This window comes from Quercus lobata, chromosome 8 (genome assembly GCF_001633185.2).
Source record: "Quercus lobata isolate SW786 chromosome 8, ValleyOak3.0 Primary Assembly, whole genome shotgun sequence".
In the NCBI taxonomy this organism is placed as follows: Eukaryota; Viridiplantae; Streptophyta; class Magnoliopsida; order Fagales; family Fagaceae; genus Quercus; species Quercus lobata.
Window position 1 is genome coordinate 20,552,218 of NC_044911.1, and position 72,089 is coordinate 20,624,306.

At 36.6% G+C, this 72,089-nt stretch overlaps 5 protein-coding genes and 1 long non-coding RNA gene across 7 annotated transcripts in view; 5 read left to right on the top strand and 1 right to left on the bottom strand.

Moving 5' to 3' along the window:
- The first annotated feature begins 11,841 nt into the window (after nucleotides 1-11,841).
- LOC115954598 (putative FBD-associated F-box protein At3g50710) lies at nucleotides 11,842-16,065 on the top strand. Of its 2 annotated transcripts, none has more exons than XM_031072504.1 (4): nucleotides 11,842-12,965; nucleotides 13,110-13,250; nucleotides 13,337-13,601; nucleotides 15,039-16,065. In XM_031072504.1, the coding sequence occupies exons 1-3, from the start codon at nucleotides 11,943-11,945 to the stop codon at nucleotides 13,598-13,600; spliced, it is 1,428 nt and encodes a 475-aa protein (XP_030928364.1). In that variant the 5' UTR covers nucleotides 11,842-11,942; the 3' UTR covers nucleotide 13,601; nucleotides 15,039-16,065. The 2 variants fall into 2 exon arrangements, with proteins under 2 accessions (XP_030928364.1, XP_030928363.1); XM_031072503.1 differs by lacking the exon at nucleotides 15,039-16,065 and adding an exon at nucleotides 14,153-14,360.
- Nucleotides 16,066-27,963: 11,898 nt separating this feature from the next.
- On the top strand, nucleotides 27,964-28,488 carry LOC115956572 (F-box/FBD/LRR-repeat protein At2g04230-like). The gene has a single exon (XM_031074904.1). The coding sequence runs from the start codon at nucleotides 27,964-27,966 to the stop codon at nucleotides 28,486-28,488; it is 525 nt and encodes a 174-aa protein (XP_030930764.1).
- A 1,826-nt stretch (nucleotides 28,489-30,314) lies between these two features.
- On the top strand, nucleotides 30,315-32,075 carry LOC115956573 (zinc finger BED domain-containing protein RICESLEEPER 2-like). The gene has a single exon (XM_031074905.1). It carries the CDS (start codon nucleotides 30,315-30,317, stop codon nucleotides 32,073-32,075), a length of 1,761 nt encoding a protein of 586 aa, XP_030930765.1.
- Nucleotides 32,076-34,456: 2,381 nt separating this feature from the next.
- LOC115958161 lies at nucleotides 34,457-34,965 on the top strand. The gene is made up of 3 exons (XR_004084463.1): nucleotides 34,457-34,506; nucleotides 34,650-34,790; nucleotides 34,877-34,965. It is a non-coding gene; the product is annotated as an uncharacterized LOC115958161 (long non-coding RNA).
- Nucleotides 34,966-59,840: 24,875 nt separating this feature from the next.
- On the top strand, nucleotides 59,841-63,853 carry LOC115956575 (putative FBD-associated F-box protein At5g56820; the record flags this gene model as incomplete). The annotated part of the gene is made up of 4 exons (XM_031074906.1): nucleotides 59,841-60,818; nucleotides 60,968-61,108; nucleotides 61,197-61,464; nucleotides 62,005-63,853. Coding segments are annotated over 3 exons (1,386 nt in total), but the record flags the coding sequence as incomplete, so codon positions are not given.
- A 6,206-nt stretch (nucleotides 63,854-70,059) lies between these two features.
- Nucleotides 70,060-72,089, bottom strand: part of LOC115955844 (isopentenyl-diphosphate Delta-isomerase I) — an 8,174-nt gene continuing 6,144 nt past the window's right edge. Inside the window, exons 4-6 of the mRNA XM_031074214.1 lie at nucleotides 71,174-71,276; nucleotides 70,959-71,096; nucleotides 70,060-70,549 (exon numbers count right to left, since the gene is read on the bottom strand). Coding sequence (XP_030930074.1) covers nucleotides 70,296-70,549; nucleotides 70,959-71,096; nucleotides 71,174-71,276 — 495 coding nt within the window. The 3' untranslated portion in view covers nucleotides 70,060-70,295. The remainder of the gene's footprint in view (nucleotides 70,550-70,958; nucleotides 71,097-71,173; nucleotides 71,277-72,089) is intronic.

A 72,089-nucleotide genomic window follows, 5' to 3' on the forward strand; every position in this document is an offset into this window, starting at 1 on the left:
GATGGGAAAACCTTACACATCAAGGCTTAATTCTTGGAATGTACAGCCATTTTTTGATTAAAGTGGCTAACATGTTCAACAGGATCTGTCCTGCCATTATACAAGGTGAAAGTGGGTTGAGTGAACCGCTAAGGGAGTTTTCCTCCCTCAATCCAGCGTGTGAAGGTTGATTTGGAAATTTGGTTGAGTGCTTTACTCAAGGCTTCATTTACCAGGCCTCTCGAGGATGAATTACTGTTTCTGCGTTCATGGCAGTAGTCTTCATCATATGGGAAAGATTCACTAGGAGGAGTTCTTGACCTCTGCCTGTAATCTTCATCCCTCTCATCATTGGAAGAGTAGTTAGAGTTGGAAGGAGTTCACCTTCTACGCTCGTGGTGTAAGCTTCTCTTTAGGTGATCAATCCCTTTCTGCATGTTTTTGGTATTCTCCTCATGAGAGACATGGTTTTTACCCCGAGACTAACTCTTACTGGTATGGGTAGTGCGTACACTTCCCTCCCAGTCTCTCCTTCACTCAAGTTCACGGAAATGATCTTGATGTTGAGACCCCATAGATTTTGCTTGATTTGGAATTGAACCTACCATCGTTCAACGTCTAAATTCACTATCACACCAGTTTTTTTCCCCACAGACGATGCCAATTGTAAGGACCAGATTTGAGTTCCCAACCCACTATGTGGATGGATTTAGGCCCAAAAAGCCCAAAAACAATGAATTTGTAGAGAGTGGGTTGGAAAATTGGGTTTTAATTAATCAAACGAACACTGGGAGTGATTCAGATGATAAAAGAATGAAAAGAAAAAGGGTTGTATTGAAGAAAAATTGTCCTCGAAAAAGTCCAAGGAGGACTGTTCTTATATATTATTCTCAAGTCCGATTACAAGTTTGGTTCTGGAATGCTATTTTTTTTTCTCCTTTTTCTCCATCCCTTAATCTCGTTGCCTCCTTCTTCTTTTATACTCTCTTCACTTTTCATCTCCATCTTCCACCTGTATGCTAGATGGTTGTGCTGATACTTGTCCTATCAGCACCTCCCATAAGTCCTTATATAGTAGCTGTAAGGTAGAAATACATTGTTCAGGTATCACTTCTACATTAATGCAGCTAGGGAGTTAGCTGTAGTGCATTTAATGCGAAGGTAGCAGCTTTCTCCCTAGATATTTTGGGGCTCCTTCTTATCTGATATCTTTGCAAAGCTTGTCCGCCCTAACTGAATTTCCGAGGTCGTTACCCTTACTGTCAAACAATCTTCCAGGACCTTGGCCTAGTCTGGCCGAGGACATTTTCATCCTCGACACACTCTCTGGAGCTATTATGACCAAATTCCACCTTTCTATTTTTCAACACAGTCTCTTCTGACGAAGGCCTCTCCTCCTCGAGTGGGTCCTTGTCCTCGACTTGGGCCACAAGCCCAATATACAGGTAGATAATGAACTTTAAGGCCCAAGGGCCTTACAATTATATATATAGACTAGTCGCAGATCCACGTGATGCGTGGGAATATATAATTATTTTGTAATATGCTATAATGTATAATTTATTCTCTAAAAATTATTGAAAATAATTTGTTCTTCTTAAAAATTGAACTATTTTTAAAAGTATTATCCATTTTCGTTCTATTATTTTGGATTTTTCTTAATAACTAAATCATGAAATCAATGAAGAATAAAAAACAAAAAACAATGTCTATGCATATCTATACTATATATAATAATGGAAGTTTTGAAGAAAAAAAATAATTCTTTCTTCTCTTAAAGTTCTTTAGAAATGTCTTTGGCCACTTAAGAAAATTTCATTGTCAAACTCTCATGTATCTAGGTCAATGATCCTAAACCCTGCAAGAACCAAATTCCACATTTAGCATTATCAAAATCAGATAAAAATTAAACCCCCCCAATTAATCATGTTTTGAGATTTTCTATTTTCTTGTGACCAAACCTTTGAGGTATTTTTTTTTTTTTGGGTCCATTGGACTGTAAGATCAAATTATTATGTGCTACACATAATAAGAAAAAAGTGTGCTAAACATAATATTTGTCGAATTCAAATAGAAATTGAGAAATGTTCCACAACAAAAAAGAACCATTGAGTAAAAAAATATGAAAGCAATAATTGGAGTATAATTACAACGTTTTCTCTTTTATTGTTTCAAAACAATCATAGGTAAATACATTAAACTTTGGTTTTCTTTTCTTCCTTTTTTTACATAGAGTTAAACAAATGTCAAATGTAAGAAAACTAAAATGTCAAAGACAAACAAATTGAATAGGTAAAACACAAATATAAAATAAAAATTGTACAACATGAATATGAAGTAAGGAGTCGTTGTAGAGATTTCTAATTCTTGAAAAAAAAGAAAAAATAAGAAGGGAAAGAACAAACCTCAAAGGGACTTTCCAAATCTGATGCCACTTTGGCAACTTTTGCGGAGGTAGAGAGAGCAACTGTAAATTTATAGTGCTAAAAATAACATAGTTAATCACAGAAGTGGCAATTGAAGAGTTATTTCAAAAGAGCAAAACGATTTTGAAGGGGAAAATGAAGAATTGGAAGAAGGATAAATTAATGGTGAGTTGGATTTAGGGTGAGTTTGGTTCAAATTTTTGAAGTTGGGCTTTTTGAAAAAGTTGAATTTTCAAAAAGTGCATAATGAAATAGTTTTTTTTCAAAAAGCTAAGTGTTTAGTAAAAGCTGTTAAAAAGTGTTTTTTAAAAAAGCTAAGTGTTTGGTAAAAACTGTTAAAAAGTGCTTTTTAAAAAACTAAGGGTTTGGCTAGCACTTATAAAAGTGGCAGTTTGAGGGATAAATTACCAAAAAGGACAATGTATATATAAGGGAGTTTATTTCATACTGGTGTGCTGTCGCAGGCAACCAAAAATAAAACCTATACTCCTAAAAATATATGTAGTAGTGTGAGTAAGGATTGTTCCCACGAAGAGTATCTAGCCTACTTTTATGCTAAGTGAACAAGGAGGGGGAGGGGGTAGAGTATAATGAAAACAATTTAAAAAAAAAAAAAAAACAACTAAGGAACAATTCAAATTAAAGTATTGAAATTAATCAAAAGAACAAACCTTGGTCTAAGTCAACATCTACCATCAGAATTTTACAACTAATCAACGATGTAAGTATATATCAATTCACACTTTGAATATTCACCGTTGGAACTATTTTCTTATCTCTCCTTAGTCATAGTTAATTAGAAAACAAGCGATTTAATAAACCCTAACTACTAAACAACCTAAGACAAGCGATAAAGGTTTAATCTAGTAGCAGCCTTAAGAATTAAAAAGATCGATGAAACTAAACAACACAAACACAAGCGGTTGCATTTAATTTAGTCGAGCATTCTTCCTAAGATCTAATAATTTCTGACGCAGCAAATTATTAAATCTTGGTTGCTTCACAAGTTAGAGAGATCAAACAATTATAGATTTGATATCTAACCTAGCAGTAGATTGCAACAAATAATAAACTAGTAGACCTCCTAGTAATTAAACGAGACAATCATGAAAATAGGCACAGAAGAACATCCGATATTCAAAGCATAAATTGAACAATAAAAACAAATTAGATCTCACAGTTTTATTGATTCTGAAGCTTCAGTTTCCTTCGACCAAGCATAAAAGTTTAGCCACGCAAGACCATGATGAAAACTCAAAGGAAAAAATCAGAGAAGAGGGGAGAGAGAGGCGTGTGTGTGTGTGTAATTCTGATTTCTCCTCCCCCTTTCCCAAGCCTACAAAATCGTCTAAAAGTATTCTCAATAATAATATCCAAATCTAACTAATTAAGGAAAAATATTAAAAATAAAACAAAGTCCTAATACAACTAAGAAAGTGGTGTTTTTCAGCTGGAAATTTCGTGCATCAGATCTGGAGGCTTCCAAAAATAAACCACATCAGATAAGCGTATTAGAATTTTAGGCAAAGGAACATTCCAGAACGTCAGCAGTGCAGGTGCAGCAACTTCAAGCTCGATTTCGACCTTGATGCAGCCTGTATCTCTCAAAACTCAAAATGAAAGTTGTAGAGCTTTGTCTTGGCGTTCCATAGCATCTTGAATCATCTCAATCGGAGCTTGGATGAGAGAGTTATGCCCAGATTATGAAGCGATGTCAAAGCTGTCCAGAATTGCCCAATTAGCTACGTTTTGCACTTAATGCCTCCATTTGCATCCTAAATCAAAATATAAGAATAATTAGTACATTTAGGCACCAAATAAATATAAAAGACTAAACATTAAGGGAGAACAATATGACATTTTGCATTCTTATCACACACTTAAATCAATATTGTGAAATTATTTTTTTCTCACCAATATTAGCTAATAATAACCTACCACTTAAGATTTATTGTAAAAGTATTGTGATAATTTATATTGATTTTAATTTGAATATACTATTACAATTATTTTTTTCTCTTTCTAAACAAATTATTTTTTTCTCACCAATATTAACTAATAATAACCTACCACTTAAGATTTATTGTGAAAATATTATAACAGTATTTCTCAATTTTAATTTCTTATTCTTTATTTTATGTTTCCCTTATTTTATTTTTTATCCATATTTCCCTCTCTTTTTTCCTTTTTTTTTCCCCCTCTTTTTTTCTCCTCCACACACATACCCTTAATTTTTATTTTTTTTTATTTCCTTCTTTCATCTCTTTTCCCTACCACTTCCTCTACACACATGCCCTTACTTTTTTTCTTTATTTCCTTCTTCCATCTTTTTCCTTACCACTTCACACTCCAGAACGTTCCACTTCTCTGCATCTCTTTTTTTTTTTTTTTTGACAGTTCGATAGCTACAAGGATCAAGGAAGAGAGAAGATGATGATGATGATGAAGAAGAAGATGAAGATGATTGAAACATAAGGAAATCCCTCATCTCTTTCCTTAATTCTTAAATCCCTTAAGTCTCTGCCACCATTGGGTTTGTATTTGATTTTGATTTTGGGTTTGGGTTATGGGTTTTTAGTTAATGGTTTAATTTTGAGTTGATTTTCTGTGGATTTTGGGTTTGATTTTGAGTTGATTTTGTTTTGGGTTGATTTTGAGTTGGGTTTGGGATGGGTTGTCCAATGGGGTTTGAGTTGATTTTAAGTTGTTCTGTGTTGACTTTGGGTCTGTTTGGATTGAGCTTATTTTTGCTGAAACTGAAAACATTGTAGCAAAATATTTTTTAAATGTGTGAATAGTACCGTAGGACCCATTTTTAATGAAAAAGTTGCTGAAAAGTGAAATTTGTGGATCCGTGAACGATGCATTGGTGCACTGTTCACCAAGGAAATGTCAACATTTGCGGCTATTGTTCATGAATAGTACATGAACAGTAGCCACATTACTCCTGAAACGCGTGGAAAAAAAAAAAAAAAAAAAGAAGGACGCATTTACTGCGTTTATTGTAGCATGGGTCCCCCCATGCCCAAAAGGCAAACATTGAAACACAGTAAAACGTCTAAACCAAACTGGTACTTTGAGTTAATTTTGGTTTGATTTTGTTGATTTTGTGTTTAGATTATCAAATGTTGAAATAGGTTGTGGTGGTAGACCGGTGATAGTTGGGTGGTGCTGTGTTTGTAGCAGCACGGAGAGGGCAGAGCAGAGAGAAGAGATGAGAGGCGTAAGTGAGCTTTATTGAAGGGTAATTTAGTAATTGCCCGAAGAGTCCAACGGATAGCTGAGAATGCGCATGGACTTTTTCTAAAATGGACCTCCAGAGCTCCATAAAGGTTTGCGCGTTCTTAGCCTTGGCCAAAATGCAGCTTTTTCCAAAAAGTTGCGTTTTGTGCTGAGCCAAACAGGCTTTCCACTCAGCTTTCTTCAAAACGGGCTTTTTGAGTCCAAAACGTTGAAACAACGGGCACTTAATGAGTTAATGAATGTGTAAGGTTGTTCATGGTGGGTTGGATTTAATGAGTTAGAGAATGTGTAAAGTTGCACTATTTATTATATATTAATAATGTTTAAAAAATGAAGGGGGGAAAAAAAGGTGACATGTCGATGATATGGTTTAATTGGAGTGTAGCAACAATAAATATTACGTTTCAGCTTTTAGATATAATATAGATATAGATTTCCCCATTTTCTTTTGCATGGGTTGAAAGGCCAAAAACCTATTAAAGATTGAAGGTATATTAATTAACCCAAACGCTAGCATGATGTTAGTTCAAATTCATAAAATCATGTATTTTTGTTTGAAATAAATTTTCAAAGCTTACATCGTAATTACTTGGTAAATTTATAGAAAAAGTACAATTTTCTACAATAATCTTTCATTCGATTTATAATGTCTCTCAAACTTTTGAAATGCATTACTAACTCCCTAATTTGAGAAAATTGTTACAATGCCCACCCTACAATCTAAAGTGGGCGTTAAGTTGGATGGAAAATAGCACACATGCAAATCATGTGGCATCTGAGCAAATGAAGGGTTTTTAAGTAATTTTCATCCATGTGAAATTACTATAATGCCCTTAATTTTCTTTTACTATCACCATTCCCTCCCTTCTCTCTCACCACTCAACATCCATCTCCTGTTAGCTTCTCATGGCTACAACCATTGACACTTATCTGACTCCAAATCACTATCCCACTTCATTGACAAAAAGATCTCTTCATAGCTATTACTCTTGAGAAACAAAAACCTAAAAAATAAATAAATAAATAAAAATAAAAAAACACTTAAAAAATAAAGCTTACGTCAACTTTGTCAATTTATTTCTTGAAAATCCAACGTCAATTTTAATGAGTTTAGATAATTAAATTGTTGGGATTTAAATCAAATACAATTTCAAACAAAAGCCCTGAAAGAATTTGGAATTTAAAAGCATATTACTTGTTGATTTAGAGAGATTGAACTTGAGGTTCCGTTTAGTTGGGCGGATCTTAAGTAGGATAAAAATAAATAAATAAATAAAGAGAGAGAGAGAGAAACAGAGGATGGAAATAATTTATTGAAATGTTTAGTTGGAGGGATTTGTAGAAGGAAAAATGGTGGAACACATCAAAATGTTCTATATGGGAGAAAACTGAAGAGAAAACATAATGCCGGCCAAAGAAATTTGTCCCTCCCCTCCACTGTCCGGTCTCCACTGTGCCTGTGTTTTGTGAGTTACGTTCACATGGTTTTTTTTTTTTTCAACGTTTTGTCTTTTTATTCAAACAATTGCTTTTGCATGGTGAGGTACTTTTATATCAAATGGTGGCTTTCAATTTATTTATTTATTTATTTTATTTATAAAAGAAAACACCTCTAATTGTTATATTTTAATCAAATAAGAAAGAAAAATAAAATAATATTAATGATATGTTAATTTTTTTTATAAGATGTTATTCTTTTAATTTTAATTGATAATAAGTTTTTTTTAATGATAGTTAGTAAATTATTTATTATATTATGTAATAAGAATATGAGAGTAATTTTATACCAACTTTATTTTTTATCCTCTCACTTTTCTTTCGACATGTATCCTCTCACTTTTCTTTTCAACCAAACAAATGAGTTTTTTATCTCTGCATTTTTCCACCCACCAAACTTAACACATAAGAAAGAAAACTAAATTTCTTTTATCCTCTCACTTTTCTATCCCTTCCTTATTTTATGTCCTCCCCCACTTTTCCACTCCTTCAACCAAACGGACCCTTAGTTTGCACTCGTTTGCTCTCGTTTGTTCTCCTATAAGTGTCTATCTGTCTATGTGTTTTATTACCTTAAGGTCAGCCCATCTAAGAACATTTGCATAAGCTCATACAAAACTTTTTATCTATTTTAGCATAAAAACCTAGTTTTTCTATTTTACAAAATCATTTTTTGTACTGAAGACAAGCCCGTCAAAGTGGACATGAAGGCTTGATGACTAAAGATGGCATCCTAACCCTACATGTCAATGTCATTGAGCTATGAAGGCAACATACATCAATGAAGGGAGCCACACCTTTGGCTTGTACCAATAGCATGGGCAACACTACAAGACAAAGGGGACATGGCTTGGTACACTGTGTAGGTTATTGAGCACTACTGTGAGAAGGGATTTGGTCTCCCCTGGTCGAGTGCTGCACCAGGGATGGAGCCATGACTTGGAGTTAGAGGGGGCGACTTTGCTGCTAGTTGTGTGCGGCGGCTCCGACCTTTGAGTCTACTGCTTTATTACTAAGGATTTTTGTTTAAATTTTTTAAATGCCCAAGTTGTTTGTTCTGGGTAAAACATATTGATTGTGCTTAATTTTTTTATTTTTTTTTATTGGTAATTTTTGTTGTTGGACTAATTTTTTTGGGTTTGTATATTTTGTTTTAGATTTAATCTATTAATTTTTTTATGTCCTTTAAAAGGTGAAAAATGCTAAAATGACAAAATTGCTAATATGGTGAGTGATTATTGATAAGTAAAAAGTGATGCAAGTGTATAAACCAATAAGAATTTGCTACCTCAATAATTTGTATGAATGTTGTAAAAACGTTTGTAGCTATAACATTACTCTCAAAAGAATTGATGGCATTATTAAGGGGGGCAAAGTGTAATTTCATTAAACAAAATTACGAAAATTAGTACCTATTAATATAATAATATTTTAAAAAAAAAAAAATTAGGGGAGGCCATTACCCCCCCTAGTCCAATAATAGCTCTGTCCATGTGCTGCACCATCCTCCTCATTAGCCAATACGTGCTTGGATCACACAGTAGGACACGTGTAGCCCTCTCCACCATTGCAGCTCTCTCTCTCTCTCTCTCTCTCTCTCTCTCTCTCTCTTTTGTACCATTCAAAGTCACTCCTCAATGCACCCTCCATGCAAGAACAACTTTCTCTCTCTTCCAACTGAAGAACGGTACTATGCTAGTTGTCCTAGGGTTTGTGATAAGTAGTGGAATTGGGACACTTGTCTTTATACAACTAGCCAAAATGGCCAAATACCACCGTTGGCTAAAAATTTTAGCAATCTACCACCATTTGAGAGATACTTAGCAATCTACCACATTTTTAAAACTTAAGTTCCATAAAAATAGCCACCATGGCAGGCCATGTGGAACTCGAGTTTTGTAAACTTGAGTTCCTTGTAGTTTCTAGATCTTAACACTCTCTAGTTTCTATGCTAAACATAAGGTGGAAAAAAAAAAAAAGGAACAAAATAAACTAGAGACAACGTGAGAAAGAAAAAAAAAAAAAAAGAATCAAGAACAAGATGAAAAGGTGAGGCTCAGCCATTTATGGGTTCATCATTGTCATCCTCATCGTCTAATTCCACTGCTTCAGAGCCACAACTAGCTCCGTCGTCTTATTCCTAGGTGAAAAGACCTAGTGAGGTGACAAGGTGGATTGGGGTTGGGTTTGAGATCTTACGTTGTAACGTTTATGCCTTGATTTCCTCTTTTCGAAATTATGATGCCACCAAAGGGGCATTTTGGTTAGTTGGTGTTGCCACAGCAGTGGTAACGGTGGTGTTTTGGATATTATTCATGTGGGCTTGGCTGCGGCGGCAATAGAATGGGAATGGGAGTGTGGATTGTTTGATGTTGAGATTTAGAGAACATTTTCTGTCAAAATAAGGAAAGTAGAAACTGATAAGGAAGGAAAGCATTTGTCTTGGAGAGGAGGAGCTCGTGAAAGGGAATTGCAGAATGTGTAGTCTTAAATTGTGGGGTTAGATGGTGAATTAATTTCTCACCTAACATTCCAACTAATTTGGTTAACAAGTGTATGGATAGGCACTTGTTGTCATTCATGCACTAATTTGAGATTGATTTTTTTCCAACAATTTTCCTACTTTACTTGAATGCAAAGATTCATTGGGAGCTCCCAAATTCTATGTTAAATTTTTTAAAGAACTCGAGTTTAAAGAACTCAAGTTTTATATTACAATGAACTCAAATTTCATGTACTTGAGTTTCATACGGATTTTTTAATTAAAAAATTAGATTAATGAGTGCCACCAACTCGAGTTTCAAGTGAATTTTTTAATTAAAAAATGTTAGATAAACATGTGCCACCGTAGCACATTTTTTAGGAACTCGATTTTTTTTGAACTCAAGTTTCATGAACTTGAGTTACAAAACAATGGTAGATTGCTAAATATTTTGCCAAATAGTGCTATATGGCAATTTTGGCCATATACAGCTAGCAACATTCCTCGTACTATAAGAGGAGAATGTTGCTGAGCATCCTAGGTATTAGAATATAGTGAGGGAAATAGAGCAAAGAAAGATAGGGAGAAAAGAAAGAAAGTCTACAAAAGCTATGTAAAAACTAGTGTTTTCCCAAAAAAAAAAAAAAAAGCAATACAATCTTTTACGAGGATGTGGACACCAAGTCCTTCATCCCATGGTGGTTTTTCACCCTAAATCTTGGGGTTTTCCACATAACTCTTGTCATCTCCAATCTTTCCATTCACTGCCTTTTTATCCCTTTTTGTAGCCCACAAAATCACTATTTTTAGTATATAACAAAGATGATGTTTAAATGTACTCTTAAGACTTAGAAAATACAAGCTTTCATCTTTTTTAAACATAGCTTGCACGTATTCTTTTCAAAACATTCACATAAGATTATCTATTTTACACTTCATTTTATTAAAATGTCAAATTTTCTTGATTTTTAAAATTATTTCTCTTACTTCACACACAACAACCATCATCCTCAAAATATATAAAGAAAGAATAAACAACTAAATACATAATGAATAGTATTAGCATAAATTTACACCATTAGAGTACTTACATTAGTGGGTGCATTATAGAAAAAGTTGTGAAATTTACACAATATTGCTCAAAACTCACTCGCATCAGACTGTGTATTGCCTGTGTAAATATGCAAGCTAGCTACATTAATTGAGTAAATATATACAGTTGCTATAACTTTGTATTTTAATTTTTTATTATATTTTCTCTCCCCTTTCTCATCATATTCTATCTCTTCCTCTAACTCTATTCTCTGACTAGCTATCTCTTCTTGAATCCTAGCATCTCTACAAATTCATCAAAATCATCCTAAATTTAGATCTAAACTCATTAAACCCACATACAAAAATTTAGATCCCAAACTCATTAAACAAATATGAATCGTTATACCTATTATACAAAAAAAAAAAAAAAAAAAAAGAATCATCAAACCTATATTGCACAAAAGAAGAAGAAGAAGAAGCACCAACAGCAGCGAAAAGAAGAAGAAGAAGAATCCGTAGCGATGAAGAAGAAGAACCAGTAGCGACAGTTGGGCGGCGAAGAAAAAGCAGAGCAGTGGCAGTAGTGGCTGTGAAGAAGACACAGGGCAACAACAGCGGTGGCGACACGGCTGAGAGAGAGGTGAGAGGCGAGAGAGGGGAGAAGTTGTGTGTTTGGGATGAGAGAGGGGTTTAAAATGAAAATAATAATAAAAATGTATAAAAATGATTATTTAAATAAAATAGATGGTACTTTCTAAAAAATAAAATAAAATAAAATAGATGGTGGAACAAATAAGCTGATGTGGTAGTTTTTGGATAAGTAGATGTGTAAAATAGAAAAAGTAAGTTTTTATGCTAAAATAAACAGAAAATTTTACAAAGACCGATGTAATTATTTTATAATAAACATATAAATTTACATAATTATACATTGATTAATGTAAGTAATTTTTAGACAAATTGATGTTGATGATGAAGTTGCACGTGATATCATGTAAATTTTACACAATTTTTTATTATACAAAATTCCCTAACTCTCTATATTTCAAATTCTAAAATCCAAAATTCCGAATACAAAGTGATAGCAACCATAATTAAGAAAAAATAAACAAAAAAACTGAAAATGTCAAAAACCTTGTGGTATTTGGTGGTGGAGGGCCTGGTCGCATAGGAATGACTCTCTCTCTCTCTTAAAAAAAAAAAGAAAAAAGGAAAAAGAAACTGTAACTCCAACATTCCAACCATTAGCTTCAGCAAACCCTAAACCTTTGACCTCTGTGATGGCCGAATCGTCCACTCAATCAAATTCAAAACCCCAGACACTCTATCCCGGAAAAGATGCAGTGGTCGACAGGATCAGTAGTCTACCGGAATCTCTTCTCTGCCACATTCTCTGCTTCCTTCCAACCAAAGAGTCAGTCGCCACAAGCATTTTGTCAACCAGGTGGGAGCTCCTTTGGACTCTCGTCCCAAAGCTAGACCTCGACAGTGACAAGATCAGCTCTTCGGCGCTTTCGCTTGATGATGTTGATGTTGAAGTTGCACGTGATATCATGTTTGCACATGCTGTGTCAAGTGTTTTGGTTAAACAAGAATGTGGAGAGCTCCAAACTTTTCGCCTCAGATGGGAAATTTGGTCGGACGGTTGGCAAGTGTTTTGGCTAAACAAGAATCTCGACGCATGGCTTGGCACTGCTGCTGCTCGTAAAGTCAAAGAACTTGATCTCGAAATTGTAATGTACGACAGTGATGTGGAAAATCTGAAATTGCCTCCAAGCTTTTTCTCTTGTAGGACATTAGTGGTTCTGAAATTAAGCGGTTATATTGATATTGATATTGATATTGACACTCCTTCATTATCCTTTAATTTCCCGAGCCTAAAGATACTGCATCTACTAGAAATTGTAATGCCGAGTATCATGTATTCACAGGAACACTCTTTCTTGAGGCTCCTTTCTGGCTGCCCTGTCCTCGAAGATTTGTCATTTACAACAACTGACTTTTTCGAGGGTGAGTATCAATTATGTGTACCCACGCTGAAACGCTTAAGTTTCGGAGAAACTGATTTTAATTACTCTGATTATGAACTCGAAATAAACGCCCCAGCTCTCGAGTACTTTGAATTCTATGGTGATCTACGCGACATCAAATTCTATGAAAAACTAGACAACGTAGTTCAGTCGGATGTCTATATTTCTATATCTAAATATGTACCAGAAGGATTCCGCAGGAAATGGGTGTTCAATCTTTTTGCTGCACTGAATAACGTCAAATTCCTCTCATTTTCTCCAAGGGGCACAGAGGTTAGATCCCCTTCATAAGTGCTTTTTTTTATTTTTCAATAAACCTATGATCTTTAGTTCAATTTCTTAGGACAATACGAAGTTATAATCTCGCTTTTATGTTATATCAAATTGATGTTGATGTGATTTTAATCTCGCATGCAGTGGCACAACTTGGGAAATATTTATCCTTCCTCATTCCAGAATTTGGTCGAACTAAAATTTAAAGTGAATGGTTGTAGCTGGAATGTGCTACAAGACTTGCTCCAAAAAGCTCCTAATCTAGAAACTCTTGTTATTACTAACGTTAGTTGATTTAATAGAAGTATTTCTGTTGATCATTCATCTTCCCTAAACTTACACTTTTGATCTGCTGTGTTTGTTGTCATCAGGGTTATGATTCCGTTGAAAGCAACTTATATTGGAAGGAGCCACAATATGATCCTGCTAATCTGTCATCACTCACAAGTTTTTATTACAGAGGATTTAAAGGTTTGAATGATGAAGTGGAACTTGTGAAATATGTTCTAAAGGAGGCAAGAGTTTTGAAGACAGCAACGTTTCAAGTTTCTAGTGGAGAGTCGAAGGAAAGTGTTCTTGAGAAACTATCAATGTTCCCAAGGTGCTCAACAACATGTCTACTTAGAGTTGAATGAGGTATACTTCTTTAACTGGTACTCTGCAACAAATTCCAAAGGCAATGTTACAAATATTTTCTTTTTATTGTAGACCCTCTGCTGGTGGTATGCTTTTATTACTCTTTTTTATTTTTTATTTTTAAAATTTTCATGTTCTTCCCTCCTTTGAATTGATTGAGAGAGAGAGAGAGATGATCAATTATCCAATGTTCTCTGACCTCCTTGCAGTAGAAATTGTTTTTTGTGACAACCATTTTGCAAGACATCCATTTGACCTTCATAAGTTTTGTTTGTTTTTGAATTAGACTAAAAATTTGATAGAGAAATGTTCATAAGTGAGCTTTTGTTACCTCTTTATAGTTTACGTGCCTGAATTTTAAGATTCTAGGCTTACTCATTCTGTTGGGTAGCTAGCGACAATTGAAATAATAAAACAGTTGAATGTAACTCTTGAAAGTATTATATGTGGATGAAAGATTTAGAATGTTTGATTTACTCTTTCACAAGCTTACTTTTTACCAAATCATTTTTGCCGGTACATAGCTCACACATTTTTCTTTTGCATAACAGGTCAGTGTTTGGCTACATTTACATGGCACATCCTTTCATGTATATTTGCCCAGTTTTGTTTGCCTTATATAATGTTGTACATAAGCACCACTGCAGTACCCAATATACTTCCATTAGGGTGAGATATATTAAGATGCTCTTCTTATTGTAGAAAAAGGATGATAAAGTAAGATCTCAAAGGTAAATGCCTTCGGTAGGTTTTGGCTTACTAATGGTTGTATTTATTAAATAGTTGAAGTCCTTTGTCTTTTAATTGTGTTATTGATTCTTGGGGGAAATGTGTTGATGATCCATGTTTAGTTTATCAATTTATCCATAAAAATGGTATTTGGTACTCTGAGAACCTGGTTGTGGTCTGTACATAACACCCTTATCTTGAATGTGTTTGGCTTTCGATTGAGAAGCTTCTATAATAAAAAAAATTAGATGGTTCTAATGTGAAATGAGTCTGCCATCATGATATTTTTGATAGTTGATGCAGAACCTATTAGTTCTTCTATAGTTCTATTGCATGACTGGAAGAGGGGATGCAAATACTGTCAACGAGTGTGTTCCTACAAGTACACGTCTGCCGCAACTCACACTATATATAAGAATGCATCACATCACTTCCATTAGATATTGGCTAAACTAATTGTTGATCGACATCTAAAAATACTATTAATCTTTTATCATTAGCTGCTCTACTCACCTGCATTGGTGCTTCTTGTTGAGACTATAAATCTTTTTTTGTTTTTTTTTTTTCTGTTTTCTTATTTTCTTTTTTGATAAGTAACTATAAATCTTTTATCATTAGCTGCTCTACTTATCTCTGCTGGTGCTTCTTGTTGAGACTATAAATCTTTTTTTGTTTTTTGATAAGTAACTATAAATCTTTTATCATTAGCTGCTCTACTCATCTGCATTGGTGCTTCTTGTTAAGCCCTTCTCCATCTTAACTTTTTACTCATGAGGTTTCAACATTGGACTGGCGTAGCATGGGCAACTTACAATTAACTTGTCTGAGGTACAGTTTCATTGCAATATTATGACCAGATGGCATGTGAAAAAACTATTCATCTAATCTGCTCTTAAGATGGTTTCTGAGATGGATTCCTTTTGACTTTAGCTTTTCCAATCCTTTCCTTTTGCATTTTCTTCCTCATCTGTATAGCTTTGGCTTCTTCTACCACCTTCATTTCGTCAAGTCTTACCTTATTTTTACTCTGCATGACATTGTTCACCTACTTTTTATAGTTTTTTGTCTTGTTAAGCTGATGGTGGCATTAGTTGTGAGGAAGGAAAATAAGAAAAAAGGTGGTTTTCTGAAGGTTTTGCTTATGCTTCAGTTGACATACTGAATAGAGAGAACAAAATATCTTGTAATGTCCTACCCCTATTCTGCACTTGAGTTAATTTAGGATTTTTAATGTTAAATTTCTAGTTATTTTCTAAACTGATAGTTCTGGAAGAAGAACTATAATGCTAATGGCTTCCTGCTGCCACACAATTTACATAAAGTTGCACTGGCCTTGATGTGGTCTGGAATTGCACCTTTGAGGTAATGTGATAGCTAGATTTGGAAAGTTAGAAAAAGAAATGCTGAGATAGATTTTGTTTTGTGATGATGGGTGTGACCTTTATAAAAGCCTAAGTCAGAGTTTTGCTCTCTATCTTTCATTGATATTTTACTTTCTAGATCTCTGTGATAATTGCAAAGGTAGGGATTGGAATTCCCCTTATGAATTGGTAATGGAAAAAAATTGTACAATGACCTTGTTTCCATTTTTATTTTATTTGTCGAGTTACAGTATAAGAGTTACAGTATAAGGCTTCGTGGAACTTCAATCCCTTTGAATGGGTAGTCTACTGAGCATGTTTGGTTCATTGCGAAAATATCTAATGTCTTAGCTCATTTTATAAACATAAAGAGTCTTAGGAGTTTTATAATCATGCTCCTCCCATTGTCATGCCTTTTACTAGACATGGCAATAAGGTCAGAATTTTGCTGGTCCGACCTGACCTGAAAAATACCTGTTCTAAACCCAATTTTTTTGACCCGAAGCAAAAATAGGTTGACCCATGACCTAACCCGACCTAGATAACCCATAACCCGACCTTTTAAAAAAAATCGCTAATTTTTTTATATAATTATTTCTTGATATTATGTGCATAAAGCACAAAGTACCAAAATTAATAATAGAATTTTACTAATGTGTGCGCTTAGGGCATACATTAATTTCTATTTTTGGAAAATTTTTTTTTGAGAAATAAAAAAGTAATAATAGGTTTTTCAATTTTCGAGAAAATATTTCTAAAAATAAAAAGTTTAGTATATGTTTTAAGGACACACATTAATCGGACTCTTAATAATAATATATTTACTGTTTATCACAGCAATTAAGAGAAGCTTCAGTGCTACTGCCGACTGTGCTTGCTAATTATGAAATCACAATTCACAAGACATCACGGGTCAGTCAATGTTCATGGTAGATTAAGTTATATTAAAATGTTGTATTGTAGATGAAGATGTTAACGAAATTAGCCAACTTGAGCTACAATTTGCAAGTATGAATATTTGCAGTGCTAAATCTGCTACCAACGTTGAGCAAATTGAGATTGAGGTGTAATTCTTATAAAATATTTACTTATTCTTCTTTACTTAATATGTTATGTTTATTTTTAATTTTTTTTTTTGTTTAGTTTATCTTTCTAAGTAATCTAACTTTACTATTATTTTAAATGCAATAGGAATATGTGCATTAAGAAGAGCGATAACTTGCTACTTTGCTGGCTTACTTGTTTTGTTAGTTTTAAGATCTATCTCTTTATTGAAGTTGTAAACTTGTAATTATATACATTTTGACAGTGAACTATTAACATTGAAGATTTTTTCCATTATGAATTTATAACTATAAATAATTTTTGTTATACTCATAAGTCAAAACTGTCAGAATTTGAAGGATATTAACAAGTGGTATTAAGTGCAATTCATTTGCTTAACTGATTTTATTTATTTTCTCTAAACAGGTTGTCATTGATTTGTTTTTGTAATTGAAAAAAAAAAAATTGTTTGAAAAATACGGTTCAACCCGACCTGACATGCAACTCGATTGACCCGTTTAAAAATAACCCGTAACCTATTTGACCCGACCCGAACTTGACCCGACCCATCCGTTTTGCCATGTCTTCCTTCGACATGCTCTCTTGAGAAGGGCTCTACTGCCAATATTGAAAACCAAATCCACTTGGCGTGAGCTTGAAGTAAAAAACCAGTTCTTAGGTATTTAGAATTTAGCAGCCTCACCGAAGATCTATTTTCAATGCATAATAACTCCATCCGTAGTTTGCTACAAAAGCATTGTTGAAATTCTCAACTTTTGTAAAATTGTGTCCTCCTAACTCTTTTGGCTTACAAATGGACTCCCACTTTCTTAGACATGTTAATTTTGAGCCCTTTGAGGCTTCCCACCAAAAATTATTTAAAATAGGATGCACCTTTGAGCTAGTGGCCTTTGGAGCCTGGACTCTTGATATGGCATACAAAGGGATAGAAGAGACCATAGGCCTATCAATTTTTTTTGGATGGAAAGCATATGAATCAGAAACTAACTAGAAATTAAGTGAATTTTAGTTTAGTACTTTGTGATTAATGTTTAGTTTCTGAAATCATGTGTACATATGGTATTTAGTAGTATAAGGATCCATTTTTGGGTTGGTTAAACACTTGTGTCTTAAATGTGTTTGGATTTAAATTAGTTTGCTGAATCTCTTGCCTTCAGGTGGGCAATGTTTTTAGCTCAGAAAATAGGTCATACTCGGGTGAAAATTTGAAGAGAACTCAAAATGCTGCATTGAGGCAATTGTGATGGGAAATAGGTACCGTAGCTGATGATATTTTAACTCTTCAAAGAGATTTTGTTAATTGTAAATTTCAATGGGTGAAAAGAGATTTGGATGTAGTGTAGCTCATGTACATGCAAAATGGGCCTTGGGAAACCGTGTAGGTAGGTTGTTTGTTAAATAATTGAGATTTTATTAAAAAATAACTATAAAACTCAAACTACATTATTAGTTAGGCAAGGTTTGAAACAAATTTCATTTCTAACAAATCGAGTCCAGAGGACTCAATTTTGCTCTGAGAAAATCGAGTGTGAGACACTCGATTTCCAAGTGAGGATGGAAATCGAGTGTCAGACACTCGATTTTCAAGTGCAAATTCACTGGACAAAATCGAGTGAAGAAAACTCGAATGGTTATAAACCAAATATGTTTCAAACCTTGCCTAACTAATAATATAGTTTGAGTTTTATGATTATTTTTTAATAAAATCCAAATAGTTGTTAGCCCTTTGTTTCATGATTCCTGGGGTGGAAAAGTTTCTAGTGATCCATGTTCAGATTATCTATTCATGTTTACAGAATTTATTTAGTAGTCTTGTTGACCCAGTTTTGGTCTCTAAAGACATTCGTATTTTGAATGCATTTGGCCTTTGATTGGAAGGTGTCTAGACTAAACGGCTCAAGTTGTTCTAATGTGAAATGTTTCCATATTTAATTGTAAACTTGGTGCACTCGTAAAAGTGATTTAGATTCTACCATTGAGCGAAGAAGTACTTTTGGGCAATCAGATGAGCTTAGCTAGCTTGTGGTTCCCATACACATCATATTAATAATTTTATACGAGTAAAAAGAAATAGCTGGATTTTTTGAGCGTCATGGCATGTTTAGTTCAGTAATATTGTTAAACACAATACCGAAAGAAGTGTCATATTGCTAGAAATAGAGAGTATATGACAATAATGTTAACTAGTGGAATATTGAGAACATATTGAATAACAATTCGAAATAAAAGCGGTAATTAGTAGCCAACATTGGAAAATGAGGAAGCAGTCCTGTCTTTGTAACTACTAGTCACATTTTAAGTTAACAACTACATTGGCATAGTCATCTCTGACTGTCTAGACTTGGTAGCCAAAGGGCGGGTTTTCTCTAAGAAATTCTATTATTAGTCCCTATTTGAAGCTCAACTGCCAAGGCACAAGTGATGCGGCGTGCTATTTCCTTCGTGTATTTCTCTAATTGGTCCAGAGCAGTTGCTGTTTCCATGTTGTTTATGGAAAATTTTGTTGGAGTTCCTCTATTTCTTTTTAGGATTATTGTATGATCAGAAAAGTGTTTCTATGCCTCTACTCAATGGGTTTGTGACAAGAAAACTGCATATAATAATTCACATTAATTATGTTTATTGTTTAAGGCAAATACCTTCAATTTAAAGGAACTCAAGATTGGATATTGTTGAGGTTTTTCCTTTTGGTTCATATCAACATTGTGGCTGCTTATTTTGTTCCCTAATGACTTTAGGGTGCCTAAAAATATATAGTAATTAAATTCCACTAATACATTTACTGTCCATTACAAAAGGGTCCACTAATTGTCTAATTGATCAACCATATAACGTAACAACCATATAACGTAACGTTCCATAAACAATTTTTATTATTTCTAATTTTTTAGAATACAAAAGAGAATAGACTAAATCTTTGTTAAAATATGTGATGAACGTATTTAAGAGAAAAAAGTCACAAGGGATCCTACCTTAACGTAAGCATCCCACAACACATGGTGATTATCCGCTATGACAACAACCTTTTTCTTTGCTTCATCCCAAACAAGCCCACTTTGATTTTTTATATTAGTAATCATAGCAAAATTTTGTTTCCACGCCTTCGGTCTATTTTAAACACCGTCCTTTTTCAAATTGAGAATCTATTGAGCATTTATGTACTCCACAACAACTTGGTATGCCACCTCTTTCCAGTACCCATCCTCCCTATTTCCTTGAGCTAATTGATCATATAAAATATTTGCTAATGCTTTGTCCATTTCCGTATCCGTATTCCATTGAATATATTGTCTTGAATGTGATTGTGATTGAGATTGAGATTGTGATCCGAATAGGGATTGCAGTTGCTTATCTTTTCTTCCCATTTCTATTATGCTTTCAAATATGGTATTTGGACCTTGGTATCAAATCTGTCAACATCCTAAAAAATGTTAGATTAGCAACAAGAAGAGAAAAAAACACAATATACCCAAAAAAAAAAAAAAATGAAACCCACAGAAAACTCAAGAGCCTTTATGATTCAAATTTAGTAGAAAGAGAGAAATAGAGAGGATAAAGAGGAAGAAAAGAGTTGAGAGAGACAAACCTTGCTGCAAGAAAGAGAGAAAGAAGAAAAGCTTGGGCGAGGAAGAGAGAGCATGACAGAGTTTCTGGAGCCGATGAAGAATTGAGAAGAGAGCGCGAGCGTGAGGGCGAGGGATTTCTAAATTCTTGGGTTTGTGAGGGGATTTCAAATCCATGGATTCGGACCACTGAAATCCAAGATGGATTTGGGTCAAATCCAAATCATTTCTTTTAACTTACCCTAACAAAGGATTCAGATATGGGCCTCTTAAATCCAAATCCAAATCAATGTCATCCAAACAAACCACAAAGGAATTTGGATTTTTTTTTTTGAAAGCAAAGGAATTTGGCATTTAAAATCATATTACATGTTGATTTTTTGAGAGATTGAACTTTTGTTCTCCTCTCTTTGTTCTCCCATAGTTGTCTTGTCTACATTCTCCTTTAAAAGTAAATTCATCTAATTTATGGTTGGCTATTTTTTATTTATTTTAAATTGGAAAAAAAAAAAAAAACTTTTGCTATTTGGTGGTGGTCCTAGGAATGAGTATGATGAAGCTTGAAACTCGATCATTAAAATAAGTTACTTCAGTTTCTCAAAAAAAAAAAAAAAGTTTTTTTGTTTGTTTCTTTGTTTTTGATATTGATCTTTGGGTATGGGGTTTAGAAGAGAAGGGTCATGTGTGGTTGATTTGAAGGGCTAAGTTGATGAAATCAATGGGTTCTGAAAGGGGCAACCACCCAACAATACACAATTTGAACCATCTTTCTGATAACTGTTAAGAGCATTCTCATCAAGGATCTCAAAAAATTTAGCATTTAGCATCTCAAAAAGCCACTTTATTTATTTTCACACATCATTTTACAATACACCAAACATAAAAAATTTTATATTTTTTACCACTTCATTTAAATATTCTTTTTTTATTTTTCAATATATATTTCTTTCTCCCTCTTCCTCTCTGTCACTCTCAACCAAGCAAACTCACACTCACCTTCTCCACCTAGCAAACACATACCCAACCCATCCACCACCACCAAAAAAAAAAAAAAAAAAAACACTAGCCACCCATACCCACTTGTCTATCCAACAAACTCACACACTTCCATCTCAAACCAGCAAACCCATATCCATCTCAGCCACCAACACTGGAGAAAAAAAAAAACACTCACAAAGACAACACCACAAAACCCAAAATCTTTGGTTTTGAGATGAGAATATGGGTTTCAAGACTAGGTTTTTGGGTTCGGTCTGGGAGAGAAGAGTGGGTTGTCAGAGGAAGAAGATAAGCAGTTGGGTTTGTGATTGTGGGTTCGATCAAGGAGAGAATGCTTGGGTTTGTGATTATGGGTTCAGTCAGAGGAAGTAGAGAAGAGGCTGTGTTTATGATGGTGGGATTGGTTAGAGGAAGTAGTGAAGCGTAGATGGGTTTGGCAGCGTGGGTTGAAGGAAGGCTTAGGTTGAGGGAAAATGAAGAAAAAAAAAAAAAAAACACAAAGGAGGCAGAGGTGTAGGCATGGGAGAAGAGAGAACCAGGAAGGCTTCTTCACACTCATCTGTCCATTGGAAAGCCTGCTTTAATGTTTTAAAGAATGGGAGGCATTTATCTATAACTTTGGAGACGAACCTGTTCAAGGCTGCTATACGCCCCGTCAGTTTCTAAACCTCCTTCACACTCCTTAGGGATGTCATATCTAATATGGCTTTGACTTTCTCAGGGTTAGCTTCTATGCCTCGTTGTGAGACCATGAAGCCTAGAAACTTGCCCAATGAGACCCCAAATACACACTTTGCTGGGTTCAACCTCATTTGATACTTCCTCAATGTATCGAAAGTTTCTCTGAGGTCGTCCAAGTGTAATTCTGCTTTCCTGCTCTTCACAAGCATGTCGTCCACATAGACCTTTATATTTTGTCCGATCTGCCTGCTAAACATCTGATTCACTAACCTCTGGTAAGTAACCCCTGTGTTCTTCAGGCCAAATGGCATGACCCTGTAGTAACAAAAGCTGTTTTCTCCTGGTCTTCTTCATTCATGTAGATTTGGTTATAACCTGAGAATGCATCCATGAAGGTCAACAGCTCATGGCCAGCTGTTGAATCTACCGACTGATCGATCCTAGGAAGTGGAAAGCTGTCTTTTGGACAGGCGCAATTGAGATCTATAAAGTCAACACACATGCGCCATTTCTCGTTGGACTTCTTCACCATAACGACGTTGGCCAACCATTCAAGGTAATAGACTTCTCTAATGAATCCAGCAGTCAAAAGCTTATCTACCTCTTCCACAATAGCTTTGATCCTCTCAGGAGCAAAAACTAGTTGTTTCTGTTAGACGAGCTTTCTGGTAGGATTAACATTCAACTTGTGCTCTATCACTTTGTTGTCTATACCTAGCATGTCTTCGTGAGTCTAGGCGAAGATATCCAGATTCTGCTTCAGGAACTCCACGATCTTGCCCTTCAGGTCTGAGTCAAGTCCTGCTCCCACCTTTGTTACTTTGGTAGCGACTCCTTCTACTAGGCTCACATCTTCTAGCTCCTGAGCAAGTTTCCTTGGTTCTTCTTCCACCATCCATGCATGGTTTTCTCTTGCAGCTAACATTGCTTGGTAACATTTTCTAGCCAAAAGCTGATCACCGCATCTTTGCCCTATCTCGTTTGGGGTTAGGAAACTTCACTTTCAGGAAATAAGTCAAGGTCATAGCCTTGAGTCGATTTAGTGTAGGTTGTCCTAAGATGACATTATAGGACGATGGGCAATCAACGATTAAAAAATCGACCTGTTTTGTTACCCAAGCTGGATGTGTACCAGCTGTGACTGACAACATGATGATGCCTTTTAGATAAATTCAATCTCCACTGAAGCTAACCAATAGAGATTTGAAAGGTCTAAGCCTCTTTGAATCCAACCTCAATTGCTGGTAGGCTGTCATATACATTATATCAACAGAGCTCCCGTTATCAACCAATACTCTCTTTGTGTTGAAACCTTCAATTTCCAGTACAATAACGAGTAGATCATCATGGGGTTGCTTAATCCCATTTGCATCCCGTTCAGAGAACGTGATATCATCACTTTCTAATCGTCGATACTTTAGGGACGGATGCTTCATGTGAACACTGTTGATTTGCCTATAATAAGTCTTCTTCAAAGACTTGTACAACCCTCCTGATACGAGTCCCCCTGTTATCGTTCGTATCTCGCCCACGACTTGCTTTGGATGATCTCGTCCGTCATCCTTGACATTGTCATAGGGGTTGTCATCAGCCCTTGCTCGGGGGTAGTGGTCCCTCTTGATGAACTTTTGGAGTCTTCCCCGTTGAATCAATTCTATTATCTGTTCTTTTAGATCACGACATTTATCAATTTAATGGCCGTGATTCTTATGAAAACGATAGTACTTCTTTGGGTCACACTTCCTAGAGGACGTGTTTAACGGCTTGGGCCATTTTAGCCCTGGTTCATCCTTAATTTGCATCAGGATTTTATCTGTAGGCATCACTAACGGGATGAAGTTCATCTTCTTCTTCGGAGTGTCAAAACTACTCTTGCTGGTTTTAGTCTCCGAATACGAATCCTTACAATCTTTCTTCTTACCATGAGAATCACCAAGTTCTTCCTTCTTCCATTTTCCTGTTAGCCCCCTTGTAGTACGGGCGTCTTCTCCGTTCATATACTTCTAGGCTTTGAACAGGAGATCCGTTATAGAGGTTGGTTGTATCTTCTTTCCCAATGAAAAGATGAGATCAGGGTTATTAAGACCAGCCTGGAAGGTCGTCATTATCACCTGGTCGTCAGCTTCGTTAATCTCCAACACGGCCTTGTTGAAACGTTTTACATAGTCCCTTAAGCTTTCCCCTTCATGCTGCCTTACTATTAACAAGTAAAAGGTTGGCCTCTTGTGACGCTGTCCTCCAATAAAATGACGAACAAACGAGTCGCTAAGTTGTTCAAAATTTGCTATGGAAGATACTGGCAACTTACTAAACCACACCCTAGCAGCCCTTCTGAGGGTGGCAGGGAAATATCTGTAGATAACTTCATCCGAGGTCTATTGGAGGTTCAGGATAGTCTTGAAGGCCACTATGTGGTCAAAAGGGTCATTCGTGCCATCATAGAACTCCAGTTGCGGCAAACGAAACTTTAGAGGCAAAGGGCCCTCCAAAAAATTGGCTGTGAAAGGTAAATCTGTTTGTTTGATCATGCCATTAAGGTTCATTGCCGTCTTCCCTTTCATTGCATTCTTTACTTCGTCAAGTTCCCTTCTTAAGCTCTTCATCATGTAATCATTGTCATGCATGGACTACCTTGTGTATTCAGTTGCATCTTTTCCCTTACTATTTTCAGGGCTACTAGCCTCCTTGTCATGTCTGCTACGGCTACATCGATGATGCGAGGCGTTACTGCCCTCAGGATGGGCTCGACGCTTCAATTCTTCATTCTGCTTCATTAGCTCTTGTACATTCGCTATTAGAGCTTGGATCTATTGAGCCATCACCACAAGATCTGGGGGTGGTGCTAGTGCAGAGTCCATCAAGTGATAGGAGCTTTATTGGTAAGAGCACGATGGTTTGAGAAAGGATCAACTCGTCAATCCCCACAGACAGCACCAAACTGATGAAGTCGAAACTTGACCTCGTCAGTATGCTCCTCGTCAATACCGATGGACGATCTCTAGTACTTGTTGTTAAGAAAAGAAAGGCAAAGGAGGTTTTCACTGGCGTGATGCCAGCTAAGGATACTCCGATGCTAAAGTCAACTTATCAGTTCTCAAAAGAAGTTTCTCACAATTCTCTCTAATATTTCATGTGTCCTTTACTTGAGTTCCATTTCCCTTTTTATAGTTTGCTTTGGGTCGGTGTAGTTATGTCTGTTAATGTTGTTCTGAGTGTTTTTCTCTTGAGAGGAATGCGACATTAATTGACAATGATGATTCCATTTAAGGTGTAACAGATGACCGTTAAGCCATTACTGCTCTTGTAATTGTTCTGGCAGTCATTGCTTATTAGCTGTTCTAATTGCATTTATTTGCGCCTTCAATGAGTGCTAGCCTAGCTATCCTCAAAGGATGATGTATGATGACAGGATTTTACATTTACTCTCATCCTCGACTTGAGTGTGGCTAAGATCGTCTTTTATCTAGATGATCTTATCTTGATACTCGTCACTAGGTATCAAAATATAGTGAGGGAAATAGAGCAAAGAAAGATAGGGAGAAAAGACAGAAATTCTACAAAAGTTGTGTAAAAACCAATGTTTTCCCAAAAAAAAAAGCAATACAATCTTTTACGAGGATAATGACACCAAGTCCCTCATCCCATAGTGGTTTTTCACCCTAAATCTTGGGGTTTTCCACATAACTCTCTTGTCATCTCCAATCTTTCCATTCACTGCCTTTTTATCCCTTTTTGTAGCCCACAAAATCACTATTTTTAGTATATAACAAAGATGATGTTTAAATGTACTCTTAGAAAATACAAGCTTTCATCTTTTTTAAAGTTAGCTTGCACATACACTTTTCAAAACATTCATATCAGATTATTTATTTTACACTTCATTTTATTAAAATGTCAAATTTTCTTGATTTTTTAAAATTATTTCTCTTACTTCACACACAACAACCATCATCAACTCACATCCTTCATCCTCAATATATACAAAGAAAGAATAAACAACTAAATACACAATTAGAACACTCATATTAGTGGGTGCATTATAGAAAAAGTTATGAAATTTACACAATATTACTCAAAACTCACCCACATCAGACCGTGTATTGCTTGTGTAAATATGCAAGCTAGCTACATTAACCGTGTAAATATATAGTTTTGTATTTTAATTTTTTATTATATTTTCTCTCCCCTTTCTCATCATCTTCTGTCTCTTCCTCTAACTCTATTCTTTGACTATCTCTTCTTGAATCCTAGCATCTCTACAAATTCATTAAAATCATCCTAAATTTAGATCTAAACTCATTAAACCCACATACAAAAATGTAGATCCCAAACTCATCAAACATATATGAATCGTTATACCTATTATACCAAAAAAAAGAAAAAAAAGAAAAAAAAAAAAAGAATCATCAAACCCATATACAAAAAAATATGAATCATCAAACCCATATTGTAAAATAGAAAAAAGTAAGTTATTATGATAAAATAGACGGAAAATTTTGCAGACATCGATGCAATTGCTCTATAGTAATCATGTGATGCAATTGCTCTATAGTAATCATGTAAATTTATATAATTATACATTCATTGATGTGAGTAATTTTTAAGCAAAATTATGTAAATTTTACACATTTTTCTATTATACACGGACTGGTGTGATTGCTTTGTATAATCATTAGTCCATAAGAGCATTCACATCAGTTCTTTTAAAATTTTTGTCTATTTTACATGAAAAAACCTACTTTTTCTATTTTACACATCTACTTTTACAAAACACCCACATCAGTTTATCTATTTTACATATATTTATTTAATAAAATATTCATTATTTTACAATTTTTTATTATTCACTCCCTCACTGCCCCTCTCTCTCACAGACCCACAGCCACCATCACCACCATCATCACCACCCAGCCACCATCACCACTATCATTAGAAACCAAAAGCCATTAAATCAGAAACCGATCTCCAGACACGCCGATCAAAACTCCATCAGAACCCACTCGATCTCCACCCAAAATCAAAGAAAAATCAACATCAGATCAATCAACACCGATCAACTCACACAAAGAAAAATCAACACCAATCAAAACGCCATCGTCTCCATGCCTCCATGCCTCCACGCCTCCACACATACCTAGATCAACTCACAACCCAAATCAACCCAGACCAAGCAAACCAACACAAACCAAGACCAACCCACACTATAAACTCAGATTAAACCACCATCGAGACCTCCCCACGTTACCGCCATCGATCATCGACCCAAACCCACACTGCCACCATCAAGACCACGCCACACGCCACGCGCTGATCTCGCCACGTTGTGACCCACAGCGCCGATCTCGCCACGCTATGAACTTCGGTGGCATGCTTTGAACGAGAGAGAGAGAGATGTGAGAGAGGGAGAGAGAACTAAGGATGAAAGGATGGAATGAGTTTTTTGTGAGAGAAAGAGAGAGCGCATAGCGCCTGAGAGAGAGGGAGGTGAGAGTCAAGTAGAAAGGAGAGAGAAAAAGCTATTAAAAAACTAAATACACATGTTACAGTGCTCGTGTAAATTTACATAAGTACTGCAGCTAGTTGATAATTTTACAAAAGTTTACACACTTTTAAACAGAATGATGTAGAGTGTTTTTTGATTCAAAATGTGTAAAAGTCGTCAAAATATGTATTTTACATATTTATAAAAGAGTTGATACGAAAGCTTTAACTCCCTATATTTCAAATTCTAAAATCCAAAATTCCAAATCCAAAGCGACAGCAACCATAAATAAGAAAAAATAAACAAAAAAACTGAAAATGTCAAAAAGCTTGTGGTCATTGGTGGTGGATGTACCGGTGGCATAGGAATGACTCTCTCTCTATCTCTCTCTTAAAAAAGAAAAAAAAAAAAGGGAAAAAGAAACTGTAACTCCAACATTCCAACCATTAGCTTCAGCAAACCCTAAACCTTTGACCTCTTTGATGGCCGAATCGTCCACTCAATCAAATTCAAAACGCCAGACACTCTCTCCCGGAAAAGATACAGTGGTCGATAGGATCAGTAGTCTACCGGAATCTCTTCTCTCCCACATTCTCTCCTTCCTTCCAACCAAAGAGTCAGTCGCCACAAGCATTTTGTCAACCAGGTGGAAGCTCCTTTGGACTCTCGTCCCAAAGCTATTCCTCGACAGTGACAAGATCAGCACTTCGGCGCTTTCGCTCGATGATGATGATGTTGAAGATGCACGTGAGATCATGTTTGCACATGTTGTGTCAAGTGTTTTGGCTAAACAAGAATGTGGAGAGCTCCAAACTTTTCGCCTCATATGGCGATTTTGGTGGGACGGTTCCCATCTCGAGGCATGGCTTCGCACTGCCGCTGCTCGTAAAGTAAAAGAAATTAATCTCGACATTTTTACTGATAGGGAGGAAAATCTGAATTTGCCTCTAAGCTTTTTCTCTTGCAGGACATTAGTGGTTCTGAAATTAACTGGTACTATTGATTAGGGCTGTCCAGCGGTTCTTTGACCCGCCCAAACCGACCGGGTCCGACCGACCCGCATCCCAACGGGTGAACCCGAAACATGTAGTGAGTCGGATTCGGGTGTATTTCTTTCAAAACCCGATTATTCGGGTCGGGTAGCGGTTTAAGGAAGAAAAAACCCGCATTACCCGACCCGACTGATATTTAAAAAAAAAAAAAAAAAAAAGTAATTCAGAACTCAGTTTACCCGTGAAGACTGAGTACTGAAGGGTGCTGTCCAGGACTGAAATGAGGGGACTGATTGGACTTAAAGCACTCAGTTTTTTTTTTGTTTTACACGCTAAGTTCAAATCAGCCAACTTGCCCTTAAGATTTTTACATACCAAGCAATCATGGCCGTCCGATTTGAAAGTGATCAACGGTTAAAGCACTCAGTTTTTTTTGTTTTACACGCTAACTTCGCTAAACTCAAATCAGCCTACTTGCTCCTAATATTTTTACACACAAAACAATCATGGTCGTCCGATTTGAGCGTGATCAACGGTCTTGATCCTTCTGAAGATCAACAAAATCATTCCAAATTTCCAACGCACAAAAGGAAATCCCACAAAATCTCTCTTCACTCTTTAGACTCTCAGAGGTACAGAACGGCTAACCCTCAGTCCCTCACCTCACCTCAAATCATAATAAAAAATTTCCACTTCCCCAAGCCATGGCCGGTTACCCTCCCTCAGCCTCAAGAGACCCTCAACCCTCATCTCTTTTTCTTTTAAATAGATCTGAATCATCTGATATTTCTCTCTCTTTTACTTTTCTCTGCTCTCTAGTCTCAACTTCTGATTCAAAATCTCTCTTTTCTTTTGAAACACTTGACTTCTCAACTTCTGATTCACACGTATCCCCGCTGAGCAGAGGATCGGAGTGTTGTCGGCGTCGCTGGTCTGTCGCACCAAGGGCGCCGTCCGCCGCCTCTCAGCCTTCAAGCACGACCGCGGTTTCGCTTTCCTCGTCAACACTCAACAGGTTCGTGTCGCTCAAACAAATCTGTACTTTCTCTTTTTTATTAGTTATTTAGATTCTTCAGTTCTGATTGTTCTTTCTTTTCTCTCTAGTCTCAACTTCTGATTCAAAATCTCTCTTTTCTTTTGAAACACTTGACTTCTCAACTTCTGATTCACACGTATCCCCGCTGAGCAGAGGATCGAAGTGTTGTTGGCGTCGCTGGTCTGTCGCACCAAGGCCGCCGTCCGCCGCCTCTTAGCCTTCAAGCGCGGCGACCGCGGTTTCGCTTTCCTTGTCAACACTCAATAGGTTCGTGTCGCTCAAACAAATCTATTCTTTCTCTTTTTTATTAGTTATTTAGATTCTTCAGTTCTGATTGTTTTTTAAAGCTTTTAAGATTATTTGATTGCCTTATTGTATAAAGAATGGTGAGGACAATTTCTTTCACATGATTCTTCAGTTCTGAAGTTGTGTCTATGATCTGGTTTTATAAAAAAAAAAAAAAAAAGATTTGGGAAAATGTATTGGGCCTCTATGTTTTGAACAAGGACAATTTCTTTCACATGCTTATAGTTATACCAGTTCTTAGTTTTGTCTTGACTCTTAAACAATGCATACTTGCAATTTAAATGAAATCATGAAGTGCCATGTAATTTACCTTGATACAGAACACTGAGTGTTAAATGAAATCAGTACTAGTGAAGTAAATTCTTATGCATCTATTTCTTATTTTACAAAGCTCCAATGTATGTGATTTTGCCCTTTAAGAGGTCAACTACAATGATATTTCTCAGTATTAGGTTTTTTATGGTTGTTTGTTTATACTTAAATTTGATGTCTTTAGGTCATGGAACCCTCTACTGATGCCCCCCCTTCCCAAACAACACCCGCTGCCCAAGCTGGACCTGCTGTCCAAGCTGAACCTGTTCCCACTCCAACAAATGCTGAGGCACTTCCACCTAGACCTAGTGATAAAACCAAAGTGAGTGAGATAGCTGTTGATTGTGGTAATAATAGGAAGAAGTCTACTGCTTGGGATCATTTTGAAAAAATAAAAATCAGTGAGGGTCAATTTAAGGCTGTCTGCCATTATTGCCAAAAAACTTACCGTGCTAATAGTAAGGGTCATGGTACTACTAATTTATTGAATCATACACCAAATTGTGTTAAGAACCCTAATAGAGCTTCACTTAAAGGGCAACAAACCTTAGCATTTGAACCCAAAATGAATGGGGAGGAAGGGTTTAAGCTTGTACCAACAGCCTTTACTGTTGAGGCTTCTAGGAAGGCACTCGCAGAAATGATTATAATAGACGAGTTGCCTTTTAGGTTTGTTGAAGGGTATGGGTTTCAAAAATATTCAACAACCTTACAACCTAAGTTGCAAATTAGGGATATCCCATCTCGTCAAACTGTGGCTAGAGATGTGATTAGCATTTATGGTGTTGAGAGAGAGAAACTAAGGGAAGCCTTGAAAGGTCGTAGGGTGTGCCTTACTACGGACACATGGACTAGTATTCAAAATCTGAATTATATGTCCCTCACAGGTCATTTTATTGATGATGATTGGAATTTGCATAAGAGAATTTTGAATTTTTGTCTAGTGGAAGACCATAGGGGGGAGACTATAGGTAGAAAGATTGAGATGTGTCTCCGTGAGTGGGGTGTTGATGGCATATTCACCTTGACAGTGGATAATGCTTCCTCTAATGGTGCTACCATTAAATTTTTACAAACAGTCACTAAAGATTGGAAGGGGACTATTTTAGAACATTTGTTCTTGCACATGAGGTGTTGTGCACATATCTTAAATTTGATTGTGGGAGATGGTATGAAAGAAATTGATGCGTCCATTGCTAGGGTGCGTGAAGCAGTGAGGTATGTGAAGTCCTCACCAAATAGAAATCAGACTTTTAGGAGTATTATGGAGAGATTAGGTATTGAATCCAAATGTTTACTAAGTCTTGATGTACCAACTAGGTGGAACTCTACCTATCTCATGTTAAATACTGCTGAAAAATTTGAGAAAGTGTTCCTAAGAATGGACTTTGAGGATGATAGCTATTCTTCATACTTTTTAAACAAGGAAAATAGTGGTGGTTTGGGATCTCCTTGTGGGGTTGATTTTCAAAATTGTAGGACATTTGTGGGTTTCTTGAAACTTTTTTACAATGCAACTAAAAAGTTCTCCGGTTCTTTGTATGTGACTTCAAATACCTTCTTTGATGAGATGTTTGTGATTCAAGAAAATATTGCTCATTTAATTAAATCTCAAAATCATCTCTTGAAAAACATGGCAACTAAAATGGAAGCTAAGTTTGAAAAGTACTGGGGGAAAGGGGATAAAATTAATAAGCTTTTGTATGTGGCTGTGGTGCTTGATCCAAGGAAGAAAATGAGGTTTTTGAAGTTTTCTTTTTTTGAAATATATGGGAATGAAGTGGCTAATGAGATGGTTGACTTGGTGGGGAGTTTTATGGCTAGGTTGTATGATGATTACTCTAGGGTTGATTCACCAAATGTGGTGCTACCAAGTGAGAATGAGAGGACACACATGGAAGGTGATACAATTGGTTGTAGTGATCCGTATGCAATGGTTAATTCATGATATGAGCGGTTTTTAGAGGTTGAGAAGTCTATAGGGTGTAGCAATGAGATGGAAAAATATTTGGCTGAAAATTGTGAGAGTAGAAGGGATGGGAAATTTGAGATTTTGAGGTGGTGGAAAGCCAATTCAGATAGGTACCCAGTGCTGTCCAAAATGGCTAGGGATGTGCTGGCTGTACCTGTTTCTACGGTTGCTTCAGAATCGGCTTTTAGTACCGGAGGGCGCATACTTGATCCATTTCGAAGTTCACTCTCCCCTCTCATGGTTCAAAATCTTATTTGTGCTCAAAACTGGCTGCAAGCCCATGTCCCAATTTCTTTTCGCAAGTCAAATGACGAGATGGAGGCCTTGGAGGATGAATTTCATGAATTGGGTAATATGTTTAACTTCCAATCTTCTTGTTTACTAAGTGTTATTAAATGTGTTATATACTTGAGCAAAATTTAATCTATTGTCTCAATTTTTTCTTTTCTAGTTTTAAATCAAGCAACAACAGCAGCAAGTTCTAGTTCCTGTTCAAACAAAGGTGGTACTCGTACCACAGTCAATATTGATGAATGATCACTGATTGGGTATGTTTCTGCCTTTATAATTTTTGTTCATATTGGTGTCCCTTTTGGTTATTCTGTTGCTGTTATTCTGTCTTTATATAGTATTGATAAATATTTTTCCCCTTGAATTGTAGGAGGATGGAAGGTCGCCTTTTGTATGGGAGGCAGTTTTTTTGAATATATTTTGAAGCTTTTTTGGACAGATGTGTAGCTTTTCTAATTATAATTATACATGAACTCTTGTCTTGCTTAGAGGAAGGAAAGCTTAGCATCTGTGTAGGCTTTCCTCTCTATAAGTTATGGACATGTTAACTATAGAAAATAGAATAGTTCTTTACTGCCTTAGGAAAGCTATTTTTTGGAAATACTTAATAGTATTTCATAGTTGTAACTTATTATATATACTGCTGGGAACTGCCTACTGCTTTGGTAGTTTATTGCCTTGTGCAATAACTGCCTTTTCTGCTGCCTCTATGGCTTTATATATCAAATTATGAAGATGATGTATTTTTAGTAGTGCTTGTAGCCTATGTGGTTCTGGAAATTTATTTGATGTGTGGAATGGTTGGTAGGTACTAGGTATGTTTTCACCTTGACAGATTGATGAATGTGGAAACAAAATGGTACTGCCTAGGCCTTAAGGCTTAGGCAATTTGGAAAATATTTGTTATAAATTTATAATGTGTGGATGATGAAAAAGGTGGTAACAAAAATGGTAATTGTGTTTTATTGATGAATGTGGAAACAAAATGGTACTGCCCAGGCCTCAAGGCTTAGGCAATTTGGAAAATATTTTGTTATAATGTGTGGATGATGAACAGGTGGTAACAAAATGATAGTTGTGTATTTGTGTTTTTATCTATTTGATTAATGCCTAGGTTTTACATTCTATTGATATTTAACAGGTATTCAGATTTTATTTTGAATTCATACTCAATGAAGGCCCATTTTACATACTTTGAATTCATAATGTATTGATATTTTACATTCTGGGAAGTATGAATTTGGAGTTTTGGACAAATTATAGTAGAGATGAAGGCCCATTTTAAAAGAAATTTAGTAAAAAACAGGCCCAATCTGATATGTTAAGATTCAAAAACTATTAATTCCTGGAAAAGTCCAATAATTTCGGCCAAAAGGCCCAAAAAAATTAAATTCAATAAAATTTACAGAAAAGGCCCAATAAGAGGTCCAACCCGTTCAAACCGATGATCCGACCCATTCAAACCGATGATCCGACCCGGCGGGTTTAACCCATTTTTCAATTGATTGCGGGTCTTTTTTTCAGTGACCCGATCCAATCGGGTCGAGTGCGGGTTGGGCCCAAACCCGGGCTGACTCGACCCGTGGACAGCCCTACTATTGATATTGATATTGATGTTGATACCCCTTCATTATCCTTTTATTTCCCGAGCCTAAAGATCCTGCATTTAGTACGTATTTTGTTGCCGAGTATCATTAATTCACAAGAACACTCTTTCTTGAAACTCCTTTCTGGCTGCCCTGTCCTCGAAGATTTGTCATTTACAACTGACCATTTTGAGGGTGAGTATAAATTATGTGTACCCACGCTGAAACGCTTAAGTATCAGCGGTATTAATGACTCTGATTATGAACTCGAGATAAACGCCCCAGCTCTTGAGTACTTTGATTTTGATGGTGATCTACGCTACATCAAATTCTATGGAAAACTAAACAACCTAGTTCAGGCGGATGTCTGTACTTATAGATTTGACGATGACTATACTTCTATATTTGACGATGTCTATACTTCTATATTTGACTATGAAACTGAAGAATTTTACAGGACATGGGTGTTCAATATTTTTACTGCACTGAATAACGTCAAATTCCTCTCATTTTCTTCAAGTGGCACGGAGGTTAGATCCCCTTCATAAGTGCTTTATTTATTTTTTAATAAACCTATGATCTTTAGTTCAATTTCTTAGAACAATACGAGGTTATAGTCTCGCTTTTATGTTCTATCAAATTGATGTTGATGTCATTTTAATCTCGCATGCAGTGGCACAACTTGGGAAATATTTATCCTTCCTCATTCCAGAATTTGGTCGAACTAAAATTTAAAGTGAATGGTTGTAGCTGGAATGTGCTACAATACTTACTCCAAAAAGCTCCTAATCTAGAAACTCTTGTTATTACTAGGGTTAGTTGATTTAATAGAAGTATTTCTGTTGATCATTCATCTTCCCTAAACTTACACTTATGATCTGCTGTGTTTGTTGTCATCAGGGTTATGATTTCGTTGAAAGCAACTTATATTGGAAGGAGCCACAATATGATCCTGCTAATCTGTCATCACTCACAAGTTTTTATTACAGAGGATTTAAAGGTTTGAATGATGAAGTGGAACTTGTGAAATATGTTCTAAAGGAGGCAAGAGTTTTGAAGACAGCAACATTTCAAGTTTCTAGTGGAGAGTCGAAGGAAAGTGTTCTTGAGAAACTATCAATGTTCCCGAGGTGCTCAACAACATGTCTACTTAGAGTTGAATGAGGTATACTTCTTTAACTGGTACTCTGCAACTAATTCCAAAGGCAATGATACAAATATTTTCTTTTTATTGTATACTTCTTTAACTGGTACTCTGCAACTAATTCCAAAGGCAATGATACAAATATTTTCTTTTTATTGTAGACCCTCTGCTGGTGGTATGCTCTTATTAATCTTTTTTATTTTTTATTTTTTAAATTTTCATGTTTTTCCCTCCTTTGAATTGATTGAGAGAGAGAGAGAGAGAGATGATCAATTATCCAATGTTCTCTGACCTCCTTGCAGTAGAAATTGTTTTTTGTGATAACCATTTTGCAAGACATCCATTTGACCTTCGTAAGTGTTGTTTGTTTTTGAATTAGACTAAAACTTTGATAGAGAAATGTTCATAAGTGAGCTTTTGTTAGCTCTTTATAGTTTATGTGCCTGAATTTTTAGATTCTAGGCTTACTCCTTCTGTTGGGTAACTAGCGACAATTGAAATAATAAAACAGTTGAATGTAACTCTTGAAAGTATTATATGTGGATGAAAGATTTAGAATGTTTGATTTACTCTTTCACAAGCTTAGTTTTTACCAAATCATTTTTGCTGCTACATATCTCACACATTTTGCTTTCGCATAACAGGTCAGTGTATGGCTACATCTACATGGCACCTCCTTTCATGCCTATTTGCCCAGTTTTGTTTGCCTTATGTAATGTTTTACATAAGCACAACTGCAGTACCCAATATACTTCCATTAGGGTGAGATATATTAAGATGCACTTCTTATTGTAGAAAAAAAAAATGATAAAGTAAGATCTCAAAAGTAAATGCCTTCGGAAGGTTTTGGCTTACTAATGGTTGTATTTATTAAATAGTTGTGTAAGTCCTTTGTCTTTTAATTGTGTTATTGATTCTTGGGGGAAATGTGTTGATGATCCATGTTTAGTTTATCATCCATAAAAATGGTATTTGTTACTCTCAGAACCTGGTTGTGGTCTGTACATAACACCCTTATCTTGAATGTGTTTGGCTTTTGATTAAGAAGCTACTATAACAAAAAAAATTAGATGGTTCTAATGTGAAATGAGTCTGCCATCGTGATATGTTTGATAGTTGATGCAGAACCTGTTAGTTCTTCTATAGTTCTATTGCATGACTGGAAGAGGGGATGCAAATACTGTCAACAAGTGTGTTCCTACAAGTACGCATCTGCTGCAACTCACACTATATATAAGAATGCATCACATCACTTCTATTAGATATTGGCTAAACTAATTGTTGATCGACATCTAAAAATACTATTAATCTTTTATCATCAGCTGCTCTACTCACCTGCATTGGTGCTTCTTGTTGAGACTATAAATCTTTTTTTGTTTTTTGATAAGTAACTATAAATCTTTTATCATTAGCTGCTCTACTCATCTGCATTGGTGCTTCTTGTTAAGCCCTTCTCCATCTTAACTTTTTACTCATGAGGTTTCAACATTGGACTGGCGTAGCATGGGCAACTTACAATTAACTTGTCTGAGGTACAGTTTCATTGCAATATTATGACCAGATGGCATGTGAAAAAACTATTCATCTAATCTGCTCTTAAGATGGTTTCTGAGATGGATACCTTTTGACTTTAGCTTTTCCAATCCTTTCCTTTTGCATTTTCTTCCTCATCTGTATAGCTTTGGCTTCTTCTACCACCTTCTTTTCGTCAAGACTTACCTTATTTTTACTCTGCATGACATTGTTCACCTACTTTTTATAGTTTTTAGTCTTGTTAAGCTGATGGTGGCATTAGTTGTGAGGAAGGAAAAGAAGAAAAAAGGTGGTTTTCTGAAGGTTTTGCTTATGCTTCAGTTGACATACTGAATAGAGAGAACAAAATATCTTGTAATATCCCACCCCTATTCTGCACTTAGAGTTAATTTAGGATTTTTAATGTTAAATTTCTAGTTATTTTCTAAACTGATAGTTCTGGAAGAACTATAATGCTAATGGCTTCCTGCTGCCACACAATTTAAGTTGCACTGGCCTTGATGTGGTCTGGAATTGCACCTTTAAGGTAATGTAATAGCTAGATTTGGAAAGTTAGAAAAAGAAATGCTGAGATAGATTTTGTTTTGTGATGATGGGTGTGACCTTTATAAAAGCTTAAGTCAGAGTTTTGCTCTCTACCTTTCATTGATATTTTACTTTCTAGATCTCTGTGATAATTGCAAAGATAGGGATTGGAATTCCCCTTATGAATTGGTAGTGGAAAAAAATTGTACAATGACCTTGTTTCCATTTTTATTTTATTTGTCGAGTTACACTATAAGGCTTCGTGGAACTTCAATCCCTTTGAATGGGTAGTCTACTGAGCATGTTTGGTTCATTGCGAAAATATCTAATCTCTTAGCTCATTTTATTAACTTAAAGAATCTTAGGAGTTTTATAATCATGCTCCTCCCATTGTCATGCCTTCCACATGCTCTCTTGAGAAGGGCTCTACTGCCAATATTGAAAACCAAATCCACTTGGTGTGAGCTTGAACTAAAAAACCAGTTCTTAGGTATTTAGAATTTAGCAGCCTCACCGAAGGTCTATTTTCAATGCATAATTACTCTATCCGTAGTTTGCTACAAAAGCATTGTTGAAATTCTCAACATTTGTAAAATTGTGCCCTCGTAACACTTTTGGCTTACAAATGGACTCCCACTTTCTTAGACATGTTAATTTTGAGCCCTTTGAGGCTTCCCACCAAAAATTATTTAAAATTGGATGCACCTTTGAGCAAGTGGCCTTTGGAGCCTGGACTCTTGATATGGCATACAAAGGGATAGAAGAGGCCATAGACCTATCAATTCTATTTGGAAGGAAAGCATATGAATCAGAAACTAACTAGAAATTAAGTGAATTTTAGTTTAGTACTTTGTGATTAATGTTTAGTTTCTGAAATCATGTGTACATATGGTATTTAGTAGTATAAGGATCCATTTTTGGGTTGGTTAAACACTTGTGTCTTAAATGTGTTTGGATTTAAATTAGGTTGCTGAATCTCTTGCCTTCAGGTGGGCAATGTTTTTAGCTCAGAAAATAGGTTATACTCGGGTGATTTTTGAAGAGAACTCAAAATGCTGCATTGAGGCAATTGTGATGGGAAATAGGTATCGTAGCTGATGATATTTTAACTCTCCAAAGAGATTTTGTTAATTGTAAATTTCAATGGGTGAAAAGAGATTTGAATATAGTGTAGCTCATGTACATGCAAAATGGGCCTTGGGAAACCATGTAGTGGGGGGGGGGGGGGGGGAGTTTCTAGTGATCCATGTTTAGATTATCTATTCATGTTTAGAGAATTTATTTAGCAGTCCTGTTGACCTAGTTTTGGTCTCTACAGACATTCGTATTTTGAATGCATTTGGCCTTTGATTGGAAGGTGTCTAGACTAAACGCCTTAAGTTGTTCTAATGTGAAATGTTTCCATATTTAATTGTAAACTTGGTGCACTCGTAAAAGTGATTTAGATTCTACCATTGAGCGAAGAAGTGCGTTTGGGCGATCAGATGAGCTTAGCTACCTTGTGGTTCCCATACACATCATATTAATAATTTGGGATAATTACAGTAAACCCACCTGAGGTTTGGCCCGATAACACTTTACCTACCCGTGGTTTAAAACTTATTACTTTGCCCACCTGTACATCAATCCGTTACCCCCCCGTTACCCACCTCACCCTCAGACGTTAGAAAAACACCCTTTTATGCCAAATTAGAACATTACACGGATCAAACAACACGAACTCACTCTCTTTTCCCCACGAGCCCTATAAACGCGAAAAATCCATTCTGCATCTGAGGTTGACATACTGCTGCAAGTGTAAAACCTAGACGAGTAACGGGTTGTTCAAGTGACTAAAATCCTGGTAAGAAATCAGTCACTCTTTGGGTTTTTACTTTGGGCTTGCGGTTGTTTTATTTTTTTGTGAGTAATCAATGAATGGTCAATTTTACATGTAATGGAATGAGAATATTGGTTGTGTTTGTTGATATTTATGAAAATTGTGACCACCTGTTCTTTGGATTTGTGTTTGTTTATGGGCATTTTTGTCTGTGGGCACTTTGTCTGTCGTGGTCATTGTGTCTCACAGTGGACCCAAGTTTCTATTGGGTTGAAATTTTTAGTGTTTGCATGTGCTATTTAGTAAAACAGAATCAAAATCAAAAGAAAAGCAGAAAATGTGGTCCCTCTGTGTGCGTTGCATCCCAAAAGCAAAACTGAAACATGCAACTGTTTACTCTTTTGCCTCTTTTGTTGTTTACAATTCTTTAATTGTTGATTGTATACGTGTCAACTTGTAATTTGTTATTACAAATGGATGTTGAAGTGAAATTGGAGGTACATTATGGGGGTGCTTTTGTGTGGAACCCTAGTTTAGAGTACTTTGGTGGGAAAGTTGAAATAGTGTATCGGGATGCTGATTTGCTTGGTTATTTTGAAATAAAAGGTATATGTGAGGAATTGGGGATTGATGAACCGTGGAGGGTTCATTATTTAGGTCCTGGGGGCAACTTGGAGCAAGACTTAAGGCTCATAGAAGATGATCAAGATTTGGAACCCTTGTAGAACCTTAGTCAGGGAGGGCCAAGAGACACCATCATACTGTATGTGGAGAGTGGTAATGCTCCACTTGCAGTTGAAGTTCCTGATGGTGCAGGGGTTGGTGTAGGGGCTGCTATAGGGGGTGCAGGGGCTGGTGCAGGGGCTGGTGTAGGGGGTGGTGTAGGAGCTGCTACAGGGGGTGATGGTGTGGAGGAGGAGTTTGATTGGTTGAATGAAGGCCTGGAAGGAGAAGACTTTGCTGATGACATTTTTGGTGAGTCTTCTCCACCTCACACAGTGCCAGATGAGCCTAACACTGTTCCAACCACTGATACACCTCATCCAAACACTGATACACCTCAGCCAAACACAGATGCACCTAGCCCAAGCAATGTTCCTCCTCCAAACATAGATTTAGATGAAGAGTGGGCTGAACCAGCTTTAGAGGATGATATGGCAAGTGTGGATAGTTCTGATGATGAGCAGGGGCCTGGCAATTTGGAGTTCAATGAGAGGACTGATTTGGAAAATGTTAGGTTGGCAAAAGGGATGAAGTTCCCAAACTCCCAGGTGTTTAGGAAGGCTTTGAGGGAGTATGTGATTCAGAATCACATTGATGTCAAGTGGAAGTTGAATGAGAAGAAGAAAATTTCTGTACATTGTAAGAGCAATTGTGGATGGAGGTGTTATGCCTCAATGGTGACTGAAGAGTGCACATTTGAGATCAAGACACTTTATCCTGAGTGTACCTGCCCCCTATCATTTAAAAATGGGCAAGTTACATCAGCCTATGTGGCAAAGAGGTATTTAGAGGATTTTGGTAAGAATCCTAATTGGGAGGCCTCAGGTATTAAGCACCATGTGATGCAGAAGATTTCAGTTGATTTAAGTCTTAGTCAGGTGTATAGATCAAGGAAGGCAGCTAGGGGGCTGATTACTGGGGATGAAGAGGCTCAGTATGGCCTACTTAGAGATTATGCAGAAATGATATTAAGGATAGATGTAGGAAGTAGGGTGATTCTGCAAACAGAGATGGAAAATGAGAATGCAGAGCCCAAGTTTAAAAGGATGTACATTAGGTACAATGCTCAGAAAGTTGGCTTTCTAGGTGGTTGTAGACCCTTTGTTAGGCTGGATGGCTGCCACTTGAAGGGTAGGTTTGGTGGGCAATTATTGTTTGCCACTACCAAGGATGGAAATGACAATATATTCCCAGTGGCAATGGCTGTGGTTGAGCAAGAGAACAAGGATAGCTGGACCTGGTTCTTGGAGCAGTTTGCTGATGACATTGGCAGGCCAGATGAGCTCAATCTGGTATTCATCAGTGACAGGCAGAAGGTATTATCATCTAGCTCATGTTCATGACTTCATTACATGCTTACCTTTTTACTAGTTTATATTGCTAACATTGAATGCTTACTTGATTGCAGGACCTTTTACCTGCAATGGAGACTTTATTCCCAACTGTGGAGCACAAGTATTGTGTGAAGCACATATACAACAACTTCAAGGTTAACCACAAGGGCATGGAGTTGAAGAGTATACTGTGGAGTGTGTGCTGGCATAACATCAGCCAGGGAATTTGAGAGAGGGATGGACCATCTTAAGAGTTTGAATGAAGAATGAAAGTTCAAAAACGTGTAAAAACACCTTTGAACGTTTAGACCCCCAAATTACAACTTAACCAATTCAAGCAATATGTCAAACAACTAGTGTGCGGAAACTTAACATATGCTATAATATGAAATTGGTTAAAAACTATCTAAGCCATAACACAATAATAACCACAGCAGATAATAAAGAGGCAAAGATAGAGAGGAAGGAAGATGCAAACACAAAGACAACACGCGATGTGTTATCGAAGAGGAAACCGAGGCCCTCGGCGTAAAACCTCTCCGCCGCCCTCCAAGCGGTAAACAATCCACTAGAAAATACAGTTGGGATACATGGACAGCAAAAGACCCTCCAAGCCTAATCTACCCAGTGCACCTAAGCCCTCCAAGCTTCTTGCTCCAACGAGGTTGCGCCGAACCTTTTTCTTTTCTAGCTTCCCGGATTCCGCTACTAGACCGTAGCTTCAACCAATGAAGATTGGTTCCTTCCTAACTACTTCCCAAAAATCCAAACAGCTGTCTCACAGTAATGATGATGGTGAGAACCAGGTTTGGTATAATGCCTCTCAAGGATTTGACAATGGAGAGGAAGAGAGTTGAGGAATTTGAAGAGACTCTAAGGTATAGATTGTGGGTGAATCAATCTTGTTTTTCTTTAGGGTTTCTCTCTCAAAATTCTCTCTGGAAGCTCTCTTTCAATCGTGGGTAAAAGGGGTATTTATACTGGAGTGGGAGAGGAATGTGAAACGTCAGGTTTAACAAAACAGGGGTGGCTTACGGCTTGACTAAGTCGCGAGATCCAGTCGCGAGATAACCGTATGGCCAGTTGTCCTGTTTTGTCCTGTAGTGCTCCAGCTAGCATGACTGTTCACCTTCCAGCATGCTTGGCACGTGTGCTGCTTCTGGCAGCTTGAAGCCGCGAGTCATCCGCGAGTCCCAGCCGTGAGTCTCTGTTTTCTTGCACACTCTTGAGCAATCTTCACTCTATCTCACTCACTACCCTTACATCAAACCCACCTAAATACAGGGTTACTAAATTCTGAATTACAAGCAAATTTGGCACGGAATAAAGCCAATTAGATGGTTGAATAAATTCAACCTTACAATCTCCCCCTTTGGCTATTCCGTGACAAAACCCTAAAACAGACTCTAGACTTAACATGTGAATTGGGAACAGTTGAACAAAACTCACTCACACCTAACTCTAGAAGCTGTGAAGCACTTGAATCATATGGACATAATACTCCTGAAACACAACAATACACCATGATCATTGTAAGCAGAAAATTATAAATGCATATGAAACTGGCAAAATGTGATCAAGCAAAGATGGAGTTAAGAAATAAACCATGGCTTGATCAACCAAGTGAACACCACAAGGTAGTGATCACAGTGCTCATTCACACTTGGAATGAACACATGGACATACAAGTTAACAAGCACAAGTCAAGACACTTGTATGTTCAACACTCAACCAATGCATAATACACAAGGTATATGCATCTAGGAACAATCCTACAAGGGCACAAGAGTGACAGTACATAAACCAAAATGCAAGACATTTAGATTAAAGTACTGATTTCAACATAGCATAAAGGCTGCAATAAGCAAGGTACAAACCATAAAGCCTACAAACTATGCATAAAACATTAACCCTAAAAGCTTACAAAAGCACATGGGTACAAAACACAAAACATCCTGAATAACATCATCAAAATATATTAAAGTTTAGACCAAGAGTATAGGTTAAAAGTTAGAAACAACAATACACCAAAACACAGTGTATCAAACCCATAAAAACATTAAATAGTCCAACAAACATAAACCTAAAACCATAAGTTTAGAGGATAAGACTAAATAAAAACAAAAGTATGACAAAAGTATGTGTGTACTCCCCTTATCACTATGCACACTTCCCTTTGAAACTTCCTCCCCCTTACTGAATGCTCTCCCCCTTTTTGTCACGAATAGCTAAAGGCTCTCGTCCAACTTTCGTTGAATATCATCTAGCTGATTCTCCATAGTCTCGAGACGCATTTGGACATGGTTGTTTGTGGAGTAGAGAAGTGCCACAAGCTCATCAATGCGTTTCTGAATATGCTTAAGTATACTCCCGACTCTATCAGTATGAGGAGCAGTCTGTGCTTGCGGAATACTAGCCGGTGAAGCTTCAGGAACAGCACGCGAAGTAGATGTAGTATGTGAAGGTGTCTCTGATTCAGGGACAGATGGAGTAACCGGAGAGATGTGAACACTCCTTGGTGATTTAGAGGAGTGACTTCTGCTAGCTTGAAGAGTGAACATGGAAATGGAACGCTGACGGGTCAACATTTTTCCATCTGCAGGAGGAATAATGCCTTCACGAAGAATGAGCTTCATGATGAGACTGCAAAATGGAATAATTCCTCGAGCTGCAGTTCTACACGCGGTCTTCCTCAAGGTGTAGTAGATGTGAGCACATATATCAATGGGGGCTCCTGTAATAAGATCACAAAGGAATAGAGCTCTCCCAAGATTGATGAATGTAGTGTTGGACAGTGGGTAGAGATTGGTGAACATGATCAACTTCAGTGTGGTCAGCTCTGGTGCAAATTTTGCGGTGCTGATGGATGTTCCTGCACTGGATATTTTATGATCGTATCCTAGGATTTGTAGAATTTCTCCAACTTCTGGAGTTCGTTCATCGTAAGGAGTTATATTCACATTCTGAGGTCTGGTGATGCCGAGAAGATCTGCGATGGAGTCTGGGGAAACACTAAACTCTGTTCCTCTGACTCAGAAAATGAGTTGAGGTCCAAGATCAGTTGCATTAGAGAAGCATTCTTTGACCAGCTCATCCATTGGATCATCAAAGTTCCCGAACAAGTTTGCCCAATCTCGTTTCTCAAAGATTCGAGGGATAAAAGTGGTCCCTAAGGTGTTAAACTCTACCACTCGTTCCACTATAGCAGTGGACTTGTCAAAAACGTTTGAGTAGACGTGTGAGTTAAGCAGAAGTCTGAACCTATCCTCATTGGGGTCTTGAGATGCTTGAGATGATAGTCGAGTCCTTTTAGCAACTGGTGTTGCTGGTTCGTCAGCAACAATGTCTTTACCCCTGGAAGATTGACGAGACATCTGCAAGAGAACAGGCCCACAGCAAAGAACCAAACAACAGTACCACCCAAGATAAATGTCAACAAGATTCAGTGAAAAAAAATTTCAATATATAAACACAAATTGAAGATAGTTCAGTCCCAACCAAACTTCCAACAATACAAAGGAGCACAAAATGATAGGTACAGCAAAATGGTGATAGTGCACAAAGACATAGATGGACAAAACAACTAACAACTGTCAATGAGACAGGTAATCATGACCATGATATGCAAACAGATACAGCATTCGAACATTTAGAGCAGATAACATAAAGCACTCCACAAGAGATATGAACATGGGAAAAAATTTCGGCATGAAGTAACAAATCATCCACACTAGAGCACATGGTTGAGAGACACACATTATGTTATCATAAAAACTCAGTAACCAATACCGAAATCCAACATCAATACTCAAGCACGTGAAATGAGCAAGTCAAATAAACACTAAACCCATTTAAGAAAATATTTTCAGACTCAACAACAGGCAAATATCAGAATAATGAAAAACACATTGTGACCGCTCAACATGAAAACAGATGAGAACAATAGCAAACAAAACACGCCATACCCATTACACATAGAGAGAAGTATTTCGATCACAATATCAATCCAAACGGTAACAAAAATATCCAGGAAAAGGGAAAATGAGATTGAGAAAGCAAAACCCATACCTTTTCTTGATGATATGGATAAGAAATGAAGCACCAATGAGGTTTGAAAATGGATTCACGAAGTGTTTGGAGTGTTTGGAAATGAGATATTTTAGAGAGAAGAACAGTCACAAATCTTCGAGGGAAAACTGACAAAGATTTAAAAACTGTTCCTGTTTTTGCCAAACACGCGATTTTCACGACTTGATTAAGTCGCCACACAGTCGCCAGTTCAAGCCGCCAAAACACTCAAGGACAAAAATTTGAAAAATTATTCTAAGTGTTTTTCGCGACTGGAAGGTCTACCCGCGAGTGAGTCGCGAGCTGAGCCGCGAAAATCTCTGAGTGAACCTCGCGACTGGACCTTCCACTCGCGAACAAGTCGCCAAAAATTACCCGCGAAGACGCGACTGAGGCACGCGACTTGACATACTCGCGACTGAGCCGCCAAAACAGGGCAAAACTGGATTTTTGAAATTTTCAGATTTTTCAAACAAAATACTTTCCAAAAACACCTAAAACACTCAAAAATATTTTTGTGCTTGATTTAACAAAGATTGAGCATGTGAAAACACATTTTATCAAGTACAATCACACAAATGAATATGGCATTTATTGAACATAAACTTGTGTGTTGTGTGTGGATATCAACAATGAGATAGTCATTAGTCTAATGTGAAACTTCAATGATCAATTCAACCAAGACATACACAATTAGCACTAGATCATGTGACCCATCTCAATTATAGAAGTATGTATATATGACCTCCCACAAAACTTGATAACATAATTTGGAGCTTTACATTTGACTCCACATTCAATTATAACATTTGATCTTTTTGATCTTTTGAGTCAATCACCTCTCATTGTGAGAGTGATATTTGATATTTCACTTTAATGAACAAGCCTTTGGCTTTTTTAATAAACATTCACTTTATTATAAGGTCGCTTACCTTTTTTCCTAGTCAAATACTAGAATGTGCGACAGGCTTTTGCAGCTCAATATCTCTTTTCATTTGGAGATTTACATTTGGTGAGCTCTTTTTAGCAAAACAAAAATAAAGAGTGGGAAGATATATAAACACAAGTCTATGCATGTCTCAAGATCAATATAACCATTCACTAATCATTCATGACAAGTTTGAAGATCTATTTACAACAATCACATAGATTTCAAGATTTTTCCCACAGTGATATGAGTGCATGAAAACAAGCAATGCTCGAAAATGCACAAAGCCATTAGCATAAAGGTACAAGGTAAAACAAGTTTTGAGACAAAAACTCAACAAAGTCAATCAAGCTTTTTGATTTTCTAATTTTTATGTGATTTTTGGATTTTTGACACAAGAAACAAAAAGATTGATAAGACAAAATTAAAAATATTCACAAGTAGATAAGCAAACAACCAACATAAAAAACAGCAAGCAAACCAAACAAACATTGTCATAAAGCATAGGAAGTATTAATGCATGGACATGTTGTAATGCTTATGCATGAGTACCCTTTTTCACCCACACGTCACTTGCGTTTGGGGTGATTTCCTTATAGGATTGGGTACGGGAGTTAGGGCTTTCAAACCTTCGTGAGAAGCTTTCCAAGCAGTTGGTGAATGCACCAATCATCTTCATCACGTTCATCATTTCAGGATCACTATTCTGATCTCTAGATTGATCTCTAGCCCAAATTCTTCTATCATTTCTAGGTCCTCCTAACCTTTGAGGAGTTGCACTATTCTTTGCTCTCAGCTTTTGGCAATTTGGTCGAGTATGCCCTTGAAGTCCACAATAATGACACGCATAAGTTGCTCTAGGGCCCCTTTGTGGTCGTGGGCGTGACTTGGCACGAGATTCAGACCTGCCCACAGATTGATTACGGGGATTCAGCATCCGTTGGTTCACCACATTCTTCTTCTCCTCCACCTCGAGCTTCTCACCAGTAGGGTCAGCTACAACTGGATCTTTGGCCTTTACAAACTTCACTTCTTTAGTGACATTTCCAGATGAACCACTTCCTCCGGTATATCCCAATCCAGATTTGTCTGAAAAGCTCTTTTGAGATGAGATAACATCATCTAGTTTCTTGGTGGTGACTCTCTCTATTTTAGCATTTGCTTGCACAACCTCATTCTCAAGAAATCTCACTTTTGTGTAAGCTTTGGACAACTCACCATTCAGTGTTTCTATCTCACATTTGGCCTCCCTATATCGGATTAGGAGACTTTTGTAGTCCTCCTCAGCCTTCTTCATTTTTCTCACAGCAGCCTTGGCCACCCTTGTGTACTCACCCGACTTCTCCAAGAGTGTGTTATAATTCTCTTGAAGATTTGCTGTGCTTTCATCTTCTTCAGCATCTGATTCTTCAACAATTCCTAGTGATTCATCATCACTATGTTTTCCAAGGTCTCGTACAAGCAGATTCAACTCATCTGAAGACTCAACATGAGCAATAGTCATAAAAGCTGAATAGTTCCCCTCTCCATCACAGCTCTCTTCAGATTCTGAGTCAGATGAATCCGAGTCACTCAAAGTCGTGGCATACACTTTACCTTTCGATTTCAAATAATTCGGACATTCCATCTTAAAGTGTCCATGCCCGTTACATTCGAAACAAGTGACACCTTGTGTGGGTTGGGATTTTTTTCCATCTTTCTTTTTGAATTCCCTTTTCTCCCTTCCAGAACTTTGGAATTTTCTTTTATCATCAAATTTGCCATTATTTTTGAATTTCAAGAACTTTCTGAAATTTTTGACAAGGTATGCAACATCTTTGTCAACCACATCTTCTCCCGATGAGTCTTGATCTTCCACCTTCTCATTAATGGTCTTTAGAGCAAGAGATTTACTCTTCCGTTGATTGGGCAACGACATCTCATAAGTCTGCAGAGAACCAACCAGCTCCTGTACTTTGATATCATCAAGGTCCTTGCTCTCTTCAATCGCTGTTATTTTAGCACGAAAACTTTTCGGCAATGATCGAAGGATCTTCCTTACAATCTTTGAATCCTCCATTTTCTCCCCCAAGTTGAACTTGCTGACAACCACCTCATTTAGCTTCCCATAGAAAGAGTCAAAAGACTCATCTTCACTCATTTTGAGCTCCTCAAACCGAGTGGTCAGCATTTGTAACTTGGTGTCTTTCACTTTCTTCGTGCCTTCATAGGTGGTTTCCAAAATCTCTCATGCTTCTTTGGCAATGGTAATGTGAGAAATCCTGTGAAATTCATCTAGAGACACACCACAGAAAATAGCATTGAGTGCTTTACTGTTAGCATTGGATGCAGCAAGTGCTGCCTTATCCCAAGTGGATTTGGCTGCCTCAGGTCTGGTCCAACCAATCTCAACAGCATCCCAAACAGATTCATCAATAGAACACAGAAACGCTCTCATGCGAACCTTCCAAAAAGCATAATTACTACCATCAAAATATGGAGGTGCATTTAGGGATTGAGACCTATCCATCTCAAAAGGGAGTCAAGGATCACACAATGGTAATGAAACCAATATCAGTGTACCCGCTCTGATACCAATTGAAAGTTCAAAAACGTGTAAAAACACCTTTGAACGTTTAGACCCCCAAATTACAACTTAACCAATTCAAGCAATATGTCAAACAACTAGTGTGCGGAAACTTAACATATGCTATAATATGAAATTGGTTAAAAACTATCTAAGCCATAACAAAATAAAAACCACAGCAGATAATAAAGAGGCAAAGATAGAGAGGAAGGAAGATGCAAATACAAAGACAACACACGATGTGTTATCGAAGAGGAAACCGAAGCCCTCGGCGTGAAACCTCTCTGCCGCCCTCCAAGCGGTAAACAATCCACTAGAAAATACAGTTGGGATACATGGACAGCAAAAGACCCTCCAAGCCTAATCTACCCAGTGCACCTAAGCCCTCCAAGCTTCTTGCTTCAACGAGGTTGCGCCGAACCTTTTTCTTTTCTAGCTTCCCGGATTCCGCTACTAGACCGTAGCATCAACCAATGAAGATTGGTTCCTTCCTAACTGCTTCCCAGAAATCCAAACAGCTGTCTCACAGTGATGATGATGGTGAGAACCAGGTCTGGTATAATGCCTCTCAAGGATTTGACAATGGAGAGGAAGAGAGTTGAGGAATTTGAAGAGACTCTAAGGTATAGATTGTGGGTGAATCAATCTTGTTTTTCTTTAGGGTTTCTCTCTCAAAATTCTCTCTGGAAGCTCTCTTTCAATCGTGGGTAAAAGGGGTATTTATATTGGAGTGGGAGAGGAATGTGAAACGTTAGGTTTAACAAAACAGGGGTGGCTCGCGGCTTGACTAAGTCGCGAGATCCAGTCGCGAGATAACCGTATGGCCAGTTGTCCTGTTTTGTCCTGTAGTGCTCCAGCTAGCATGACTGTTCACCTTCCAGCATGCTTGGCACGTGTGCTGCTTCTGGCGGCTTGAAGCCGCGAGTCACCCGCGAGTCCCAACCGCGAGTCTCTGTTTTCTTGCACACTCTTGAGCAATCTTCACTCTATCTCACTCACTACCCTTACATCAAACCCACCTAAATACAGGGTTACTAAATGCTGAATTACAAGCAAATTTGGCACGGAATAAAGCCAATTAGATGGTTGAATAAATTCAACCTTACAAAGAAGCTTGGCAGTACCTGGCTGATATAGAGCCTGCACAGTGGACCAGATCCCACTTTTCTTTGAGAGCTTTGACAGATTGTATGGTAAACAATCTGAATGAGAGTTTTAACTCTATGATTCTGAAGGCTAGAGACAAGCCCATCTTATCAATGCTGGAGTGGATCAGAGTTAGGCTTATGAGCAGGCTGTATATAAAGAAGGCTGGCATAGAAAAGTATGATGGCAATTTGTGTCCAAGCATACAAAAGAAGTTGGAGCAGTTAAAATTAGAGTGTAAGAGTTTCAGTGCAGTTCCTTCTGGGAGGTTTGTGTATGAGGTTGACAATGGGAGGGAAAGGCATGTGGTGGACTTGGTAAATAGGACATGTAGTTGTAGAATATGGGACTTGACAGGAATCCCTTGCAAGCATGGAGTTGCAGCCATTTTTGTGAATCGTGAGAAACCAGAAGACTACACCCATCCATGCTACTACAAGGATGCTTATGTGGAGACATACAAGACACCCATACCTCCCATGCCTGGCCAGTCTGAGTGGATGTCAAGTGGCCAACCCAAGCCTGTTGCACCTACTGTCTATAAGCCACCAGGCAGGCCACCCATGAAGAGGAAGAGAGATGCTGATGAGCCCAACCCTTATAAGGTGTCTAAAGGAAACAGGCCAGTGAGGTGTGGAAGGTGTCAACAGGAAGGGCACAATGCAAGGGAATGCAAGGCCAATGTCACTGGTGAGACAGCATGGGAGAGGAGGCAGAGATTGCAGAAAGGGAAATCTGTATGTTTTTACAAAATTTTTTTATTCAAATGCAAAATTCCAATAACTGACACTGTAAAAACATGCTCATATTTGGTTGCAGGGAAGTGGAAGACCTTCTACACAGAGGCAAGGATCCCAGGCCCCATCTTCATCACAGACCCAATCCTCAGCTTAGCCCCCACCAACACATCAGCCTTACACTATGGCCTTATCCAACCAGGCAGCAGGGTCACAGCCACAAGCTCTAGCTCCACAGCCACAAGCTCCATGGTCACAGAACCCAAGTCAATGGTACTCTTCAGACTTTAGGTACACAGTTAGAGGAGCTCCTTGATTCTCTTCAAGCCAGCCAACACCACACACTCCTGCAGAAACATGGGACAGTAGACCACAATCATCACAGGTACTGTAGTGTTAGCTTTGATGTTTTATTCATAAAACTGTGATGCTGGTAGCTAACATGTGAATCCTTGTACTTTGTAGCCTACAAGACCACCTGCTACCAGAGGAGCTGCTTTGAGAGGAAGGGGTGATGCAGCTAGACCTCAGAAATGTAGAACAAGAGGTGGAAAGGCCAGCTGTGTTGTGAGAGGCAGGGGCAGGGGCAGGGGCAGTACATGAAGACTAAGTCAAGACACTTTTGTTGCTATGTATTAGGGTTATGTAGTGTTAGGGTTAGGCAGGGCAGACAATGGCAAGTCACTTTTGTTGCTATGTATTAGGGTTATGTAGTGTTAGGGTTAGGCAGGGCAGACAATGGCAACTCACTTTTTGATATAGCTGTTCAAACACTTTTTGTATTTTTGTAAGTTTTGTAAACATTGGGCAGCTGCAACTGTTTTGGTTGTTGTACCAAATGCCTTATATTTATTGGTGATTGATGAAAGACTATTCAATGCCACCTTCAAATATGTATACAATTTCCCAACTTAATGACAAGTATTCAGAATTATTGTTCTAATTATTGCAGTTTGTCATATGCGTTATTATTATATGAGTTTGTTTATGTGTGCAGGGTGTATGTGTTGAATAGCAGGTGTATGTGTTGAATGGCAGGTGTATGTGTTGAATTTGTTGTCTTTTCTTGCAAGTTGACAGATTGTCATGCACTTTAAATTCACTTTTAACACAATTGTCTTCACACAATGCACTTTAAATTCACTTTCAACACAATTGTCTTCACACAATGCACTTTATGCACAAACCAACACAGCTCACAACATCCAACAAAACACCAACACCAACAGCTCACAACTCACAAGTAGCCAATTCACTTTAAACAAAAATACCAACAGCATCTAAGATAAATAACACTTTATCTTAAAAAGGCTTATATTATTAAGTGGCTTCAAGCTTATATTACATAGTTCTCATTCTCACAAAATTCTTTCATAGTTCTATTACAATACAATTGAGGACCAGCTTATATTACAACCCATCAGGCAGACTCAATCTCATCATTCCAACATTTTCACTTGAGCCAAAACATGAAAACAACATAACCAAAACAAAAAAAAACCATGACAGAATTAGTGCAATTCTGCACTTTCTCTCTTGCTTTAAAGCTCTCACTGCTATCTCCTTGGCTTGAACAGAGGAAGCTCGAAACTTTCTCTCCCTCTCAATGGCTTTTGCTGCCCTGTCTTGAGCAATTTCTGCCATTTGGGTAGCTTCTGCTGCTGCCTGGGTAGCTTCTCTTTCCCTTTCACATGCAAGTTGCAGCTCACTCCGCAGTAAATCCAGCTTTTGTTGCACCAAATGGGCAGCTTCATTCCCACGCACACAAGTGGGATTATCAATCCATCTAAAGAAAGGGCACTTGGGACCAATCTGTTCATAAATTGAATTGAACACATCACATTCCAATCTCATGTGAATCAGCTAGATTAAGTAAAAAGTATATTTACCTTATATCGGCTACAACCTAGAAACCTTCTCCCAAAATTATCCACTGTCAGACTTGTTCTCAGCACACAAGTCTCATATGTACACAAATGCCCACATGAACCTGAGTAATTTCCACTCGAAGAAGACATCGATTATCAACTCCCTGTGAATCAACGCTATCATCAAAACTTGAAACCCCAGCTCAGAACCATAAAGCAGAAATGTCGTACCTGGTGATGATCTATCTTCGAATATTCAACGACTCAAGACAACTCAAAGTCAGAACCTCACCCTCACACGAAAGCACGTTCAGAAAAATCAAAACCTCAGATGCAGAATGGATTTTTCGCGTTTGTAGGGCTCGTGGGGAAAAGAGAGTGAGTTCGTGTTGTTTGATCCGTGTAATGTTCTAATTTGGCATAAAAGGGTGTTTTTCTAACGTCTGAGGGTGAGGTGGGTAACGGGGGGGTAACAGATTGATGTACAGGTGGGCAAAGTGATAAGTTTTAAACCACAGGTAGGTAAAGTGTTATCGGGCCAAACCTCAGGTGGGTTTACTGTAATTATCCCTAATAATTTTATACGAGTAAAAAGAAAAAGCTGGATTTCTTGAGCGTCATGGCTTGTTTAGTTCAGTAACATTGTTAAACACAATACTGAAAGAATTTCATATTGCTAGAAATAGAGAGTATATGACAATAATGTTAACTAGTGGAATATTGAGAACATATTGAATAACAATTTGAAATAAAAGCGGTAATTAGTAGCCAACATTGGAAAATGAGGAAGCAGTCCTGTCTTTGTAACTACTAGTCACATTTTAAGTAACAACTACATTGGCATAGCCATCTCTGACTGTCTAGACTTGGTAGCCAAAGGGCGGGTTTTCTCTAAGAAAATCTATTATTAGCCAAAGCACAAGTGTTGCGGCATGCTATTTCCTTCGTGTATTTCTCTAATTGGTCTAGAGCAGTTGCTGTCTCCATGTTGTTTATGGAAAATTTTGTTGGAGTTTCTCTATTTCTTTTTAGGATTATTATATGATCAGAAAAGTGTTTCTATGCCTCCACTCAATGGGTTTGTGACAAGAAAACTGCATATAATAATGCACATTAATTATGTTTATATATTGTTTAAGGCAAATACCTTCAATTTAAAGGAACTCAAGATTGGATATTGTTGAGGTTTTTCCTTTTGGTTCATATCAACATGGTGGCTGCTTATTTTGTTCCCTAATGACTTTAGGAAGCCACATCATCACAACATAAGAAAAATGGGTTATAAAACATGTTCTACCAAGTCAGTTGTACAATAGTTTTGTACAACTAATTAACATGTCAGTTCAAATACATAAAATCATAAGTATTTTTGTTTGAAAAAAATTTGCAAAGCTTACATAATAATTACTTGGTAAATTTATAGGACAAAGTACATTTTTCTACAATAATCTCTTATTTGATTTACAATTTCTTTCAAACTTCTGAAATGCATAACTAACTCCCTAATTTGAGAAAATTGTTACAATGTTCATCCTGTCATCTAAATTGGGGGTTAAGTTGGATGAAAAATAGCACACATGCAAATCATGTGGTATTTGTGCAAACGAATGGTATTTAAGTAATTTTATATCAATATGAAATTACTATAATGCCGTTAGTTCTCTTTTCCTATCACCATGCTTTCCCTTCTTCCTCACTACCCAACATTCTTCTCTTGTTAGTTTCGTAGCTGTTACTCTTAAGAAACAAAAACCTAAAATATAAAATTAAATAAAACTTAAAATAAAATATAAAAAATAAAACTTAGATTGACATTGCCAATTGCCAATTTATTTCTTGAAGATCCAACCTCAATTTTAATGAGTTTAGATAATTAAATTGTTAGGATTTAAATCAAATACAATTTCAAACAAAAGCCCAAGGCAACATTTGGATTTGGAGTTGAATTTGAAATCCATGGATTTAAAATGCCTTGATTTTGAAATTCTTTGTTTGGATTTTTTTTTAAAAAAATGAAGGATTTAAAATTCATCATTTGAGATTTTATTGTTTAGATACCTAAATTTGGATTTGGATTTGAATTTGGACTTAAGATCAATAAAATATATTTTTTAATAATTATTTTTCTTAATCATTCTACATTTCAATTTTAAATACATGAAGTAATATTGATAATCCAATTGACAAGATGATGACTAAAAATTTTTAGTCATAGCCAACTAAAAAAATATCTTACCAACTATTGACAACTAAAATGTTTTATGTCAACTAGAGAGGACACCCAAATGCATGTTTTTTTTTTTTTTTTTTAAAACAACATTCAAAATCTCAAACTAAAAAATTATTCTAAAGTTATTAACAACTAAAAAGTTATATATCAAGAGAGACAGATTAAATAACCAAAATGTGTCTTTCACACAACTTCCAAAATAAAAAATTAATGAGGACTAAGCAGAAGTCATATCCAATCCTTTTTATCACCATCATTTGAAAGAATTTTCAAAAACTTAACGTAACTTTTCAACTATTTTGAATATTTCAAGCCGCATGAGTGCAGGCACTTTTGAAACCATTGCATGTATCTCTTCACCAGAAGGTTGTGGTTGCTCTTGATTTTTCTTTGCTATGAAGTACTCATTTACAGATGAGCAATACTCTTTAAGAGAAGAACCAATTTTTAACAACTTCAACGAGTGGATCTTTCCTACTCCTTTTTCTTTGGTGAGGCTCAGTTGCAGAACTTGTTGATACAAAATGCTGATGTGGTTGTTGTGTAATGGGAGAATTCACCTCATTTTCTCCTTCCTCAACCATAACTTCAACTGCTTCGTTCATATGTTCTACACCAATGGTAGTAGTTCTATCCCTCCCACACAAGATCTCAATGTCCTCCTAATTGTCAATAACTTTGTTTTTATAAGACCCACTTTTGAATTTTTCTGAAGAAGTTAAAAAAAAGAAAAAAAAGAAGAAGAGATTAGCAGATTATTTTGCATAGTCTAAGCAAATTAGTTTAGTGAATGAAGCAATCTAAGCAAATAATCTTGTCATGTTTGATTATAATTCCCAAGTCCTATTCAGTTTTCAAAGCCTGTCATACAAATAGGAAAAATCAAAGCAACTTAAAAAAATTACAAAGCATTCTCATATTGCTATGAAGAATGCAATGTGTGTGTGTGTGTGTGTGAGAGAGAGAGAGAGAGAGAGAGAGAGGACAAGCCATTAATTGCATTGTAGTTAGTAACTTCATAATCATTCAGTTAATCTTGACATCCAAAATCTCTTTCAATTACAAACATGAAATCACTCCAGCAACCAACAACAAATCCATAAACGAAACTTCCTCTCTAAGAAAAAATGAAAAAAGAAAATTAGACGAAAGACTTGAACTGAAGTGGCAAAGCACCACCATGAACTATTTTTTATAATTTAATTTTTTGTTCTCTATTTTTATGGATGAAGGGGGAATAGAAAATGGATGGAAAAACTAGAAAAGAAGCTACTCCTACTCACTGTAATTCTAATTGGCATGCCTTGCCAATGGAAACTGTTTCTGCAAAATATTCCAACTACCTCAAGTAAAACAAGCTATAAGACCCACTTTTACAAAACCAAATAAACAGTGCCTAAAAATATATAGTAATTAAATTTCACTAATACATTTACTGTCCATTGCAAAAGGGTACACTAATTGTCTAATTGATCAACCATATAACATAATGTTCCATAAACAACTTTTATTATTTCTAATTTTTTAGAATACAAAAGAGAATAGACTAAATCTTTGTTAAAATATGTGATGAACGTATTTAAGAGAAAAAAGTCATAAGGGATCCTACCTTAATGTAAGCATCCCACACATGGTGATTATCCGCTATGACAACAACCTTTTCCTTTGCTTCATCCCAAACAAGCCCGCTTTGATTTTTTATATTAGTAATCATAGCAAAATGTTGCTTCCATGCCTTTAGTCTATTTTAAACATTGTCCTTTGTCAAATTGAGAATCTATTGAGCATTTACGTACTCCACAGCAACTTGGTATGCCACCTCTTTCCAGTACCCATCCTCCCTATTTCCTTGAGCTAATTGATCATATAAAATATTTGCTAATGCTTTGTCCATTTCCGTATCCGTATTCCATTGAATATATTGTCTTGAATGTGATTGTGATTGAGATTGAGATTGTGATCCGGACGGTTGCGTATCATTTCTTCCCGTTTCTATTATGTTTTCAAATTTGGTATTTGGACCTTGGTATCAAATCTGTCAACATCCTAAAAAATGTTAGATTAGCAACAAGAAGAGAAAAAGACACAATATAACCAAAAAAAAAATAAAAAAGAAACCCACATAAAACTCTAGAGCCTTTATGATTCAAATTTAGTAGAAAGAGAGAAATAGAGAGGATAAAGAGGAAGAAAAGAGTTGAGAGAGACAAGCCTTGCTGCAAGAAAGAGAGAAAGAAGAAAAGCTTGGGTGAGGAAGAGAGAGCATGACAGAGTTTCTGGAGCCAATGAAGAATTGAGAAGAGAGCACGAGCATGAGGGCGAGGGATTTCTAAATTCTTGGGTTTGTGAGGGGATTTCAAATCCATGGATTCAGACCACTGAAATCCAAGATGGATTTGGGTCAAATCCAAATCATTTCTTTTAACTTACCCTAACAAAGGATTCAGATATGGGCCCCTCAAATCCAAATCCATGCCATCCAAACAGACCACCAAGGAATTTGGATTTTTTTTTTTTTTTTGAAAGCAAAGGAATTTGGAATTTAAAATCAGATTACACGTTGATTTTTGAAAGACTGAACTTTTGTTCTCCTCTTTTTGTTCTCCCATAGTTGTCCTGTCTATGTTCTCCTTTAAAAGTCAATTCATCTAATTTATGGTTGGCTATTTTTTATTTATTTTAAATAAAAAAAAAATAAAAAAAAAAAAATAAAAAAAACCTTGTGCTATTTGGTGGTGGGCCTAGGAATGAGTATGATGAAGCTCGAAACTCAATCATTAAAATAAGTTACTTCAGTTTCTCAAAAAAAAAAAAAAAAAAAATTTGTTTGTTTGTTTTTTATATTGATCTTTAGGTATAGGGTTTAGAAGAGAAAGGTCATGGGTGGTTGATTTGAAGGGCTAAGTTGATGAAATCATTGGGTTCAGAGAGGGGCAACCACCCAACAATACACAATCTGAACCTTCTTTCTGATAACTGTTAAGAGCATTCTCATCAAGGATCTCAAAAAATTTAGCATTTAGCATCTCAAAAAGCCACTTTACTTATTTTAACATCTCATTTTACAATACACCAAACATCAAAAATTCTATTTTTTTTATCACTTTATTTAAATATTCTTTTATTATTTTTTTTTATTGTTCAATATATATTTCTTTCTCTCTGTTCCTTTCTGTCACTCTCAACCAAGCAAACTCACACTCACCTTCTCCACCCAGCAAACACATACCCACCCTATCCACCACCACCAAAAAAAAAAAAAAAAAAAAAAAAAAAAAAAATCACCAGCCACCCATACCCACCCATCTATCCAACAAACTCACACACTTCCATCTCGAACCAGCAAACCCATATCCATCTTAGCCACCATCACTGGAGAGAGAGAGAGAAAAAAAAAAAACACTCTAGCCTAGAAAAACCCACAGAGACCCACATAGATTCACCACAAAACCTAGAAAAACAACAGCATCCACAAAACCCAAAATTGATGACCCACAGAGATTCAAATCAATGATCCATGGAGACCCACAAAGATTCACCACAAAACCCAAAAAAAACAACATCCACCATCGGAGATTCGAAGACAACACCATAAAACCCAAAATCTTCGGTTTTGAGATGAGAATATGGGTTTCAAGACTAGGTTTTTGGGTTTGGTTAGGGAGAGAAGAGTGGGTTCGGTCAGAGGAAGAAGATAAGCAGTTGGGTTTGTGATTATGGGTTCAGTCAGAGGAAGAAGAGAAGAGGTTGTGTTTGTGATGATGGGATCGGTTAGAGGGAGTAATGAAGTGCAGATGGGTTTGGTGGTGTGGGTTGAGGGAAGGGAAGCACGGCTTAGGTTGAGGGAAAATGACTATGAAGCACGGGTGCATTTCGGGACTCGGGTTGGACTTGGTAATTTTTAAAAAAGTAGGATGCGGGTACGGCGGGACTCGGCGATTAAAAAATTATTAAAAATATTTTTATTTATATTTTCTATATATTTTTACTATTAAAATATTCTTAAAAAACACATTAATATACTTGATTCACAAAACAAAGAAAGAAGAAGGCAAGAAACACATCTGAGGTCAGAATTTCGGCTGTTCCGGTGAGTTTCAAGGCTGATTTTGGCCTGTTTCGGCCGTATCGGTCGTCGGCCGATACGTCTCGATATGGCCGATACGGCCCGATTCTAGCTGAATCAGCCCAGTTCGGTGCGAATCGAAGCCGATTCGACGCGAATCGAGCTGCTTCAGTGCGAATTGAGCTGAGTCGGCGCGAATTTGAAAAAAAAAAAAAAAAAAAAAAAAAAAAAAAAAAAAAAACTCAAACGCGGCACCGACGCGCGGTCAACCGCGTCGGACTCGAGTGCGCCACCCTCCCAGCCGCGTTCGTGCATTCTAGGAAAATGATGAAAATATAAAAACATAAAGGAGGTAGAGGTGTAGGCATGGGAGAAGAGAGAACCAGAAAAAAAAAATAAAAAAAATGAGGGAAAAGATGGAGATAGACGTGAAAAGGTGGAGTATGTGAGAGGAAAAGTGAAAAGGGGACACGTGTTTTATTAAACAAGTATTTTTTTTAACATCTTGCTACAGTGGGGCCGTGGGTTGCTAGAGATAGCAACCCATTGTATGTGGCACCGACGCGCGGTCAACTGCGTCGGACGTCGCATCCTGCATCGCGCCACGTCGGACTCGGGTGTGCCATCCTCCCAGCCGCGTCCGTGCATTCTAGGAAAATGAAGAAAATAAAAAAACATAAAGGAGGTAGAGGTGTAGGCATGGGAGAAGAGAGAAGCAGGAAAAAAAAAATTAAAAAAAAAATGAGGGAAAAGATGAAGATAAACGTGCAAAGGTGGAGTATGTGAGAGGAAAAGTGAAAAGGGGACACGTGTTTTATTAAACAAGTATTTTTTTTAACATCTTGTTACAATGGGGCCGTGGGCTGTTATGCTGCTAGAGATAACAACCCACTGTAGCTAGATGTCAAAAGTCATTTAGCATTCTTGATGGAGTGTGTTTTTTACAAATTTAATGTTAAAATTGAGTATTTATAGCATTTAGCATTCTATATGAAAATTCTCAGAGTGTGAAAAAGAAGAGAAGGAGAAGCAAAACCCTTAAAAAAAAAAAAAAAAATTACTTCAACTTTACTGAAAAATCCATCTCTCTCAAAAAAAAAATTAGAAAAAAGAAGCTGTAACTCTATCATTCCAAGTTCCAACCATTAGATTCAGCAAACCCTATTCACCTCGTTGATGGCCGAATCAAAACGCCAAGACACTTTCTCCCGGAAAAGATGGAGGGGTCGACGGGATCAGTAATCTACCGGAATCTCTTCTCTGCCACATCCTCTCCTTCCTTCCAACCAAAGACTCAATCGCCACAAGCATTTTGTCAACCAGGTGGAAGCTCCTTTGGACTCTCGTCCCAAAGCTAGACCTCGACAGTGATACGATTAACACTTCGGAGCTTTCAGCTGCTGCTGCTGATGATGATGATGAAGATGATGAACGTGAGATCATGTTTGCACATATTGTGTCAAGCGTTTTGGCTCAACAAGAATGTGGAGAGCTCCAAACTTTTCGGCTTCAATGGAAATTTGGGTGGGACGGTTCCCATCTCGACGCATGGCTTGGCACTGCTGCTGCTCGTAAAGTCAAAGAACTTGATCTTGACATTTTTATGCACGACAGTGATGTGGAAAATCTGAAATTGCCTCCAAGCTTTTTCTCTTGCAGGACATTAGTGGTTCTGAAATTAAGCGGTGATATTGATATTGACACTCCCTCATTATCCTTTAATTTCCCGAGCCTAAAGATACTGCATCTACTAGAAATTTCATTGCCGAGTAACATTAATTCACAGGAACACTCTTTCTTGAGGCTCTTTTCTAGCTGCCCTGTCCTCGAAGATTTGTCATTTACAACTGACCTTTTCAAGGGTGAGTATAAATTATGTGTACCCACGCTGAAACGCTTAAGTTTCAGCGAAAATGTATATAATGAATCCGCTTACGAACTCGAGATATACGCCCCAGCTCTTGAGTACTTCAATTTCGAAGGTGATCTCGGAGACATCAAATTCCATGAAAAACTAGACAACCTAGTTCAGGCAAATGTCGAGTCGTATGTGAATGAAGATGAACACAAAGAATTTTACAGAGAATGGGTATTCAGGCTTTTTACTGCTCTGAGTAACGTCAAATTTCTCTCATTTTCCCCTTACGGCACAGAGGTTAGATCCCCTTCATAATTGCTTCTTCTTTTTTCAATAAACCTATGATCTTTATTAGTTCAATTTCTTAGTACAATATGAGGTCATAGTCTCGCTTTTATTTTATGTTCTATCTATTTGATGTTATGTGATTTTAATCTCGAATGCAGTGGCACAACGTTGGAAATATTTATCCTTCCTCATTCCAGAATTTGGTCCAACTGGACTTTAATGTTACTGATTGTAACTGGCCAATGCTACAAGACTTGCTCCAGAATGCTCCTAATCTAGAAACTCTTGTTGTTACTAAGGTTAGCTTATTTAATTGAGGTATTTTTAGTTGATCTTTCATCTCCCCTAAACTTAACACTTATGATTTGCTGTGTTTGTTGTCATCAGGAATATACTTATGGTAAAAGCAACTTATGCTGGAAGGAGCCACAATATGATCGTGACTATCTGCCATCACATCTTACAAGTTTTTATTATGGAGGATTTGAAGGTTTGAAAGATGAAGAGGAATTTGTAAAATATATTCTAAAGGAGGCAAGAGTTTTGAAGACTGCAACAATTCAAGTTTATAGAGAAAAGTCGAAGGAAAATGTTATTGAGAAACTGTCAATGTTCCCAAGGCGCTCAACAACATGTCTACTTAGAGTTGAGTGAGGTATACTTCTTTAACTGGTACTCTGCAAGGCAATGTTACAAATATATTTTTCTTTTTATTATAGACCCTCTGCAGGTCATAAACTGTTAATACACTTTTTATTTTTTCAAGTTAATAAAATTTTCATGTTTTTCCCTCCTTTGAATTAATTGAGAGAGAGAGAAGGGGGGGGGGGGGGGATTGATTATCCAATGTTCTTTGACCTACTCACAGTAGAAATTGTTTCTTGTGATAACCATTTTGCAAAACATCCATTTGACCTTCATAACATTTGTGGTTGTTTTTGAATTAGGCTAAAACTTTGATAGAGGAATGTTCATACGTAAGCTTTTGTTACCTCTTTATAGTTTATAAGCCTGAATTTTTAGATTCTAGGCACACTCATTCTGTTGGGTAACCAGCGACAATTGAATGTAAATCTTGAAAGTATTATGTGTGGATGAAAGATTTAGAATGTTTGATTTACTCTTTCACAAGCTTACTTTTTACCAAATCATTTTTGCCAGTACATATCTCATACATTTTGCTTTGGCATAACAGGTCAGTGTTTGGCCACATCTACATGGCACCTCCTTTCATGTCTATTTGTCCAGCTTTGTTTGCCTTTGTATAGTGTTGTACATAAGCACGACTGCAGTACCCAATATACTTCCATTAGGGTGAGATATATTAAGATGCACTTCTTATTGTAAAAAAAATTGATAGAGTAAGATCTTGAAGGTAAATGTCTTTGGTTGGTTTTTGGCTTACTGATGGTTGTATTTATTAAATATTTGTAAGTCCTTTGTCTTTTAATTGTGTTTTTGTTTCTTGAAGGAAACCTTTTTGAGATCCATGTTTAGTTTATCAATTTATTCATGAAATAGTATTTAGTACTAGTAGTCCAAGAACCCAATTTTGGTTTGCACAAAACACCCGCATCTTGAATGTGTTTGGTATCTGATTAGTAAGCTTCTGTACCAAAAAATAAATAAATAAATTAGAAGGTTCTAATTTGAAATGAGTCTGGCATCAAGATATGTTAGATACATGCAGAACCTGTTAGTTCATCTATTGCATGACTGAAAGAAGGGATGCAAATACTGTAACCAAGTGTGTTCCTATGAGTACGTGTTTGCCCTAACTCATATTCGTTGGATATTGGCTAAACTATTTGTTGAACAACCCCTACAAATACTATAAATGCTTTATCATTAGCTGCTCATCTGCATTGGTGCTTCCTGTTGGGCCCTTCTCCATCTTAACTTTTTGTTCATTCATGCCTCAAAGGCCGCTAGCTCTTTAACATTGGACTGGCGCAGCATGGGCAACTTACAATTAACTTGTCTTAGGTTTGGGTTCATTACAATATTATGACCAGAAGGCATGTGAAAAACCTTTCATCTAATCTGCACTTGGAAAGGTTCTGAGATTGATTCCTTGACTTAGCTTTAACAATCCTTTCCTTATACATTTTCTTCCACATATGTATAGCTTTGGCTTCTTCTACAACCTTTTTTTTCATCAAGTCTTATCACATTTTTAGTCTACATGACATTGCTCACCTACTCGTCATAGTTTATAGTCTTGTTAAGCTGATGGCAGCATCAGTTGTGAGGTATGAAAAGACGAAATAAGGCGGTTTTCTGAAAGTTTTGCTTATGCTTCGGTTGACATGCTGAATAGAGAGAGAGAACAAAATAGCTTGTAATGTCCCATCCCCATTTGGCACTTTAGTGAATTTAGGATTTTTAATGTTAATTTTCTTGTTATTTTCTAAAATGCTAGTTTTGGAAAAAGAACTATAATGCCAATGGCTTCCTGCTGCCACACAATTTACTTAAAGTTGCACTGGCCTTGATGTGATCTGTAATTGCACCTTTAAACAGATGTAACAGCTAGTTTTGGAAAGGTAGTATGTAACAGCTAGTTTTGGAAAGGTAGAAAAAGAAATGCTGAGATGGCCTTTGTTTTGTTTAGATGGGTGTGACCTTCTTTACATAAGCCTAAGTCAGAATTTTGCTCTCTAACTTTCAGTGATATTTTACTTCCTAGATCTTTGTGATAATTGCAAAGGTTGGGATTTGAAATCCCCATATTAATTGCTTGGAGAAAAAAATTGTGAAATGGCCTTGTTTTCATTTTTTATGTCATTTGTTGAGTTACACTATCAGGCTTCATGGAACTTCAATCCCTTTGAATGGGCAGTCTACTGAGCATGTTTGGTCCATTGCGAGACAACATCTAATCTCTTAGCTCATTTTTTTAACATAAAGGATCTTCTCTAAGACTTTGTTAATCACGCTCCTCCCATTGCCATGCCTTCCACATGATCTCTTGAGAAGGGTTCTACTGCCAATATTGAAATCCAAATTGACTTGGCAGGAACTTGAAGAAAAAAAAAAAAAAACCAATTCTTAGGTATTCGGAATTTAGCAGCCCGACCAAAGGTTTATTTTCATTGCGTGATACAGTACATGTGTTCTTTGCTACAAAAGCATTGTTGAAATTTTCAATTTTAGCTTTCAAATGGACTCCCACGATTTTAGACATTTTAATTTTGAGCCCTTTGCGGCTCCCCACTAAAAATTCTTTAAAAGAGGATGTACCTTTGATCAAGTGGCCTTTGGAGCTTGGACTCTTGATACACAAATGGATAGAAGAAGCCATTGCTATTAGACACTTGGACATATGATTACATAGATATTTTATAAAAATTAATTATCATATATTTTTTTCATAAGGAAAGCATATGAATCATAAACTAATGAGAAATTAAATGAATTTTAGTTTACTACTTCGTTATTAATGTTTAGTTTTGAATTCATGTGTACATGGTTATTACTATTTAGTAGTATAAGGATCCATTTTTTGGTTGGTTAAACACCTGTATCTTAAATATTTTTGGATTTCAATTAGGAAGCTTATGGACTCAAATTCTGATATGAACTATGGTTTTATGCTTAGATATTTGATCCAGGAGTTGCTGAAAATCTCTTGCCATCGGGGTGGGCAATGTTTGTAGCTCAGCAATTGTGAGGCAAAGTTGTCCCATGGGGTGGGAAATAGGTACAATAGTTGATGATATTTTACTCTCCAAAGAGATTTTGTTAATTGTAAATTTTAGAGGGTGAAAAGAGATTTTAATGTAGCAGCTCATGTACTTGCAAAATGGGCCTTGATAAACCACCATATAGGTTGTTTGTTTGATTCTTGTATTTCCGATTTTTTGGTTCAAGTTCTGGCTGTCAGCATTTGTCCATTTTGAGCTATTAGAAAATTTGTCGTTATTGATCAGCTATACCCATATGCATGCTTCTCAGTTTTCTTTTTTATTTGGTTTATGGTATATTTAGGATATTCTCCTCTGTACTAATTATGTATTTGAGTTGCTTCTCTCTCTCAACTCTCTGTTCTGCGCCTCTTTCTTTGTTCATTACCAATCTCTGTTACTCCTCTTCAACATGCACTATAAAAGAGTACTTAGTCATTATGTTGAATTTCTTCGACCTTTTGCGTAGTGTAACTAATTGCTTTATATCAAGATCTACTTGTATGCATAATTTTCCTTCTCCGGCATCTTCTCAAGTTCTACCTTCTGATGGCAATATTTGTGATGGCAATACCAGAGCCTTCCTCACATTCAATGTAATTGTTGTCCCAAGGATTCAAGTTTAATTATGTGCCTCTAATCAATGGGTTTGTGACACGAAAGCTGCAATACCTTCATTTTAAAGGAACTTGTTGAGGTTTTTCCTTTTGGTTCATATCCACATGGCGACTCTTCATTTATTCCCCATAGACCATGTTTTAACCCTTCCCATGCCCTTTGGAATAAAGAATTTCCTTAGGCATGAGTCTCATATTCTCCTGACATGTCCTTTGGACTCATATTGAGATTCTTGAAAAGCAAAAGAAAAAGAAAGGAATCCTCATACTTTGATCTTGTCATGATTACTTTGGTCTTGTCATGCTTCTTTCGACAAAGTCTGAACATTTTAAGTTGAAGAAAAGGACAAAAATTTTCAGCTGATTTTAAGTCAAAAAGTGGGAAAAACACTGTTCACAGATTATTATTCACTGATCATGTGGTATCTAATAAGCAATTGAAGGGTAGTTTGGTATTTTTAACCATATGAAATTAATATAATATCCCTTAATTCTCTTATCCTATCACCAAACTCTCCCTTTTTCCCTTCATAAAAAAAAAAAAAAAAAAAAAAAAAAAAAAAAAAAAAAAAAAAAAACCTATCCCTTTTTCCTTGCCTCCCAAGAGTCCCAACCTCCATCACTTCTTAGTTTTTCACAGCCGCCAATGAGGCAATAGCTTGATCTAAATCAAATCACCATCTAACTTCATTGACTAAAAATTTCTTCGTAGCCATTCAATCTTGAGAAACAAAGACCTAAAAAACACTTAAGAAATAAAGCTTTAATTAGACGTTGCCAAATTTTTGTTTCTTGAAATTTCAATCTAAATTTGAATGAGTTTAGCTAATTAAATTGTTGTGATTTAAAGAAACTTTAATTTCAAGCAAAAACTTTTGGTCTGTTTAGATTGAAGAAGAAGGGGGAGTATAATAAGTTGGCTAAAAATTAGCCTAGTTTTTAGCTAACTCTACTCTACTCTCCCTTGCTCACTCTCCCTCTCCCTTTATCCAAATAGGCTATAAAGGAATTTGGAATTTAAAAGCACCATACATGTTGAATTTTGAGAGGCTGGCCTTTACATTTTACATGGTAGGGTGTATGTCATAAGAAAAACTTTCAAGAGGGAGTAAATCATGCATTTTAAAGCTTAAACAAATATGGTTGAAAAATTATCTTGTGGAAAAATATAATTTGTCCAAATTTATATTATGTAATTTATACATGATGGTGGGCTGGACTGGAGTCAGAAATAGAATTCTTTAATATATACTAGACACGTTTAAAATTGAGAGACAGACACGTTTTATTCCGTGGCTAGATCAATCATAAAGTCATAAACCCAACTTTCTCCAAATTTACAGAAATCTTAACTAACATTCCCCGCAACAACACGAAGAATTGAGATTGGGAGAGACTAGTAGATGGCGGAAGCGGTGGTGGACAAGATCAGTGATATACGATACAGCAATCTCTTCTGTGTCATATTCTCTCGTTCCTTGTCCAGCTGGTAAACCAAAGAGCCAGTCGCCACGAGCGTTTTGTCGAGTCGTAGGAGATTCCTTTTGGAATCTCGTCCCAATGCTAGACCTCGACAGTGAAACGATCGGCACTTGGCCAGTGGCGACGCTACGTTTGGTTCAGGGTGTTCCTAGGAACACCCTGACCTCTGAAGAAAAAAAAATTATATGTAATAATTTAAAATTTTTTATTTATCTACCCTTTAAAAAAAAATGAGGAACACCCTCAAACTTTTTTTTATGCCAAACAAACTTTGAACTAAAATCTAAAAAAAAATGGTAACAGAGAATCTGAAGAAAAAAAAAAATGGTAACAGAGAATATGTGAGAATATGTGAGAAAATGATTATGAAATAAGAAATATCTCTTAATTTGGGCGAGGAGCCGAACTAGGCTTTGGAGGAAACAGAGAAAGAGAGGAAACTGCAGCTCTGCCGCTACTTCTTCTTCAGAGTGAGAGAGATTTGAGCCATTTGTTTAGACTTTTTAGATAAGGAGAGGAGAGGACAATCCTTTTAAAAAGTTTGGTATAAATGTGGATGGATATTCTTTGGCCACGTTGACGCTTAGGTGGGGAGGCAGACCACTTTTTTTTTTTGGATGAGAAATACGTTTGTGATATGGCTTATGTGGGTTTGAGGGGTCAATCAAAGGCCAAGAATCTGAATTATTTGCACTTCGTACACCGGTAAGGTTATTGCAATATCCAAGACAAGCATAATATATTTTTATAATAAAACTTTAAAACCATAACCCTTTTTTTTTTTTTTTTTTTTTTTTGGTTGTTGTTGTGTTGTTGTTGTTGTAGTTTGTTTAGGTTAACTTCTTTTTCTTCCTCTATAAAAATGATAATTTATTTTTCTTTTAATTTGATTTAAATTTAACATGAAAATACTTCTAAAATTTATATCTTTTTTTTAGTAAAAATCAGTAGCTATATTCTTATTTATTTAATTTTATAATTATTTATTTATTAATTAAATTATTTATGATGTCACTAGTTTGACCATTGATCGGACTTCGGTCTGACTAGAAAACCGGTAATCAGTCCTTTTTCCGGTTCTTTTACCCTACCGGTTTTTAAAACCATGGTGGGGGATGGATGGGGGCATAGGGCTGGGGTGAGATATTTGAATTTGGGGAAATAAATGTACATGGGGTGTGTGCTAGTGCAACTAATAAACAATAATTTAATTAACCAATAATTAATTGGGGGAAGCAATTAATAATTAATAATTAATAATTTAATTAACCAATACATTATAAAAGACAAACAAATTAAATTATGTTATGCTAAACAACAATTAATAATTTTATAATTAATGAAACAACTAAACAACAATAATTAATAATTTTATTAATATTTCAAATGAACTTATAGTTTATTGTTTATTCTTTTACTAGAATTATGGACAAATATTTGATAAGAAAATCACGTACCCAAGGAACACCCTGAGAAAAATTCCTGGAGTCGCCACTGCACTTGGCGGAAATCATCTCAGTTTGCACAAATTAATTGTGTCAAGAGTTTTGGCTCAACAACAACAACAACAATGTCGAGAGGGAGAGACTTTGCACCTCCGAACTTTTCGCCTCCAATGGAATTTTGCATGGGAAGTTTACCAGCTGGACACGTGGCTTCGCACAGACGCAGCGTTTAAAGTTGAGGAACTCGATCTCTGCTTTGATTTTTCGAGGTTGCCTTGTAGCATTTTCTCTTGCAGGAGCAGAACCACATTACTAGGTTCTGAAATTATGCGGCGTTTTCAGTTTTGATCTTGATATTTCTTCATCTTTGCAATTCCCGAGCCTAAAGATACTGCATCTGACAAATACTTCGGGGTTGAATGTTACTAATTCTGCTAAACGCTCTTTCTTGAGGTTCCTCCAGTCTCTAATTACAATCTCGAGATAAATGCACCAGCTCTTGAGTACTTCAATTTCAATAGTGATTTATGCGATATTAAGGGTCTATTTGACTAGTTTATTTTTTGCCAATTTATTTTACTATTTAACTTATTTTTGCTATTATTCATAAGTCCTACTGTACTATTTTAACTAACATTTATCTTTATTTACAGTATTTTCAACAAAAAATTTTCAGTTTCAACAAAATAAATGAATCCTAAACAAATCCTAAATTCCATAAAAAACTAGAAAACCTAGTTCACGCGTGCAGATGTCTATATTTCTACATTTGAAGATGAAGATGATGAAGAATTTTATAGGGCTTACATATTCAAGCTTTTTATAATGTTAAATTCCTCTCACTTTCTCCAACTGGAACAGAGGTCAGATACCCTTCATAAGTGTTTTCTTTTTAATAAACTTATGAGCTTTTAGTTCAAATTCTTAGGACAATATGTGCTCAAAGGCTCGCTTTCATGTTCTATCAAATTGATGTTGTTGTGATCATAATCTCAAGTGCAGTGGGGCGGCATTGCAAATATCTATCCTTCATCGTTCCAGAATTTGGTCCAACTGTACTTAATAATTGAAACTGGCATTTGCTACCAGACTTGCTCCATAAAGCTCCTAATCTTGAAACTCTAGTTGTTACTGAGGTTAGTTTACTTAATAGAGGTATTTTAGCCCTAGTCACGTCAGCAGATCTGTAGCCCAATCTTGACCTGACCCAGAATACCCAGAACCAACCCAGATTGTGTAGACCGTTGACTGCTTATTGTGGATCCATTGACTTTAACTTTTGCGTGAACCTTTGACCAAAAGTTTAAATTTCCAAAAATGCCTATCTTGCTCAATTTTTCACATAGATTCCAATTTTGGACTTCATTTCTTCATTTGAAACTCCAAAATTGGTCAATTGGCACATTCTTCATTGCGGTTTCTTCAAAGGCATCTCCAAAGGATCTTCTCATACTTATCCAACCTCAAGCCTTCATTGAGCTTCCACCTTAAATTTGAGAGAGTGTGTTAGATATATATTAGACATATTAGTCCAATGTAATAAGCCTAAGCCCACTCTTACTTGTATTAGTAGTCTAGGATTTAACTGCCTATATATACTTATGTTAGGGTTCATTGTAACCCTTAACGGATTCCTCCATAGACGTAGACTGACAAGACTGAACCACGTAAACCTTATGTTCTAAGTGTTCCTATTCTATGCTTTCTCTTCTACATCCACTCTAGCATATACAACATAATATAATACATCACATTACTAATAATATATTTAACACTTTGTATCAAATTAGTAGAAGGCGGGCTACCATCATATGAGAGAGAGAGAGAGAGAGAGAGAGAGAGAGCAAAAATTGGCTTTGGGTACTAGGCTGGTAAACTTTGTTAAAAGGCTAGTGGAAAATTTCAAATGGCGTAGCATACCTCATTTCTTTAAACAGCTCCAATTAACTTAATAGCGGTGGCAGTTCTCGAGAGAAATCCACATCCAAAATAAAAAAGTTGAAGGTAAAAAGACCTCCAATAAGCTATACGAAGTATAGACCCAACAAGTTTCTTATTGAGCTCTCTTAAATCGTCAAGCAAACTTACAAGTTTCGACGAGTTTATAATACAAATCAAAAGTTACCATGGTACAAATCATAAAAAGTTTTGTTGGAAAAAATAAAACATAATAACAACAAAATGCCTTATTACTTCCAAATGTATTGGCATTATTACACCACAACCATAGCCTGCTGCAACTGGACTCATAAAGATTTAAGTCAACTTGTGAATGGTTTTCATGTCAGCAGCTTCCTTCAGGGTCCCTTTCTCAACATGGTCCCACCACTTGAAGAGGAAATTGTCCACGACCAGTCTGAACCAAGGGGACAGCTTCAAACCTTCTTCACCAGCATCAGCTTTCCTCAACAACTCTTTCAATTGATCCCGGTTCACATATTTAACATCAGCTACTTCATCAGGGTTTGGATTGTTGTTAACATCTCGGACAATGAAAAGTAGATAATCAACTGCAAATGAAGAAGAAAACAAAATAGTCAAGATAACGGTATAAAAGCAAATACTTCCATGTACCCTAGTTTCCCATATGTAAGACAACCTGGCAAATTGGCAAGCAAGCTTAGCTAACAAGATTGGTCAACCTCATTCTTGTGTTTGAGTTTTTCCCTAACTACTTACTGCAAGCGGAACTTTGCATAAACATTTCCCAACACAGTTTTCCTTTAATGCTACTACAGTACTACTGTGCACTAACGTTGCACCCCCTTCTCGCTTTTCTTTAATGGATTTTATTACACATCAAACAAGAAATTACAACACTACAGTCACCACATCACAACCCCAAAAGATTCAAAGAGAGAATTTAAACTAGAACACCAGACAAGTACAGTATAGGAGTACTCAAGTTGGAATTATTACGTTCATGCTCCCCCCACTTGCCATCAGAAGGCGCCTTGTACAGAATGCGACCCAGCGGGATGAACTGATCAACTGGCACATCTTCAGCAGGAATACCCAGCTCATCCAAAAGCTTTCTTTGTGCAGCATTCCTTACGCCTGGCACATGAAAGGGTTTCAAAACAACAGCATATAATAGGTTCTCAATGAATATTAAAATGCATGCAAGGATGTACCAAGATGATCCTCGTCAATAAGCTCAGATTCACGATATAGTGGATGGCTGCAGCAGGTGTTTGTCCACACAAGAGGGAATGTTACCTTCGTTGCAGAACGTTGCTGTACAGGTAACAGAGTATGAATCATGTCACCATCCATAGTCTATCAAAAATTACAAAACACAATCTACATCCACAAATTTTCAATCAATGCCCAGACACAAGATCGTAACCATCATTTAAATGGTGTAACATAAGACATCCAATGACATATTTCACAATAAGCACATACAGAAATCATGAAGGTAAATGCATTAACACACAACGAAGTATAAGATCAATACCACCATGACTGACATAGTTATGGCCTCTCAATTATTTGTTTATGAAAGTTTGAAGTAGATGACATGGCAGCCTACCAATTGAAAAGGTTTAAACTTCATCTCTTCTTCTTTTTTTTGGGTCTGAAAATTCTCGAGTATGAATCCACACTCCATTGTCTTTTACCAACTGTTGTCTTCACTTTTAGATCCTTTCTTTTTTTTCTGTGTAGTACATTCTTAGATCACCATCTTTTTAACTTAGGAAAAGATGCACCACATCAGGCATGGGATAGTTACATAGCAGGGGTGCACATATATGTTTCTTGCCTTTGTTCTAATCATTGAAAACTTCAGATGTGGTTCCATCCTTAAGAGTTTTGTACTTTTTACGCAGATGTAACATGCTATCCTCCTTGTACTACATTGACAATTCATTATCCCTTTTTTTTTTCCCTGAGCATGTTAGATGCCTAGCTGACTCACAATTTGCAAATGAAGGATACAACCACTGCACACATCTGTTATATGATCTGATATTTTACCTCAACTATACACTTTAGGTGTAACATGGTCTCATATTACCAAACCAGCACATAAACTAGCTATTATTT

Bases quoted from the DNA above. Each gene is read 5' to 3' on its own strand.
- LOC115954598 (XM_031072504.1), top strand. From the start codon at position 11,943: ATGGCCGAATCGTCCACTCAATCAAATTCAAAACCCCAGACACTCTAT. The intron at 12,966-13,109 runs GTTAGATCCCCT...TCTCGCATGCAG, and splicing joins TTTCTCCAAGGGGCACAGAG to TGGCACAACTTGGGAAATAT. The intron at 13,251-13,336 runs GTTAGTTGATTT...TGTTGTCATCAG, and splicing joins AAACTCTTGTTATTACTAAC to GGTTATGATTCCGTTGAAAG.
- LOC115956572 (XM_031074904.1), top strand. From the start codon at position 27,964: ATGGCCGAATCGTCCACTCAATCAAATTCAAAACGCCAGACACTCTCT.
- LOC115956573 (XM_031074905.1), top strand. From the start codon at position 30,315: ATGGAACCCTCTACTGATGCCCCCCCTTCCCAAACAACACCCGCTGCC.